We start from the raw sequence: 65,950 nt of genomic DNA on the forward strand, positions 1-65,950 counted from the left end.
CAACCCTGATTCTGGGGCTCAGGATACATGGGGGTGAGGGAGAGAAAGGGGGTGTTGGACCCCCCCTCGCAACCCCCATTTCAATGACCACATAGGCTGCTGGAGTTAAAAAATAGCCAACCTCAGGCCAGGCACAGTGGCTCACACCTATAATCCTAGCACTTAGGGGAGGCCGAGGCTGGTGGATCGTCTGAGGTCAGGAGTTTGAGACCAGCCTGGCCAACGTGGTGAAACCCCATCTCTACTAAAAATACAAAAAAAAAAAAAAAAAATTAGCCAGGCATGGTGGTGTGTGCCTGTAAACCCAGCTACTTGGGAGGCTGAGGCAGAGGAATCCCTTGAACCAGGGAGGTGGAGGTTGCAGTGAGCCGAGATGGCGCCACTGCACTCCAGTCTGGGCGACAGAGCGAGACTCCGTCTCAAAAAACAAAAAAAGAAAGAAAACAAGCCAACCTCAGACAGATTAAACGCAGAGTTACAATATGACCCAGGAACTCCGCTGCTAGGTATACGCTCAAGAGAACGGAAAACAAATGTCCACGAAAAGACCTGTGCAGCCATGTCCACGGGAGCACGAGAGCCCAGAGAGAGATGGAAACCAGGGACTGTCAGCAGACAGGCGGAAGGAGAGGCAGGGCATGGTGGACCCACGCAACAGGACACATTCAGCCGCAAGAAAGAGCACAGCACTGCCACCCCCACCACCACTCGGGGACCTTGCGCTGTATGAAAGGAGCCAGCGGCACTGCCACCCACCACCACTCGGGGACCTTGCGCTGTATGAAAGGAGCCAGCGGCACTGCCGCCCACCACCACTCGGGGACCTTGCGCTGTATGAAAGGAGCCAGCGGCACTGCCACCCACCACCACTCGGGGACCTTGCGCTGTATGAAAGGAGCCAGGCACAAAAGGCCGCACAGTGTGGGATTCCATTTGTACAAATGTCCCGGAGAGGGATATCCTTAGAGGCAGTAAGTAGATTCATATTGCAGGAGCTGGGGGAGAGGATGGATGCGGACTGATTGCTTAACGGGTACAGAATTTCTGCTTGGGGGAGAGGATGAAAATGTTCTGAAATTTTGGCCAGGCGCAGTGGCTCACACCTGTAATCCCAGCACTTTGGGAGGCTAAGGCGGGTGGATCGCCTGAGGTCAGGAGTTCGAGACCAGCCTGGCTAACATGGTGAAACCCAGTCTCTACTAAAAATACAAAAATTAGCCGGGTGTGGTGGCAGGCACCTGTAATCCCAGCTACTTGAGAGGCTGAGGCAGGAGAATTGCTTGAACCTGAGAGGAGGAGGTTGCAGTGAGCCAAGATCATGCCATTGCACTCCAGCCTGGGTGACAAGAATGAGACTCTGTCTCAAAAAAAAAGAAATAAAAACAGAAAATGTTCTGAAATTAGCGACTGCCGACAGCCGTACCGCCCGAACGCGCCTGATCTCATCTAAAATTAGAAAGTGATGATGGCTGCACAACACTGTGAATATACTAAGTACTACGCTGTTTTTTGGTTTTATTGTTTGTTTTCAGATAGGTCTTGCTCTGTCACGCAGGCTGGAGGTGCAATCATGGCTCACTGCAGCCTCAACTTCCCAGGCTCAGGTGATCCTACAACCTCAGTCTCCTGAGTAGCTGGAGTTACAGTCACACACCACCACGTCCAGCTAATTTTTTAATTTTTGTAGAGACAGGGGTTTCCCTATGTTGCCCAGGCTGGTCTCAAACCCGTGAGCTTGAGCAATTCTCCCGCCTCGGCCTCCCAAAGTGTGAGGATTCCAGATGTGAGCCACCATGCCAGGCCAAAAGTACTAAGTTACACACTTTAAAAGGATGAATTGTGTGGCCTGTGAATTATATCTCAATAAAGCTGTTAGGGAAAATAAAAGGAAACAGCCCAGTGGTGGCACTAGTACAGCACATGCAGGCAGGCATCCAGCACACACGAAGAGCTGCCCCGGGCTGGGACCCTGGTTCTGTGTGTCCTCTCCAGACTCCCTGGCCTGATCCCTCCCGTGTGGAGGAGACACAGTGGGCCCAACTTCAGCGGGTGTGCACAAGGATTCAGCCAGTCAACACCTGGCATGGAGAAACTGCCCCACAGATGTTGGTTTTTGTCCCATCCCTGGCCCCGACCTGGCCGGTGTGTCCCAGGAGGCAGTGTATGGGGGAGTCCTGGCCAGCTCTGCCCTGTGGAGCTGCACAAACCTGGCCACGTCCCTCTGCCCACACGTCAGTTTCTTCCCCTGTCAAATGAGGATGCAAACGGTCCCACTTCACAGGCCATTAGGATAAAAAGAATTTGTGGCTGGACATGGTGGATCACACCTGTAATCTCAACACATTCAGAGGCCAAGGCAGGAGGATCCCTTCAGGCTAGGAGTTCAAGACTAGCCTGGGCAACAAAGCAAGTCCTGTCTCTATATAGGTTAAATTAAAAAAATAAGAAGAAGAAGAAGAATTCATGTACAGCAGGGGTTCTGACCATGGGGCTTTCTATGACATCTGGGGGCATCTACGCTGCGGTAGGTGGGGTGACAGTGTCTCTCCATGGCATGGAGGCCACCCACTAGATACTGCTCAATGTCACGTAGTACATAGGATGGCCCCTGAGAGAGTGAACCAGCCCCAGTGTGAACAGTGCCCAGCTGAAAAACTGCTGTGTGCAAAGCGTTCACGCTGAGGGCCGGGCAGTCTCCTCCCAACGTGGTCATGTCTGCTGCGTGGCTAGCAGGGGGTTTGGCCGAGGGCACCACTCACTCTGCCTGCAGCACTCAGGTGCCAGAGGCCCAACAAGCATGGGAATAAACGAGTGAAGGAGATGCCTCTCCCTCTGCCCCAGCAGATCCCGAGGGCCCACCCGACACCCCCCTAGCACCCCTGCCCCCAGCCCCACCCGGACACTCACAGGAGATGGCGAAGAGGGCCTTGACACGCACTGTGTCGCAGGCGTCACGGTCCAGCAGCCGCAGCAGCTTACGCAGGGCGCCCAGGCCCAGCACCTGCTCCTGGATGGCTGCCACGTTCTGGCTGCACGTGCCAATGAGCTGTGCCGCCCGCCACCGCAGCCCCGCAGCCCCCGCCTCCAGGTACCGGCCCACCAGCAGGTGCATGCCCGACAGCTGGCAGAAGTCTGTGCCACAGAGGGGAGCAGAGAGAGGCCAGATGTTAGGGACTGAACTGTGCCCCCCAAAATGCAAGGGTTGATGCTCTGATCCCCAGGACCTTGGAATGTGACTGTTCGTGGAGATGGGATCTTCAAAGAGATAATTCAGGTAAAATGAAGTCCTCAGGGTGGGCCCTAATGCAATCTGACTGCTGTCCTGATAAGAGGAGATGAGAACACAGACACCCACAGAGGGACAACGTGGAGGGAGGACACAAAAAATGCCTTCTGCAAGCCAAGGAGAGAGGGGCTCAGAAGAAACCAGCCCTGCCCACACCCTGATCTCAGACTTCTAGCCTCTGAAGCCGTGAGAAAATACATTTCTGTTTTTAAAGCCAGTAGTCTGTGGTGCTTGGCTAAGCTGGCCCTAAGCTGACTGCCACAGCTGCTGAGGCCGGGGAAGCCAGGCTGGCTCCCACAGGGACCTGGTTCTCTCCAAACACCCAACCAGAGGTCCCTCCAAGCCCAGTACAACTGGATTCCATCGGCACTTGGGGCATTAGGGCCCCAGGCTCCAGACTACTAAATGCCAGGACTGATCCTGGTTTTTGTGACAATCTGAATGTCCCCAGGGTCAGCAAACCACAGCCTACCTCCGGTTTTTATAAATAAAGTGGTGTTGGAGAGCATGGCCATTCCTCAAAAAGTGCAACACAAGATTCCCTGTGACCTACCAATTCCACACCAAGGCACAGACCCAACAGAACCAAAAGTAGGGACTCAGATACTTACACACTCAGGTTCATGGCAGCATCATTCACAAATGACCCAAATGTCCTTAAAGGATAAAGAGATAAATAAAAACTGCTCTAGCCATACAATGGAGTATTACTCAGCCATAAAAGGGAATGAAGCAGCCAGGCATGGTGGCTCAAGCCTATAATCCCAGCACTTTGGGAGGCCAAGGTGGGCAGATCACTTGAGGCCAGGAGTTCAAGACCAGCCCGGGTAACATAGCAAAACCCCGTTGCTACTAAAAATACAAAAATGCCAGGCCTGGCCAGGCGCGGTGGCTCATGACTGTAATCCCAGCACTTTGGGAGGCCGAGGCGGGTGCATCACGAGGTCAGGAGTTCGAGACCAGCCTGGCCAACATGGTGACACCCCATCTCCACTAAAAATACAAAAATTAGCTGGGCATGGTGGCGGTCGCCTATAATCCCAGCTACTCGGAAGGGCGAGGCAGGAGAATTGTTTGAACCCAGGAAGCAGAGGTTGCAATGAGCTGAGATCGTGCCATTGCAGTCCAGCCTGGGCGACAGGGTAAGACTCCGTCTCAGGAGAAAAAAAAAAAAAAAAAAATTAGCCAGGCCTGATGGCATGCACCTGTAATCCCAGCTGTTTGGGGAGGCTGAGGTATGAGAATCACTTAAACCCAGCAGGTGGAAGTTGCAGTGAGCTGAGATTGCACCACTGCACTCCAGCCTGGGAGACTGACTCAAAAAAAAAAAAAAAAGAAAAGAAAGGAATAAAGCTCTGACACACACCACAACATGGGGATGCCTTTAGCACAATCAGCCGGACACAAAAGGTCACATGTTATAGGCATCTATATGAAATGTCCAGAATGGGCAAATTCATAGACCCAAAACATGGATTAGTTGTTGCCAGGGGGCCAGGGGAGGGCCTGCTTAATGGGTGCTGGGTCTCCTTTGTGGGCAATGGAAAAGTTCTGGAAATACAGGTAGTGTTGCACAACACTGTGAATTGACAGTAAGTGGTAGAGACGGCCATGTGAGAGGATGTTCCCCTCAGCCCACCTTCATCAGCACTGCGCATCTTCATTAAAACAGAAAAGATACACATATATATTTATATTTATATACAGAGACGGCGCATAGGCCAGGGAGGAAGTGGTATCTTTGGCTTTCGTTCTCATTTGATTACTAATAAGGTGTAAAATTGCTGCTGCTGTGATTGGACACTCAGCACAGTGCTTAGCACACAGCAGCTGCTCAACAGTTATTTCCTGAACAAGCAAAAAATGAATGAAAGAGCAAAGTCGTTAAAAGCCATCCTGCGGACTGGAGCGGGAGTTCTCTGCCGGGTTAAGACTGGGAAACACTGGGGAAAAGTAAGCTGGGGGGTGGCGACTGCACTGCGGGTCTTCTCAGGGCGCTAAATGCACTCATAGAGGGGGGCTTCCCAAACGCCGTCCAGCCCCTGTCCACAATGAAGACACCTGACTCCCATGCCTGACATGTTACGTGTACTCTGTGCCTTGGCTTGTGCGGGCCTGGGGGTTTCTCTCAGCCCATTCTCACCAGCCTGTGTACAAGAGGAAGTAACCAGGACCTGCCCAAACCAGACTGCCATGTAGCAGCACAGCCTGAACTATGAACCAAGGAAGTGACACCCCAAATCCACACCCTCAATGGCGACACCACACAACCCCTCCAAATGGAAGTGGGCTCTCCTCAAACCTTCTGTCAGCTCCGCTGCTTGGAGTAAAACAGCATTTACCTCGGTCTGCGAGGCCCTGCCCACCCCCACGCTGTTTCCTACGCCTGGCCCCTCCCTCTACTCTGCCTCCAGGGCCTGGCTGCTGTTCCTGAACACACCAGGTGCGCTCTGGCCTCAGGGCCTTTGCACTGGCTGTTCCCGCTGTCTGGAATGCTTTTCCCAGAGACCGTCCCACAACTCGCACCTCACTTCAGGTCTCTGATCAAACGTCGCCCCGGAGAGGCCTTCTCTGCCACCCCACCCATGCCACTTTCTCCCTTGTACTCTGGGGAATGGCAGTGAACACCCGGAGGAGTAGGAGAGAAACAGCCACCTCAGAACTGATCAGGGAAGTGGGGGACCCCACCTGCCATGAGGGTGAGGAAGAGCCTTGCTCCTTATGGCAATGGAGGCAATGAGGCTGATGGTGAGAGGGCAGCAGGGAGGCTGATGGTGTGATCCCCAAGAGTAGGGCCAAGAGCTGAGAGGCAGCAGGACATGTACAGAGGGGCAGGACGTCCCGACGGGGGAAGTGGGGTACCTGCAGCATTGTCCATGTTCTCACACAGGTCGGCCAGCAGCTCCAGGGCCCCCTCTCGCTCTTGCTGGTCGGCTGCCTGCTCAGCCTCCCCAGCAGTGGGGGGCATGGGCTGTGACAGCACTCGGAGGCAGCTCTTCATCTGCTCCACCTCCTCCCGCTGGCCTCGGAAGGCAGCCGACATGGCCTCCTGCAACCACTGACGCCTCTGGGGACCAAGGCGAGGAGGAAAGGAGATCTATCAGTCATTAATTAAAAAGGAACAGCCATTAATAAAGACAGCCAACTGAGGGCTGATGTTCCTTCAGTCAACAAATATTGGCCGGGCGCTGTGGCTCATGCCTGTAATCCCACCACTTTAGGAGGTCAAGGTGGGCAGGCTGCCTGAGCTCAGGAGTTTGAGACCAGCCTGGGCAACATGGTGAAACTCCATCTCTACTAAACTACAAAAAGTTAGCTGGGCATGATAGTCCGAGCCTGTAGTCACAGCTACTCCGGAGACTGAGGCACGAGAATCACTTGAACCTGGGAGGCAGAGGTTGAGGTGAACCGAGATCGCAACATTGTACTCTAGCCTGGGCAACAGAATCAACTGAACATCTATTTTATTCACAGACACTTTTCTAGGTACTAAAGGCAGCCCTGGGCCAGACAGAAACCCCTGCCCTGGGGGTGGGGCTCACATTCAGGTTGAAGAGCAGTCAATAAAGAAAATAAGCAAAACGTGTAGCATTTGACGTGATGAGATTATAAGCGTCCTGGGGTAAGATTAAGCACAGTGGGGGATCTGGAGTGCCGAACTGTGGCTGCAGACTTAAACAGGTCGGGGCTGGGTGCGATGGCTCACACCTGAAATCCCAGCACTTTTGGGAGGCTGAGGCAGGAGGATCACTTGAGCCCAGGAATTTAAGAGCAGCCTGGGTAACACAGCGATACCCATCTCCACAAAAAAAAGTTTTTTGTTTTTTTTCTGAGACGGAGTCTTGCTCTGTCGCCCAGGCTGGAGTGCAGTGGCCGGATCTCAGCTCACTGCAAGCTCCGCCTCCCGGGTTCACGCCATTCTCCTGCCTCAGCCTCCCGAGTAGCTGGGACTACAGGCGCCCGCCACCTCGCCCGGCTAGTTTTTTGTATTTTTTAGTAGAGACGGGGTTTCACCATGTTAGCCAGGATGGTCTCGATCTCCTGACCTCGTGATCCGCCCATCTCGGCCTCCCAAAGTGCTGGGATTACAGGCTTGAGCCACCGCGCCCGGCCAAAAAAAACAAGTTTTAAATTAGCTGGGCATGGTGGTGCATGCCTGTGGTCCTAGTTACTCAGCAAGCTGAGTGGAGAGGATGGCTGGAGCCTAGGAATTTAAGGCTGCAGTGAGTGAGAACTTGTTTCTAAAAAAAAAAAAAAAGAAAGAAAAGAAAAAGAAACGGGTTGGTCAATGAGGGTCCCAGGGAGGTGACTTGCGAGAAAAGCAGTAGGTGAGGGACTGAGCCAGGCCACATCTAGAAGTGGTTCCAGGCAGAGGGAACCACCAGGAGGCCAGTGTGGTGGAGGCAGAGTGAGCAAGGAGAAAGGGATGGGGAGGGGAGCAGGTGATATCAGGTCTTGCAAACTTTTGTAAAAACCTGGGATTTCCCTCTGAATAGGTGTGGGAGCTGCCAAAGGGCTCTAAGCAGAGGAATGGGGACACCTGCATTGCTGTTGATTGAGAACAGACACAGGAAGGGCAAGGGCAGGTGCAGGAATATGAAACAGGAGGGCCGGGCGCGGTGGCTCAAGCCTGTAATCCCAGCACTTTGGGAGGCCGAGACGGGCGGATCACGAGGTCAGGAGATCGAGACCATCCTGGCTAACATGGTGAAACCCCGTCTCTACTAAAAATACAAAAAAAACTAGCGGGCGACATGGCAGGCGCCTGTAGTCCCAGCTGCTTGGGAGGCTGAGGCAGGAGAATGGCGTAAACCCAGGAGGCGGAGCTTGCAGTGAGCTGAGACCCGGCCACTGCACTCCAGCCTGGGCGGCAGAGCAAGACTCCGTCTCAAAAAAAAAAAAAGAAACAGGAGGCTACGGCTAGGAGCAGGCAGAAGAGAAGGCGGTGTGGAGCAGGAAGGAGAGAGGAGTGGGGAGAAATGGTCAGACCCTGGACTTATTTTGAAAAGAGAGCCCGTTTGATTTAGTGAGATACGAGGTGTGACAGAAAGAGAGGTCAAGGATGACTTCGAGGTCTCTGTTCTGAGCAACCAGAAAAAGATGGGGAAATGGTGTGAAAAGCAGGTTTGGGGTGGGAAGAGCAGGGATTTCAGCTCATTTTCAAATGTGTCAAATTTGAGGGATCTATTACACATCCAAGGCAAAAGACTGAGGAGGCTGCCCGAAGCCCAGGCGGAGGTGCAGCCTGGACCAGGATTTCTCAACTTCAGCTCTACTGACACTTTGAGCTGGATAGTTCTCTGTGGTGTGACCGTCCTGTGCACCACAGGATGCTAAGTAGCATCCCTGGCCTTCACGCACTGGATGCCAGTATCCCCCTTCCTCCAGTTGTGACAACCAAGAATGTTTCCACACCAATTGTCCCCTGGGGAATAAAAATCAACCCCAGTGAAGAATCACTGGCCTAGAGATATAAATTTGAGACTTGTCAGAATAAAGCCTTACAACAATATGAGGCCGGGAGCGGTGGCTCACGCCTGTAATCGAGCACTTTGGGAAGCTGAGGCGAGCCGATCACCTGAGGTCAGGAGTTCCAGACCAGACTGGCCAACATGGTGAAACCCCGTCTCTACTAAAAATACAAAAATTAGCCAGGCATGGTGGCACGTGCCTGTAATCCCAGCTACTCAGGAGGCTGAGGCAAAGGGAATTGCCTGAACCTGAGAGACAGAGGTTGCAGTGAGCCGAGATCACACCACTGCACTCCAGCCGGGGCAACAGAGTGAGACTCTATCTCAGAGAAAAAGGAGATGAGAGCTAATAAGTGACTGCTGGAATTTTGGGGGTTGAGGGAGGGGAGCAGAGGTCTCCTTAGTCACAGTTCTAAGTAAATTTGAGTGAGCTATTTAATGTTTCTGTGCCTGTTTCATGCCTCACTGTCGTAAAGGTTCAATGACGTCATGTATGTAAGTGGGTTAGCATAATGCTCTGTATACAGTAATTGCCAATTAAACATTATATATAATAACTATTCCTATTAATCTGCAAAACAACTCTATGAGGTATGTAACATTGTTATCCCCACTTCGCAGACGAGAAAGTTGAGTCACAGAAAGGTTAAGACTTACCCAAGGTCACACAGTCAGCAATTGACAAAGCCTGAAATCAAACCCAAGCAGTCTAGGCTGGGCGTGGCGGCTCACATCTGTAATCTCACCACTTTGGGAGGCTGAGGCAGATGGATCACTTGAGGCCAGGAGTTCGAGACCAGCCTGGCCAATATAGTGAAACCCCTTCTCTACTAAAAATACGAAAATTAGCTAGGCATGGTGGCCTATGCCTCTAATCCCAGCTACTAGGGAGGCTGAGGCACGAGAATTGCTTGAACCGGGAAGGCAGAGGTTGCAGTGAGCTAAGATTGCACCTCTGCACTCCAACCGAGACTGTGTCCCCCACCCCTACCCCACACCAAAAAAAAAAAAAAAAAAAAAAAAGCAGTCTGACTACAGAGCCTGTGCTCTTCATGAAAACATACTGCTGTCTTCAGAAGCACTGTCTGTCTGCTGGACACTGTGTGCAGCCCTACTTAAAGTAGAACCTCAGAACTACCCTGTACCGTAGTTATTATTATTATCAATTTGTAAATAAAGAACTTGAGACTCAGAAAGATGAAGTAATGTATCCAAGGTCACACAGCTGGACAATGCTGAATCCAGGTCAGTCTGGCTCTGGAAAGGATATGTCCCCCCAGACTCTCTTGAGATCTGACCTTCAGTCAACGACGACCCCATCTAGCACAAATTATAGCCTACAATGCCTCCACACCTGGACGCCTGCCACCCAAGAAGATCCTAGTCTTCTTGTGGCTCCCCAGGTCACACTTCCCAAGGCACCTCTATCTGTCCCCAGGCCCCTCACCCCAGCTTCTTGGGTCCCCATCTTTTACCTCCTCACTCATGGGTTCTGGAGGAGGGTCTGGCTCTTCAGAGCCCGCGGTGATGGCCATCTGCAGCAAGCCTTGGAGGTTGCGTGGGGGCCGGGAATTGTCCGAGCCCCCAGCCGAGGAGCCGCCGCCGCTGCCGCCGCCGCCCCCTGAAGAGCAACCCTGGGAGGCCGGGGGCAGCGCCAGGGGCAGGCGGCTGCCTCTTGAGCCTTCGTCTGACATGGGCCGTTTGTGAAGAAGGGAAGAACGTGTTAGGGGGAGAAGGTGGTCACCGCTGAAGCAGCTCTGTCGTCCTGATGGGTCGATTCTTGAGGGTCTGCTGAGAAGGTGGCGTTTTAGGGGAGCTCGGCGCCCCCCCATGACCCCAAACGACTCTGCCTCGAGCCCACTCAACCACAGCCCCTTTTCCTTCCTTCATACCCACAGGACCCTTCCCCAAAGTCCTAAGCACCTCCTTTCTCCCTAGCAACACGCCCCACCCACTCTCCCTGGCAACAACCCCCCTTCCCCATCTCCAGTGCGTGCGTCCCGTCTCTTAGCAACCTCACTGCCCCGCCTCCGTAACAACAAGCCCGCCCTTTGGTCTCCTTAGCAACAAGTCTTCTCCCTCCTCTCCGAAGAGGGGCGCCGGAATAGGGCGGATCTCACCTCCCAGGGTCCTCAAGCTGCCGCTGCTCCTACGGACAAAGTCGTCCGCACCTGACTCTACTGGGCGCCGCCATCTTAACCGGAAATACGCACAGTTTCACCCGGAAGTGCCCGGCGTACCCACCCAACTTCGTGCCGTGAATGCCGCTGAAGCTGCTTGCCCGACTGTTATTCTCTTCTCACCTGGCCGGATACTGCCCTCGGCCCCGCCCCTCCCATCCAGGCCCCGCCTCCAAGCTAGGACGCACCTTCGTGCGGGCCCCGCCCCTTCCGCTCAAGTCGCTGGTCAAAGCCCCGCCCCTGGCCCAGTTTTCGCACCTCAGCGAGTCCCGCCCCCGATCCTTATTGCAAGCTCCACCCCTGTTCTAAAGTGTGCCCCGCCCCTAGGTCTGACCCCGCCCACACTACTATTCCCGCACCTGCTCTAGGCGTTTCAGCCTCTCCCAGTTAGGCCCCGCCCCCTTTCCAGGCCCCTCCCACTCATTGCTGTCGGTCATCCTTAGAAGGTTTGGGGCCTCGCCCCCCAATCTGACTTTCGCCTCCACCGGGGCCACCACCCCATCTACTGGAGCCCTGGGGTCGCAACTGTAATGGCTGGCCTGTGAGCCTTGGGCCCCCGGCAACCCCTCTCTCAGCCTCAGTTTCTCCATCTGTCAAATGGAGCTGGGGCATGGACCCGTCTCATCACCCAGCCTCTCGCTCATGGACTCTTCCCCATGTTCTGACAGGTGGAGAGGAGAGGATTCTTGAGGCTTGGAGCCGGAAGCAAAGTGCCCCAGAGCCCAGCAAGATTCAGAGCGCCAGAGGAGCCAGCTTGGTGGGGAGGCCCGAGGCCTCCGTGCACCAGAAGTGGGGTTTAGGCATGGGCACGTGCTGATGCGGCCCGGTCTGCAGAGGTGTTGGCCCTGCACTGGGCTTAAAGAAACTCTCATGTTGGTGCTGGATAGGAGGCGTTTTCCTCCAGGAAAAGGTTGTGCTCAACGCAAAACGGGCACACAGTCACAAACGTATCAAGCACCTGCTGGGCGTGGTTGTGCAGGGGGATATTTTGGGCAGAAACAGGAAGACCCAACAGATAGGCTGTGTGTGTGTGTGTGTGTGTGTGTGTGTGTGTGTGTGTGGTGTTTCCAGCACTGTGTTATGAGATGCATCTGGGCCTGTGGATGTGCTATTATATTAGTTTCCTATTGCTGCTGTTAACAAATTACTAAAAATGTGGTGGCTTAAAACAGCACACATTTATTATCTTGCAGTTATGGAGGGCAGAAATCCAAAATGGGTTTCACAGAACTGAAATCAAACTGTCAGCAGGATTGCATCGCTTCCGGAGGCTCTCCGGTAGAATGTTTTTCTTGCCTTTTCCAGCTTCTAGAGGCCACACTCGTTCTTTGACAGGTGGCCCTATCACCCCAAGCTCTGCTTCCATCTTCCCGTCTCCATCACTGACTGCTCCTCCTGCCTCCTTCTCACAAATACTCTTGTGATTCCATCGAGCTCACCCAAATAACTGGGATAATCTCCCTATCTCAGTCACATGGGCAAAGTCCCTTCAGCCATGCAATGTAACCCATGCACAGATCCTGGGAATTAGGATGCAGACATCTATGTACAAGTCTATCAGTTTATAATACATGGCCGAGGGCAGTGGCTCAGGTCTATAATCTCAGTACTTTGGGAGGCCAAGGTGGGAGGATCACTTGAACCCAAGAGTTCGAGACCAGCCTGGGCAACATAGTGTGACCGCATCCCTACAAAAAAATACAAGAATTAGCCGTGTGTGATGGCATCTGCCTATAGTCACAGCTATGCAGGAGGCTGAGGCAGGAGGATCACTTGAGCCCAGGAGGTTGAGGCTGCAGGGACCTAGGATTGCCCCACTGCACCCCAGCCTGGGCAACAGGGGGAAGACCCTGTCTCAAAAAACAAAACAAAACAAAATGAAAAGAGGGTGATCATATAATTTTTCATCTACAGCAAGACACTTGAGAGCAAAAAGGGACCCATTAATGCCTCCAGAACCAAGAGGCAGATCCCTCCTGTTAATAGTTACAGAGCCAGGCCAGGGTGGTAGCTCACACCTGTAATCCCAGCACGTTGGGAGGCTGAGGTAGGCGGATCACGAGGTCAGGAGTTCGAGACCAGCCTGACCAACATGGTGAAATCCCATCTCTACTAAAAATACAAAAATTTAATTAGCTAGGCACGGTGGCAGGTGCCTGTAATCCTAGCTACTCGGGAGGCTGAGGCAGGAGAACTGCTTCAACCTGGGATGTGGAGGTCGTAGTGAGCTGAGATTGCGCCATTGCACTCCAGCCTGGGTGACGGAGCAAGATTCCGTCTCAAAAAAAAAAAAACAAAGAGTTACAGAACCAGCCTGGCCAACAGGGTGAAACCCCATCTCTACTAAAAATACAAGAAATAAAAAAAGCCGGGTGCCTAAAATTGCACCCTGCTCAACAGGCCCCTCTTAACCCCCTTCCCTGCTGTGATCACCTCCTCAGCACGGACATGATTATCTAACACACCATACATTTTGCCTATTGACCTTGTTGATCATCAGTTTCATCCACCAGCATGGAAGCCTCCCAGGACAGGCCTTTTTGCTGATTTAGGTCACTGCCGTGTTCTTACCAACAGGAACAGTGCCTGGCTGAGATTTGGCACTCATTAAAGATTTGTGGACTTAAAGTGTTGAATGGGGGACTTGGAAATATCACAGGAGCCAAAGGCTGCTGTGTGCACTTTATTTTATTTTATTTTTGTTAGAGACAGGGCCTCACTCTGTTGCTCAGGCTGGAGTGCAGTGGTGCAAACATAGCTCACTGCAGCCTCGAACTCACTGGCTCAAGCCTCAGCCTCCCAAGTAGCTGGGACTACAGGCACATGCCACCACACCCAGTTAATTAAAAAAAAAAAAAATTGTAGGGATGGGGTCTCGCTGTGTTGCCCAGGCTGATCTTCCCACCTCGGTCTCCCAAAGTATTGGGATTACAGGCATGAGCCACCTTGCCCAGTCCTGGGTGTGCTTTATAGAGGATTTGAGAATTAAATGGGTGTATAACACTTTCGGTTACATGACATAGAGGGATCTATGGTTTATGTGGAAAGCTAATGGGGGCAGGTGGGTCACTCACAGGCAGAGCACAGGCTTGTGGACATGCTACAGTGGGGATGTATGGGCTATAGTGGGGCCCACATGAAGGTATAAAGGACCCTATGATGAGCACAGAGAATATATGGGGGTCTAAGAATATACACAGGGACCTCAGGGGCTTCTGGAAGCTTCTCTGTAGAAGTAAAGAGAATCCTAAATCACTCTAGGCTGTGGGTAGATATGCAGCCGTGACACTGGTGGGGACACAGACTTACCCTCGCCCTGGATGGGTGGGCTTAGGGGGCTGGGGAAACCGACATGAGTTTGGCGTCAGCAACTCCAAGAATTCTTTCCCTTCTCTGTCTCTGTCTCCCTGGATATGTCCGCAGTTCTCCCCAGCACATGTCCCTCCACCTGTGTGTACCCCCTGGCCCCTCCCTGCAGCTCCACCTGCGCACCCCTCTCCCCCACCTCTCTGGCTGGCCTTCCTCTCTCTGTCTCTCCGAATCTCTGAGTCTCTCCATCCCTCTGTCGGCTTCCAGCAGTTCTCTCTCCTTCTCCCTGTCTGTTTTCCCGGCTTGCCATACCTTCCTTCTCTTCTGTCCCTGCCCATCTCTGCCCTCCGTCCCTCTCTGCCTCAGCCTGTCTCTGGTGGTCTCCATCCCTCTTGCGTCTCTGCCTGTCTCCCGTCTCTGTGTCAGCCAGGATCTTTCTTTGTGTATCTCCATCTCTGCCCCATCTGTTGGGTCCTCTCTCTCTCTCTCCATCCTTCCCTCCATCCTCTCTCCTGCATCCTCCCACCTCCTCTCCATCCCTCCAGCTGAAGGCCCGCCCCCTGCCCCCCCCCGCGCTCCCCCTCCCCCCTCCGAAAGGGTTAACTTTGGGGAAGGGCCCGGAGTCCCCGGATGGTGATGTCAGCGTGCCGGAGAGAAAGGACGAGGTGGCGGGGGGAGGCGGAGAGGAGGAGGAGGCGGAGGAGAGAGGGCGCGTGGGGGGGCGGGGGGGACCTCGGCCTGCAGCATCCGCCGGCCCGCACCTCAGACCCCCCCGGCGGGGGGAGGCGCAGGAAGCGGGGGGCCGGCCAGAAACGGGCTGGGGAGGGGGGGCCCCGCAGCCCCCCCCGGGCCATGCTGACTCCCGGGGCCTGACCCCCCCGGGCCAGCCCCCCCTCCCCCAGCTCCGCGGCCCGCCGACTGGGGGGGGGCCAGCCCAGCCCCCTGGGGACCCCCGGAGAGGTGGGGGGCAGCCGGGGGGGCCGGGACGGAGCGGTCGCCGGCCCCCACCGGAGGGACGGGGCGACCGGCCGCAGGGGGGGCGGCCGGGGGACCGGTCGGGCCGGGACCAAGGGCACCATGTCGTCGGGGACCAAGGAGGGAGGCGGGGGCTCTCCCGCCTACCACCTCCCCCACCCCCACCCACACCCACCGCAGCACGCCCAATATGTGGGCCCCTATCGGCTGGAGAAGACGCTGGGCAAAGGACAGACAGGTGAGTCCAGCAGAAGGGGACACCTGGGGCGGGGGGAGGGTGGAGGTGGCGGCAGAGGCGGGACTCAGGGAATTCAAATGACAGGGGCTGGCTCCCCAGACCCCTGGGCCCCTCATAGAGAAGGGACTTGGGATTCAGACTCCTGGGTCCCAGGACGGAGGGGGTGGGGGGCGCAGACTCTGAAGTCCTGGAGGAGCGGGGCTGGGGGCCTGGACTCCTGGGTCTGAGGGAGGAGGGGCTGGGGGCCTGGACTCCTGGGTCTGAGGGAGGAGGGGCTGGGGGCCTGGACTCCTGGGTCTGAGGGAGGAGGGGCTGGGGGCTGGACTCCTGGGTCTGAAGGAGGAAGGCCTGGGGGTCTGGACTCCTGGTCTGAGGAGGAGGGGCTGTGCTTGGACTCCTGAGTCTGAGGGAGGAGGGCCTGCAGGCCTGGATCCCTGGTTCTGAGGGAGGAGGGCCTGGGGGCCTGGACTCCAGGGTCTGAGGGAGGAGGGGCTGGGGGCCTGGATTCCTGGTTCTGAGGGAGGAGGGGCTGGGGGTCTGGACTCCTGGTTCTGAGGGAGGAGCAGACTGGGGTCCTGGACTTTTTGGTTTGAGGGAAAAGGGACTGGGGTCCTGGACTTTTGGGTCTGAGGGACGAGGGACTGGGGGCCTGGACTCCTGGGTCTGAGGGAGGAGGGACTGGGGTCTGGACTCCTGGGTCTGAGGGAGGAGGGGCAGGGGTGCTGAACTCCTGGGTCTGAAGGAGGAGGGGCTGGGAGCCTGGACTCCTGGGTCTGAGGGAGGAGGGTGGTGGGAACCTCGAGTGTTGGGACAGGGAGTTTGGGGCCCTAATGCTCCAGCCCCCATAGGGGCAGAGGCCGGAGGGGCTCCAGGGCCAGGGAGGGGATGGAGGCGGCCTGCGGAGTGGAGCCAGGCTGGGAGCTGAGGTTCTTGCTGCAGTACAGCTGCAGACTGGGGTGGAGTGCATCCGTCCTGGGAAGCACCGTCCTCTAGCCTCCTGCTCTCCAGGCAGCGAGTTGGGATGACAGGGGCTGTAGGCCTAGGACATTCTCCCTTCTCTGGCATGCTGGCTCAGAGTGGCAAACAGGATGGAGGGTGGGAAGGTGGGCTGCAGCAGGCGCGTCTCCCGGAGCTGCTGTGGAAAGGGCGTTCATCCTCTGCTGTTGCTAAACGCTGGCCACCGGCCGCAGCCTCCTTCCTGCCGGATGGATGGTGGGTGGAGGTGACATGGGAGCTGAACGCCCAGGGTCTCTATGAAGCTCAGGGCCAGAGCCAACAGGAGTGGGGACTGAGCTGTGACTGAGAGCTGAGACCCTAGGGAAAAGGAGAAGGTCAAAGCCCCGAGTCCTGAGTGGTGAGAGTGTGAAGGTGCTGCTGACCTGAATTCCTGAGTTACAGGAGAGGAAGAGGTCAGACCTGGACTGGGTCTGAGGGAGGAGGGGCTGGACCTAGAGTGCGGGGTCTGAAGGAGGAGGGGCTGGGGTCTGGAGTGCGGGGTCTGAAGGAGGAGGGGCTGGGGTCTGGAGTGCTGGGTCTGAGGGAGGAGGGTGCTGGGGGGGCTGGATTCTTGGGTCTGAGGGAGGATGGAATGGGGTCTGGATTGCTGGGTCTGAGGGAGGAGGGGCTGGGGGTCTGAATTGCTGGGTCTGAGGGAGGATGGAATGGGGCCTGGACTCCTGGGTCTGAGGGAGGAGGGGCTGGGGGTCTGAATTGCTGGGTCTGAGGGAGGATGGAATGGGGTCTGGACTCCTGGGTCTGAGGGAGGAGGGGCTGGGGGTCTGATTTGCTGGTTCTGAGGGAGGATGGAATGGGGTCTGGACTCCTGGGTCTGAGGGAGGAGGGGCTGGGGGTCTGAATTGCTGGGTCTGAGGGAGGAGGGGCTGGGGTCTGGACTCCTGGGTCTGAGGGAGGAGGGGCTGGGGGTCTGAATTGCTGGGTCTGAGGGAGGAGGGTCTGGGGGTCTGAATTGCTGGGTCTGAGGAGGAGGGGCTGGGGTCTGGACTCCTGAGTCTGAGGGAGGAGGGTCTGGGGGTCTGAATTGCTGGGTCTGAGGGAGGAGGGGCTGGGGGTCTGCAGTGCTGGGTCTGAGGGAGGAGGGGCTGGGGGTCTGCAGTGCTGGGTCTGAGGGAGGAGGGGCTGGGGGTCTGCAGTGCTGGGTCTGAGGGAGGAGGGGCTGGGGGTCTGCAGTGCTGGATCTGAGGGAGGAGGGGGCTGGGGGGGCTGGATTCTTGGGTCTGAGGGAGGATGGAATGGGGTCTGGATTGCTGGGTCTGAGGGAGGAGGGGCTGGGGTCTGGACTCCTGGGTCTGAGGGAGGAGGGTCTGGGGGTCTGAATTGCTGGGTCTGAGGGAGGAGGGGCTGGGGCCTGGACTCCTGAGTCTGAGGGAGGAGAGAATGGGGCCTGGACTTCTGGGTCTGAGGCAGGAGGGGCTGGGGGTCTGGACACCTGGGCCTGTAGCTTTAGGGGCTAGTCAGGGCTGGGTCTTTGGCTTTGGGGGCTCAGGTCCTGGAATCGAGGGCCCTGAGGAGAGGTGTGGGCCAGGAGACAGGACATGCCCTTGGTGTCCGTGTGAGGGTCCTGAGGAGAGGTGTGGGCCAGGAGGCAGGACATGCCCTTGGTGTCCGTGTGCCGTCTTTAGGGCTGCCATGAAGAGAAGACACAGGAAGGCAGTTGAGGCTGGGGGTTCGGGAGGAGGTAGAGGGTGGTCTGGGGAGGGGGCAGATGTGAGATTATATTCTCTGGGAGTCATAGGGTCTTCAAAAGACTGAAAAACAGAGAATACAAGGAAGTGATGGGGAGAGAGAGTCGCAGGTGGGTTTGGAGGAGACAGACTCAGGGAAACACGGTGAGAAAAGAATGCGTGATAGGCGGGCTCCCCAAGACGGAGAGGGTGAGGGCCGGGGTGGCTGGCAGAGGAGAGGGCACCTGGCTGGATGGACAGTCAGGAGGAACGGACTGGCAGGAGGGAGGGGAAGGGTGGTTTCGTGGGAGTGTGGGCTGTCAACCCCAGAAGTTCAGGTCCAATGTGTTCAGGCCATTGTTAAACAGCCAGGCCGGGAGGAAGGAGCAAACCGGGTGGCCAAGGGAGGACATAGGTGCTGGGGACGAAGGTGACCCAGCGGAACACCCCACATTTTCACCCTGCTCCCCCAGGGCTGGTTAAACTCGGAGTCCACTGCATCACGGGTCAGAAGGTCGCCATCAAGATCGTGAACCGGGAGAAGCTGTCGGAGTCGGTGCTGATGAAGGTGTGTACGCCTGCTACAGCGTGTCTGCGGGGGAGCCTACGGGGCTGAGGGCAGGCAGGGGGCCTTGCTGACCTCTGTTCCTGTGTCTGCACCCCTCTTGACCCTCAGGTGGAGCGGGAGATCGCCATCCTGAAGCTCATCGAACACCCACATGTCCTCAAACTCCACGACGTCTACGAGAACAAGAAATATTTGTAGGTATTTATAGACACCCAGCCCGACCCCATCCTCCCTCTCCAGGTTACCAGGGTGGGACTTCTCCAGAAACAGGGCCTAGGGGGACCGGGGGGACCTGGAGCTCTCCAGGCTGGACTACTGAAGGCCCAGTCCCTTGCCTGTGGCACAGAGAAGCTCCCAGCCACTGTTCTCACGCTGTGTTGGGTCTGAGGCGAAGGGCAACCATCCTCCTACTGTGTCCCCGGCTCCAGCTCCTTGGCCCGCGGCACTATATGAAATGCCCTCTGCTAGATAAGCAGGGTGCCCTCCACCAGACCCAATTTGCTATGGGCAGATGCCTCCTGTTTGTAAGGCAAGGGGCCTAGCAAAGCCCAAAGGATCTTCCCAAACCCCCACTCTGGAGCACCGGAGAGCCCCCTCCTCCCCCGGCATAACTGCGGGTGCCATGGCAGGACACCCCAACAATGGGCCGCCTTAGGAGTTCTGAGTCAGTATCTCAAAGTCAATTACCCGCCAGGAAGGATGGGGGTGGGGTCCAGCTGTCCAGACTCCAGAGAATGGGCCTCTTTGTCCAAACTCTGGTGACCCAAAGGACAGCTGGACTGGGAAGCTGGAGAGGGGACAGCCCTCGTGCCCCCCCCCCCCCCCGCACTCAGTCCCCAGGATGAACTGGCATCAGGTCCATCAGTGCTGGTGCAGGTTTCACACACAGGAAGCTGTCTGCCTGGCGCTCACGGGACTTGCTCTCAGGCTTCCCCAGGTGTGGTGGTAGGAAAGGGCTATTATCCGGACCAGCGCACTCTCGCTCCCACTCCACTCTTGGCGTAGGGAGGCAGGGCCATGGGAGTTGATGCTTCCGGCGGGAATCTAGCCATCTAAGAGCTCATAGAAATTGAGCTTTTGGGGCCAGGCACGGTGGCTCAAGCCTGTGGTCCCAACACTTTGGGAAGCCAAGATGGGCAGATTGCTTGAAGAGTTCGAGACCAGCCTGAGCAACATTGCAAAACCCTGTCTCTACAAAAAATACAAAAATTAGCCAGGCGTGGTGGTGTGTACGTGTAGCCCCAGCTGAAGTGGGGCTGAGGTGGGAGGATTGCCTGATCCTGGTAGGTCGAGGCTGGAGTGAGCCGTTTTTGTGCCCCTGCACTCCAGCACAGAGTGAGACCCTGTCTCAAAAAAAAAAAAATTTGAGCTTTTGTTTCCCAGAAGCTGATGGGAATTAGTTTTAACCTCCCAGAGCCTGATGGGATTTGGAGTGTAGAATCCAAATGGTTGATGGAAGCTGGGCGCAGTGGCTTACGCCTGTAATCCAGCACTTTTGGAGGCCGAGGCCAGTGGATCATGAGGTCAGGAGTTCAAGATCAACCTGGCCAAGTTGGTGAAACCCGTCTCTGCTAAAAATACAAAAAAATTAGCCGGGCATGGTGGCAGGCACCTGTAATCTCAGCTACTTGGGAGGCTGAGGCAAAGAATTGCTTGAACCTGGGAGGTGGAGGTTGCAATGAGCTGAGATTGTGCCACTGCACTCCAGCGTGGGTGACAGAGTGAGACTCCATCTCAAAAAAAAAAAAAAACTATAAAAGTCGGGAGTTCGAGACCAGCCTGGCCAACATGGCAAAACCCCATCTCTACTAAAAATACAAAAATTAACTGAGTGTGGTGGCATACACCTGTAGTCCTAGCTACTTGGGAGGCTGAAGTGGGAGAATTGCTTGAATCTGGGAGGCAGAGGCTGCTGTGAGCCAAGATCATGCCACTGCATTCCAGCACAGGCAACAGAGCAAGACTCTTATCTCAAAAAAAAAAAAAAACCAAAAAACAACTCCAAACAACAACAACAACAAAAACCTAATAGTTGATGGAAACTGGAACCCCGTGTCCCAGAGGCTTATGGGAAGTGGGTTTTTGGTTTTTTGGTTGTTTTGTTTTTTTGAGACAGAGTTTTGCTCTTGTTGCCCAGGCTGGAGTGCAATGGCTCGATCTCGGCTCACCAGAACCTCCACCTCCCGGGTTCAAGTGATTCTACTGCCTCAGCCTCCTGAGCAGCTGGGATGACAGGCATGCACCACTACACTCGGCTAATTTTGTATTTTTAGTGTAGATAGGGTTTTTCCATGTTGGTCAGGCTGGTCTCGAACTCTTGACCTCAAGTGATCCGCCCACTTTGGCCTCCCAAAGTGCTGGGATTACAGGCGTGAGCCACCATGTCCGGCCAGAAGTGGGGGTTTTTAACTTCTAGGCGCTGATGGGAGTTGTCGTCTGTTGCCTCACAGAAGCTGGCTCGGACTGGTGTACCTTGCAATCATCAATACCTGAAAATGAATTCAAATTTGGGTTTCCTCATCCCAGAGGGAATTAGAGGCTTGGCTTTCTAGGGGCTAATAGGAGTGGGGGTATCTTCACTTCCCAGGGTCCTGTAAGAATTGGGGTCTTTGTCCTTCAGGTGCTGATAGAACTACCTTATCTTCTGAAACCCTTAGGAGTCAAAGTGTTGATTCCTCTCCAAAGCTGACATGGGAGGCTCTGCTGCCCAGGGCTAATGGGACTTGAATTTGGTTTCCTAGAGGCTGGTGGAAACTGGAGTCACTTCCTCCCAGGGCGTGATGGGAATTGGAGTCTCATCCTCCCAGAAATTGATGGGAACTGGTGTCTCTTATTCCCAGGAATTGATGGGAACTGGAGTCTCTTCCTCCCAGGAATTGATGGCAACTGGAGTCTCTGCCTCCCAGGGACCCATGGGAATTGGAGTCTCTTTCTCCCAAGGATCATGGGAATTGGAGTTCTCTGCCTCCAGGGGCCAATGGAAGTGGGAGACCAGGCCCTCTGGTCCTCCACATGCCCCTTCCAGCCCTCTGCCCCCTCTATATCCTTTAGGTACCTGGTTCTGGAGCACGTCTCGGGAGGTGAGCTATTCGACTACCTGGTAAAGAAGGGGAGACTGACGCCCAAGGAGGCCAGGAAGTTCTTCCGCCAGATTGTGTCTGCACTGGACTTCTGCCATAGCTACTCCATCTGGTGAGTGGGCAGCTTGAAGGGGAGGCAGGGCTGAGGGCTGCCCAGCAGTCAGGCCCTTGGGGGCATGTGGAGGGCTGCGCAGAAGCCATGTGGTCGGCCCCCAAACCTTTATCCCATTGAGACATAACTCATATACCAGAAAATTTCTCCTTTTAGAGTGTGCAATTCAGTGGTTTTTTATATATTTGCAGTGGTATACATCTGCCACTGTGGAATTTTAGAACATTTTCATCACCCTGCACCCATTAAGTGAGCAATCACTCCCCATTCCCCTCCTGCCCCCAGGTCCTGGCAACCTGTTTTCTGTCTATATGAATTTACGTATTCTAGACATTTTATATAAATGGAATCATACAATATGTGGCCCTTTTTGTATTGTGTTGTTCTGTTTTGTTTTTGAGATGGAGTTTTGCTCTTGTTGCCCAGCAGGAGTGCCATGGTGTATTCCTGGCTCACTGCAAACTCTGCCTCCCAGGTTCAATTGATTCTCCTGCCTCAGCCTCCCGAGTAGCTGGGATTACAGGTGCATGCCACTGCACCCAGCTACGTTTGTATTTTTTTAGTAGAGTCGGGGTTTCACCATCTTGGTTGGCCAGGCTGGTCTCGAACTCCTGACCTCAGGTGATCCACCCGCCTTGGCCTCCCAAAGTACTAGCATTACAGGCATGAGCCACTGCGCCCTGCCTCTTTGCCCATCTTTAATTCAGTTATTTTTTAAAATTTAATTTAGTCTTTTTATTATTGATTTGTAACCATTTTTTATTATAGGAACAAGAGATTACTCTAGGAATAACTCCTAAAAATTATTCTGTATGATGACAGCAAGAACGAGGAGGAAAATTTAACAAAGAAAAAAAGGAGTTGTTTATTCTAGATGCAAGTCTTTAATCAGTATACATTTTTAAACGATTTTTCTCCAAGTCTGTGCCATGTTTTTACATTTTTATGACAGTCTTGCGAAAAGCAAAAGATTTTTCATTTTGATAAATTTCAGTTTGTTGATTTTTTTTATTTTACACCTCATGCTTTTTCTGTCCTATTTAAGAAATCTTTGCCTGGCTGGGCATGGTGGCTCATACCTGTAATCCCAGCACTTTGGGAGGCTGAGGCGGGCAGATCACGAGGTCAGGAGAGCAAGACCATCCTGGCTAACACGGTGAAACCCTGTCTCTACTAAAAATACAAAAAAGGCCGGCACGGTGGCTCAAGCCTGTAATCCCAGCACTTTGGGAGGCCGAGACGGGCGGATCACGAGGTCAGGAGATCGAGACCATCCTGGCTAACATGGTGAAACCCCGTCTCTACTAAAAAAAATACAAAAAAAAAAAAAAAATAGCCGGGTGAGGTGGTGGGCGCCTGTAGTCCCAGCTACTGGGGAGGCTGAGGCAGGAGAATGGCGTAAACCCGGGAGGCGGAGCTTGCAGTGAGCTGAGATCCGGCCACTGTACTCCAGCCTGGGCGACAGAGCGAGACTCCGTCTCAAAAAAAATAAATAAATAAAAATAAAAATAAAAATACAAAAAATTACCCGGGCATGGTGGTGCACGCCTGTAGTCCCAGCTACTTGGGAGGCTGAGGCAGGAAAATGGTGTGAACCTGGAAGGCGGAGCTTGCAGTGAGCCAAGATCACACCATTGCACCACTGCACTCCAGCCTGGGTGACAGAGCGAGACTCCATCTCAAAAAAAAAAAAAAAAAGAAAGAAAGAAATGTCACTAAAGTTTTCTTGTATGTTTTCTAGAAGTTGTATAGTTTTAGCTCTTGCATTTAGGTCTGGGATCCATTTCAAGTTAATTTTTGTATATGGTGTGAAGTAAGGGTTGTGTAAGGGTTATTTATTTATTTTTAGTTTAGTTTAGTTATTGAGACGGGGTCTTGCTATGTTGCCCAGGCTTGTCTCAAACTCCTGGGCTCAAGGCGTGAGCCACTGCGCCTGGCCCATATGTCCACTTTTAAACAGTTTTTTTTTTGGCTGGGCACGGTGGCACATGCTTGTAATCCCAGCACTTTGGGAGGCCAAGGCTGGCAGATCACTTGAGCTCATGAGTTCGAGACAAGCCTGGGCAACAAAGTGAGACCCCCATCTCTCCAAAAAACAAAAATAATTAGCGGGGTGTGGTGGCGGCGCCTGTGGTCCCAGCTACTTGGGAAGGTGTGGCAGGAGGATTGCTTGAGTCCAGGAGGTTGAGGCTGCAGTGAGGCAACAGAGTGAGACCCTGTCTCAAAAAAAAAAAAAAAAAGTTGGCCGGGCACGGTGGCTCAAGCCTGTAATCCCAGCACTTTGGGAGGCCGAGACGGGCGGATCACGAGGTCAGGAGATCGAGACCATCCTGGCTAACACGGTGAAACCCCGTCTCTACTAAAAAATACAAAAAAAAAACTAGCCGGACGAGGTGGCGGGCGCCTGTAGTCCCAGCTACTCGGGAGGCTGAGGCAGGAGAATGGTGTGAACCCGGGAGGCGGAGCTTGCAGTGAGCTGAGAACCGGCCACCGCACTCCAGCCCGGGCGACAGAGCGAGACTCCGTCTCAAAAAAAAAAAAAAAAAAAAGTTACTATTTTTTTCATTGAATTGACTTTAGCCTCCAAATAAGATATTAAATGTGTGATGTTTTTATAACTGTTAAGGTACAAAATGAACGCCTTCATCTTTGAGCCTCCTTCATTTACATGTCTTTCCCACTAAGATGTGTTTTGGAGATGGGGTGGGGATCAGGGTAGAGGGACTCAGACTTGGGGTAAAGCTTGTTGATAAAAAGGCCACCTATTTCAATTTTCAGTTTTTGTCTTTTTTTATTTTTTGAGACGGAGTCTCGCTGTCACCCAGGCTTGAGTGCAGTGGCGCCATCTCAGCTCATTGCAACCTCCACCTCCCAGGTTCAAGCGATTCTCCTGCCTCAACCTCCTGAGTACCTGGGGTTACAGGCACGTGCCACCATGCCCGGCTATTTTTTTGTATTTTTAGTAGAGATGGGGGTTTCACCATGTTAGCCAGGCTGGTCTCGAACTCCTGACCTCAAGTGATCCACCCACCTCGGCATCCTGAAGTACTGGGATTACAGGCGTGAGCCACAGCACTTGACCCTGTTTGAATTTTCGACATCTTCCTGTTGACAAGATTGTCAAAACCCTGATATTGAAACCCAGGCCTCTAGGGGGAGATATTCAACATATTTAATAAGTATGACCCAGTTGGCTGGGCACGGTGGCTCACTCCTGTAATCCCAGCACTTTGGGAGGCTGAGGCGGGCGGATCATGAGGTCAGGAGATCGAGACCATCCTGGCTAACACAGTGAAACCCCGTCTCTACTAAAAAAAAACAAACAAAATAAAAACTAGCCGGGCGAGGTGGCTGGCGCCTGTAGTCCCAGCTACCCGGGAGGCTGAGGCAGGAGAATGGCGTGAACCCGGGAGGCGGAGCTTGCAGTGAGCTGAGATCGAGCCACTGCACCTCCAGCCTGGGCAGCAGCACGAGACTCCGTCTAAAAAAAAAAAAAAGACCCAGTTAATGGCCAGGCCAAATGGAAGAATCCGACACTCCCTCTCTCCCCAGACATCAACCCTTAAACCTTGAGGGGTTTGGTTCAGGGGTGGGAAGGTCCCAAGACAGGGACCAAGGATTTTACGAACCAGCTCCGGCCGGGCGCAGTGGCTCAAGCCTGTAATCCCAGCACTTTGGGAGGCCGAGGCGGGTGGATCACGAGGTCAGGAGATCAAGACCATCCTGGCTAACATGGTGAAACCCCATCTCTACTAAAAATACAAAAAACTAGCCGGGCATGGTGGTGGGCGCCTGTAGTCCCAGCCACTTGGGAGGCTGAGGCAGGAGAATGGCACGAACCTGGGAGGCGGAGCTTGCAGTGAGCCGAGATCGTGCCACTGCACTCCAGCCTGGGCGACATAGCCAGACTCCGTCTCAAAAAAAAGAAAAGGCCGGACGCAGTGGCTCACGCCTGTAATCCCAGCACTTTGGGAGGCCGAGGCGGATGGATCACGAGGTCAGGAGATCGAGACCCTCCTGGCTAACACGGTGAAACCCCATCTCTACTAAAAATACAAAAAACTAGCCGGGCGCGGTGGCGGGCGCCTGTAGTCCCAGCTACTCGGAGGCTGAGGTGGGAGAATGGCCAGAACCCGGGAGGCGGAGCTTGCAGTGAGCCGAGATGGCGCCACTGCACTCCAGCCTGGGCGACAGAGCAAGACTGCGTCTCAAGAAAAAAAAAAAAAAGAAAAAAGAAAAAAAAAAAGAACCAGCTCCATATCAGCTTTACCTCAAAATATCTCACTTATTCAAATACTTATGGATGAACTAAAACAACGTCTGGGATCTCCTACACACTAATTTGGGTTGGGGAGGAGTACGTAAGGGACGGAGATGAGATGAGATTGGCCCTAAGCTGATCATGGATGAAGCTGGGAGATGGGTAAGTGAGGGTTCCTCTTACTTTCTCTCCAGTTTTGGGCACGTTTGTGATTGTCTGTTATAAAAAGTTTCCAGGCCAGGCACGGCGGTAGCTCACGCCTGTCATCCCAGCACTTTGGGAGACCAAGGCACGTGGATGACCTGAGGTCAAGAGTTCAAGACCAGCCTGGCCAACATGGTGAAACCCCATCTCTACTAAAAATACAAAAATTAGCCAGGCGTGGTGGCGGGCGCCTGTCATCCCAGCTACTCGGGGTGCTGAGGCAGGAGAATTGCTTGAGCTCGGGAGACGGAAGTTGTAGTGAGCCAAGATCATGCCACTGCACTCCAGCCTGGTGGACAAAGTGAGACTCTGTCTCAAAAAAAAAAAAAAAAAAAAAGTTTCCAAAGCCGGACACGGTGATGCACGCCTGTGTTTCCAGCTACTCAAGAGGCTGAGGCCAGAGGATCACTTAAGCTGGGGAGGTCAAGGCTGCAGTGAGCTATGATCATGCTACTGCACTCCAGGCTGGGCAACAGAAAGGGACCCCATCTCTCAAACTACACTTGATCTTTTTTTTTTTTTTCTGAGATGGAGTCTCGCTCTGTCACCCAGGCTGGAGTGCAGTGGTCGGATCTCAGCTCACTGCAAGCTCCATCTCCCGGGTTCACGCCATTCTCCTGCCTCAGCCTCCCGAGTAGCTGGGACTACAGGCGCCCGCCACCTCGCCCGGCTAGTTTTTTGTATTTTTAGTAGAGATGGGGTTTCACCGTGTTAGCCAGGAGGGTCTCGATCTCCTGACCTCGTGATCCGCCCGTCTCGGCCTCCCAAAGTGCTGGGATTACAGGCTTGAGCCACTGCGCCCGGCCTACACTTGATCTTAACCAAACGGCCGAGAAGCGATGCCCATCTCTAAAAATAAAAAATAAAATAGGCCGTGTGCGGTGGCTCATACCTGTAATTCCAGCACTCTGGAAGCCAAGACAGGCGGATCACCTGAGGTCAGGAGTTCAAGACCAGCCTGGCCAACATGGTGAAACTCTGTCTCTACTAAAAATACAAAAATTAGGCCTGGTGCAGTGGCTCATGCCTGTAATCCCAGCACTTCTTGAACCCGGGAGTCGGAGGTTGTGGTGAGCCGAGATTGCGCCATTGCACTCCAGCCTAGGCAACAGAGCAAGACTTCGTCTCAAAAAAAAAAAAAAAAATACAAAAATTAGCTGGGTGTGGTGGCACACGCCTGCAATCCCAGCTACAGGGAGGCTGAGATAGGAGAATCACTTGAACCCAGGATGCGGAGGTTCCAGCGAGCTGAGATCATGCCACTGCACTCCAGCCTGGGTGATAGAATGAGACTCCATCTCAATAAATAAATAAATAAATAAGGTCAGGCGTTATGACTCACACCTGTAATCCCAGCACTTTGAGAGGCCAAGGCGGGTGGATGACGAGGTCAGGTGTTCGAGACCAGCCTGGCCAACATAATTTTTTTTTTTTTGAGACGGAGTCTCGCTCTGTCGCCCAGGCTGGAGTGAAGTGGCCGGATCTCAGCTCACTGCAAGCTCCGCCTCCCGGGTTCACGCTATTCTCCTGCCTCAGCCTCGGGAGTAGCTGGGACTACAGGCACCCGCCACCTCGCCCGGCTAGGTTTTTTGTATTTTTTTTTTTTAGTAGAGACGGGGTTTCACCGTGTTAGCCAGGATGGTCTCGATCTCCTGACCTCGTGATCCGCCCGTCTCGGCCTCCCAAAGTGCTGGGATTACAGGCTTGAGCCACCACGCCCGGCCTGCCAACATAATTAAACCCTGTCTCTACTAAAAATAGAAAAATCAGCCGGGCGTGGTGGTGCGGCGTGTAGTCCCAGCTACTCAGGAGGCTGAGGCAGGAGAATCGCTTGGACCGAGGAGACGGAGGTTGCAGGGAGCCGAAATCGTGCCACTGCACTCCAGTCTGGGCAACAGAGTGAGACTCCATCTTGAAAAATAAATAAATACATAAATAAATATAATTTTAAAAAACTTTTTAAGACCAAAATAAATGAAGGATAATAAATGGTCTCTCATCCCCTAAAAAACCAAAAAGTATGCAGAAGCGTTCCATTGTGAGAGCCGGTGAGTGGGGCCTGGGCCTCCTGGGAGGAAGAAGAGGCCTGAGCCCCACCTGGCTGTCTCAGCCACAGAGACCTAAAGCCTGAGAACCTGCTTTTGGATGAGAAAAACAACATCCGCATTGCAGACTTCGGCATGGCGTCCCTGCAGGTGGGGGACAGCCTCCTGGAGACCAGCTGCGGGTGAGTGGGGGCCGGGCTCCCGAGGCCCTGGGCAGGGGTTTAGAAGCTGGCTGGAGGCTCACATCAGCTCTCTCCCTCAGGTCCCCCCATTATGCGTGTCCAGAGGTGATTAAGGTGAGTGAGGGGCGGGTGGAGGGGAGAGGGGTGGAGGCAGCAGTGAGGAGCGATGAAGTCACACCTGGCCCTCCCTTCCAGGGGGAAAAGTATGATGGCCGCCGAGCAGACATGTGGAGCTGTGGAGTCATCCTCTTCGCCCTGCTGGTGGTAAGGCGCCCTCACCTCTCCTGCCATTTCTAGATCAATCCCATGTGGTGGGAGCGTAGGACAGTACCTTCCATCCTCACCCGGGGGTCGCCTCCTCAACTTATTTATGTATTTTATTCATTTATTTATTTTGAGACAGAGTCTTGCCCTGTCGCCCTGGCTGGAGTGCAGTGGCGTGATCTCAGCTCACCGCAACCTCTGCCTCCCAGCTTCAAGCAATTTTCCTGCCTCAGCCTCCTGAGTAGCTGGGATGACAGGCGCCCACCACCACATCCGGATAATTTTTGAATTTTTAGTAGAGACAGGGTTTCGCCATGTTGGCCAGGCTGGTCTCGAACTCCTGACCTCAGGTGATCCACCAACCTCGGCCTCCCAAGGTGCTGGGATTACAGGTGTGAGCCACTGTGCCCATCCTATTTATTTATTTATTTTGAGACAGGATCTTGCTCTGTTGCCCAGTCTGGAGTGCAGTGATGCAGTCTTGGCTTACTGCAACCTCCGCCTCTTGGGTTCAAGCTATTCTCCTGCCTCAGCTTCCCAAGTAGCTGGGACTACAGGCACCCGCCACTACGCCCGGCTATTTTTGTATCTTTAGTAGAGACGGGGTTTCACCATGTTGGCCAGGTTGGTTCCGAACTCCTGGCCTCAAGTTATCCACCCTCCTCAGTCTTCCAGAATGCTGGGATTATAAGCATGAGCCACCCTGCCCGGCAGCTGAATTTATTTTATTTTATTTTATTTATGTATTTATTTATTTGTTTGTTTATTTATTTATTTTGAGACAGGGTCTCTCTCTGTCACCCAGCCTGGAGTGCAGTGGCACCATCACAGCTCACTGCAGCCTCAGTCTCCCAGGTTCAAGCAGTCCTCCCACCTCAGCCTCCCGAGCAGCTGGGATTATAGGCTCTTACCAACACGCCCAGCTAATATTTGCATTTTTCATAGAGACAGGGTTTCTCTTTGTTTCCCTAGTCGGTCTCAAACTCCTGGGCTCAAGTGATCTGCCCACCTCAGTCTCCCAAAGTGCTGGGATTACGTGCGTGAGGCCACCGAGCCCAGCCCATCTCTCGAATATTTCACTGGTAATGGGAAAGATATTACATTAACCGACAGACGAAGATTCTGGAGCTCCCCCACTCTGTGCAGAGCTAACCTTTCATTCATAGAACTGTGGAATAAAAAGATAAAAGAACTATGGGATAGTCTCCAGGAGGAACCCCAGAAAGGAACGAGGCATCTGGGAGCACCTGGAGGGCTTGATACCATGACCGTTTGCCAGCTGATTCTAGAGCATTGCAATACTGTGATAACAAGTATAACCAGGCCAGGCGCGGAAGCTCACACCTGTCATCCCAGCACTGCAGGAGGCCGAGTGGGGGCAGATCACCCGGGGCCAGAAGTTTGAGACCAGCTTGGCCAACATGGTAAAACCCCATCTCTACTAAAAGTACAAAAATTAGCCGGGCTTGGTGGCGCATGCCTATAGTCCCAGCTACTCAGGAGGCTGAGGCAGGAGAATCGCTTGAACTCGGGAGGTGGAGTCTGCAGTGAGTCGAGATCGTGCCACTGCACGCCAGCCTGGGTGACAGAGTGAGACCCTGTCTAAAAAAATGTATGTATAGCTAGATCATAGGCTATCAGCCCTGCTCCTACCATAGGGCCTTTCTGCCTGAGACACTCTGCTACCTACTAGCCTTGTTGCTCACCTAGTTCATATCTAGACTTCTTCAAGCGCTCTGCTCAGTTGTCACATTTCCAGGAAGCTTCCCCTGCCCCCGCTCTTCCTCCCCACTCCTGTGAGGTTAGACCCCGCTGTGGTAGGCTCCCTTTTCCTGGCAACGATCAGAGTTGTCGCTGTGCATTTTGTTGCCTATGTCTTTGAGTGGTATCTCCCTTCCTTTCTGTATCATCAGCTCCCGGAGGTCAGGGCCAATGTCGGGGCCGTTTCTCTTTGTGTGTTTTATTTCATTTTGTTGGCTGGCCTTTGCAAACCTCAAGTTGACACATGTAAGACCCCAATAAACACCTGTAGCGAGAATAAATAAGCAATTGGCCAGGCGCAGTGACTCATGCCAGTCATCCCAGCACTTTGGGAGGCCAAGGCGGGAGGATCACGAGGTCAGGAGATCGAGACCATCCTGGCTAACACGGTGAAACCCCGTCTCTACTAAAAATACAAAAAAATTAGCCAGACGTGGTGGCGGGCACCTGCAGTCCCAGCTACTCGGGAGGCTGAGGCAGGAGAATGGCGTGAACCCAGGAAGCGGAGCTTGCAGTGAGCTGAGATCACGCCACTGCACTCCAGCCTGGGCGACAGAGCAAGACCCCGTCTCAAAAAAAAAAAAAATTAGCCAGGTGTGGTGGCTTATGCCTGTCATCCCAGTTACTCAGGAGGCCGAGGTGGGAAGATTGCTCGAGCCCTGGAGTTCAAGGCTGTAGTGAGCCATGATCATGCCCCTGAACTCCAGCCTGGATGACAGAGTGAGACCTCATCTCAAAAATAAAAATAAAAATAAATAAAATAAAAAATAAGTAGAAAAGAAAAAGAATACATAAGTTTTTTGTTTGTTTGTTTGTCTGAGACAAATTCTTGCTCTGTCACCCAGGCTGGAGTGCAGTGGCACCGTCTCGGCTCACTGCAACCTCCACCTTCTGGATTCAAGCAATTCTCCTGCCTCAGCCTCCCAAGTAGCGGGGACTACAGGCACCTGCCACCACGCCTGAATAATTTTTGTATTTTTAGTAGACATGGGGTTTCACCATTTTGGCCAGGCTGGTCTCGAACTCGACCTCAGGCGATCTGCCAGCCTCACCTCCCAGAGTGCTGGGATTATAGGTGTGAGCCACTGCGCCCGGCCATAAGCGGTTTTTTTTTATGCCAGGCACTGTTCTGAGCATGTTATTTCACATAATTATCTCAGCAGTCGCAGAGAGTGGAAGTGACTGGCCCACGGGCACGCAGCTAAGTGGCAGGCCTGGGGTTGGTCAGTCCTTGGTCTCTTCACCACCAGGCTACACAACGGATACTGAGGGCAGTGAGGCCAGCTCCAAGCTGCCTTCCTGGGGCTCACCGCTGCATGGGGAGAGCAGCCGAGGTGCTCTGGAGACCAGCTCAGAACATTCAGAACTCAGCCCTTCCTCACCTGGTGGCTAAAAGCCCTGTTCCCGAGCCCATCCAGCCGAGTTCCAATCCCTGCTCCCTCTCCCTGAGCAAACCAGTCACCTTCCCTCAGTGTCCTCATCTGCACCATGGAAATACACATCATACCTGTCATTGTAAGGGTTTTGTTTTCATTTTTATTTTATTTATTTATTTTTTCATTGTGAGATGGAGTTTCGCTCTTGTCTCCCAGGCAGGTGTGCAATAGTGTGATCTCGGCTCACTGCAACCTCTGCCTCCCAGGTTCAAGCGATTCTCCTGCCTCAGCCTCCCTAGTAGCTGGGACTACAGGCACCTGCCACCACATCGGGCTAATTTTCTTTGTATTTTTAGTAGAGATGGGGTTTCTCCATGTTGGCCAGGCTGGTCTCGAACTCCTGACCTCAGGTGATCCACCCACCTCGGCCTCCCAAAGTGCTGGGATTACAGGCATGAGCCACTGCGCCCGGCCCATTGCGAGGGTTTAAAATTAAATGCTGCACGTGAAGCCCCCGGCACAATGCTTGATGATGAGTAGTAGTAGTTTTCTCTTTTTCTTCTTCTTCTTTTTTTTTTTTGAGATGAAGTCTTGGTGTTGCTCTGTAGCCCAGGCTGGAGTGCAATGGCTCGATCTTGTTTGCAGCAACCTCCACCTCCTGGGTTCAAGTGATTTCCGGCTAGTTTTTGTATTTTTAGTAGAGAAGGGGGTTTCACCGTGTTGGCCAGGCTGGTCTCAAACTCCTGACCTCAAGGGATCTGCCCACCTGGACCTCCCAAAGTGCTGGGATTACAGGCGTGAGCCACTGCGCCTGGTCTAGTAGTTTATTCTTGTTCCAGGAGTTCCTCATCATTTGCAGATTCCCTATTTGCAAATTTGCCTACCTGTCAAAATGTATCTGTAACCCAAAATCAGTCCTGGAGGTGCTTTCACAGTCATTGGCAGACATGCCCAGAGCAGGGGAGACCTGAGCCGCCCATCCAAGGTGCAGGTTCCTGGCTGAGGTCAAAGTGACCCTGTTTCAGCTCTCATCCTGTAAACAATCCCCCTTTTGTCGCCTATTTTGTGTCATGTTTCTCGCATTTTTGTGGTGTTGGTGGTGATTTCGCTGTTTAAAGTGGCCGCGAAGCCAAGTGCTTCTGAAGTACTGTCTGGTGTTCCTAAGCACGGGAGGCTGTGATGTCTCTTCTGGAGAAAGCCTCCGTGATGGGCGTGCTCTGTTCAGGAATGATTTGTAGTGCTGCTGGCCGTGAGTTCAGCATCAATGACACAGTATATGTGAAAGGTATCTTGAGGCCAGGCGCGGTGGCTCATGCCTGTCATCCCAGCACTTTGGGAGGCTGAGGCGGGCGGATCATGAGGTCAGGAGTTCGAGACCAGCCTGGGCAACACAGTGAAACCGTGTCTCTACTAAAAATACAAAAATTAGCCAAAATTAGCCAGGCATGGTGGCGGTCACCTGTAGTCCCAGCTACTCAGGAGGCTGAGGCAGGAGAATCTCTTGAACCCGGGAGGCAGAGGTTGCAGTGAGCCGAGATCGTGCCACTGCACTCTGGGCTACAGCGCTAGACTCCGTCTCAAGAAAAAGAGAAAAGTGTCTTTAAACAGAAACACATACAAACAAGGTTATGTAATGACTGGTTGACAAAAATGTGATGAGAGGATCAAAGGAACCTAACTAACTATAGTTCCTCCAGTAGCCGTGACTCGTTCAGTAGTTGAGAGTTTGCAGTGACTTCATAGAACAGAACTCTGGAGAATAACAAGAATCAATTGTATTGTTGTTATATATATTATTTTTTGTTTTAATATATATTATTATTGTTTGTTTGCGATGGAGCCTTTCTCTGTCACCCAGGCTGGAGTACAGTGGCGCGATCTCGGCTCACCGCAGCTTCCGACTCCCGGGTTCAAGCAATTCTCCTGCCTCAGCCTCCCAAGCAGCTGGGATTACAGGCGCCCGCCACTTTGCCCAGCTAATTTTTGTATTTTTAGTAGAGATGGGGTTTCCCCATGTTGGCCAGGCTGGTGTCAAACTCCTGATATCAAGTGATCCTCCCCCCTTGGCCTCCCAAAGTGCTAGGATTACAGGTGTGAGCCACTGTGCCCAGCCTGTTATTACAACATTTAGTCCATACCGTACCCCTCCTGGCAGGATCATTATGTCCATTTCACAGAGGAGAGGAAACTGAGGCTCCATGCTCCAGCATCAGGCAACCAACCAGAAGTCAAACCCAGGCTTCTGTACCCCAAGATCGGCATTCAGAGGTGCCTTCTCTGTATCTCCCCATTCTCCATCCACAGGCCTCAGATACCAGGGGCAGCCGGGAGCTTGCAACACCTGGAAAAGCCCTCAAAGGCTCACATTGTCACCTCCCATGAGTCTTTGTCCAATGGCAGCTCCTCCATGGCGGGTCACCGTGGCTTCCCTCCAACCCTTGCCCGGGCGATGGGAAGGGTTCCCTCCCGTCCCGTATGATACGTTCATTTGTTTGTTACCTGTCCCCCCGGAATGCAATTTCTCTGCTCCTTCCACCGCCTTTGCTGATGACTTGAGCGTCCGGTGTGTGTCAGGCAGTGTGCCAGGCCAACTCCAGGAAGGCAGGGATGTGATTTAGTTCCCTGCTTCATTGCTGGTGGCTACATCAGAACGCAGGATGTAGTGGGGTCTCTGGTCAATGCATCACAGCGGCCAGCGTGTAACAGTCCTGACTGTGGGCCCGGCACTGTCATGTGCTGGGTCAGTTCATTCTGCTGCAGTCTGCGAGGTGGGTGCTGTGACAACCCATTGCCATTTTCAGAGCAGTGACTTGCCTGAGGTCATTCATGAAGGTATAAGCCCCAGAGCAAGGATTCAAAGCAAGGTGGGGGCCAGGCGCAGTGGCTCTCACCTATAATCCCAGCACTTTGGGAGGTTGAGCCAGGTGGATCACCTGACATCAGGAGTTCAAGACCAGCCTGGCCAACGTGGCGAAACCCCATCTCTGCCAAAAATACAAAAATTAGGCTGGGTGTGGTGGCTCACGCCTGTAATCCCAGCACGTTGGGAGGCCGAGGCAGGTGGATCACTTGAGGTTGGGCATTTGAGACCAGCCTGGCCAACATGGTGAAACCCCGACTCTATTAAAAATAGAAAAATTAGCCGGGCATGGTGGCATATGCCTATAATCCCAGCTACTCGGGAGGTTGAGGCAGGAGGATCGCTTGAACCTGGGAGAGGCAGAGGTTGCAGTCAGCCAAGATCGCCTCATTGCACACCAGCCTGGGCAACAAGAGCGAAACTCCATCTCAAAAAAGAAAGAAAGAAAGAAAGAAAAGAAAAGGTGTCAGAGGGCCCTGCTTCCTCTGGAGGCTCTAGGGAAGGATCCTTCCTTGTCTCTTCTAGCTTCTGGTGTCCTTGGCGTTCCTTGAGTTGCAGCTGTTTCACTCCCATCACTGCCTCCATCATCACATGACTATTCTTTCTGTGTCTGCGTCCTCCTCTCCTCTTATAAGGACACCAGTCATTGATTTAGGGCTCAGTCTCATTCAGGTCTCTGCTCCCGTTGCACCTCCTGGGAGAAGCCTCACTCAGTTGCTCGTCATTGTATAGCTATTTGTTTGGAGCTGTGCAAGGGCAGAGGCCTGTTGTGTTCACTGCTGGATCCCTGACCCGTAACAGATGCTCACCTTTTGTTGAATGAGTGAATGAGTGACAACCCCTTCGAAACTGCTGTGGGGGGAAACCTCTCTAAAAGGAACAGCCTCCCCGCTGCAATTCTAGCCTGATAAGCGGGGCTCCAAGCTGCTCCTTGCCAAGTGCCTGCTCTGCCACGGACGAGCTAGGGGCCTTGGGCAAATTGCTGAGCCTCTCTGTGCCTCAGTTTCCCTGCCCGTAAGGTGGAGATGACCGTAGTTCCCCACCTCCAGTGCTTGTGGTTAGGGTGAAATGTGCTAATGCGGGGTCCTGGTTATCTCTTGCTCAGGGGGCTCTGCCCTTTGATGACGACAACCTCCGCCAGCTGCTGGAGAAGGTGAAACGGGGCGTCTTCCACATGCCCCACTTCATTCCTCCAGACTGCCAGAGCCTCCTGAGGGGAATGATCGAAGTGGAGCCCGAAAAAAGGCTCAGTGTGAGTTGTGGGGGCACTGGCGGAGGGGGGAACAGTGGCCGATGAAGAGAGAACCCCTAGAAAAGTCATGGGGATGACGTTTCATCCCCATGCGGGAAACCCAGCTTGGGTTTCCGGAACCTGCCCATCAGCCCTCAGGGTGACTGGGATCGCCAGCTGAGCCGCAACCCAACGTCCAGCAAAGTGCCGCTCCAAACTGGGGAGGGGGCTACGCAAGACTGGAGCGGGGCGTCCCAGGCAGCGGGAGGGAGCAGGAGTAAGACCAATAGGATGCCACTGCGCATGCGGCAAAGTAATGCGGCCGTTCCAGGATACACAGAGACTGCGTGTGCGTGGGGCGATGCACTCAGTTGCCACTAGAGGGCGACGTCATAGGTCATCCTGCCCCCAGTGGGATGGGCGGGGAGATGATCAGGGACCCCCAAACCGCCCCAATCAGCTTTTATTGCGTGCGACCTCACTTCTGCTTCTCTACGACTCACCACCCTCACAGCTGGAGCAAATTCAGAAACATCCTTGGTACCTGTGAGTATGGGGTAACTGGGCTCTTGGGTCTCTGGCGGAAGTAGGGGTGGGGTGGCTGGGAGGGGTGGGATGCCAGGGTTCCTGAGTGGCAAGGGGCTAGGGACTCGGACTTATGGGCCCTGGGGGAAGAAAACACAGCTGGAGAAGGAGTCTAGAGGTCAGGGGGAGGAGGGGCTAAGCTCGGGTCCAGGACTCCCGGGTTTGAAGGAAAAAGGGACTGGGGGCCTGGACTCCTGGATCCGAGGGAGGAGGAGCTGGGGGCCTGGACTACTGGGTCTGAAGGAGGGGCCGGGGGTCTGGACCCCTCGATCTGAGGGAGAAGGGGCTGGGGGTCTGGACTCCTGGATCTGAGGGGGGGGGTCTCGATTCCTGGGTATGAGAGAGAAGGGGCCGGGGCCTGGACTCAGATTTCGGGGTCCGGAACCCTTGAGTCTAGAATGAAGAATGCTGAATCTCAGAAGCCTGGTTCCCAATGGTGTTTCTCCACTTCCCCAGAGGCGGGAAACACGAGCCAGACCCGTGCCTGGAGCCAGCCCCAGGCCGCCGGGTAGCCATGCGGAGCCTGCCATCCAATGGAGAGCTAGATCCCGACGTCCTAGAGAGCATGGCGTCCCTGGGCTGCTTCAGGGACCGTGAGAGGCTGCATCGCGAGCTGCGCAGTGAGGAGTAAGACCCCGAGACCCCTGCACCCGTGTATCCACGTGGGGCGAGCTGCAGCAGCGCCCTGCGCACATGCAGAGCGCTGGGCAAGGCACCCCGGCCTCTCGTGGGGAGTGGTTTGAAGCTCCCGCCTGGGAGTGATGGAACCAGCTGGAAAACGACCCAGAAGCACGCTGAGAAAGTATTAATAGATGCTGCCACATAGTACTTACATAGACATAGTACTTACAAATAGTACGTGCCTAGATGTTAGGTGTTACAGGGTTATTATAATTGAGTGAAACACAGCTGAGATGTACCCTAAACCAGAGAAACTGGCCATACTGACACCTATAAAAAGGAAACCATGGGCAGAAAGACAGGGAGCAGAGGAGACCTCCTCTGAGCGTTGATTTCGGACTTCAGCCCTCTCTACCTCTTTCCACCTTTCCCACCCCCTGCCTTAGGGAGAACCAAGAAAAGATGATATATTATCTGCTTTTGGATCGGAAGGAGCGGTATCCCAGCTGTGAGGACCAGGACCTGCCTCCCCGGAATGATGTTGGTGAGAAGGCAGGGCTGGGGGACCAGACACACGGGTCTCAAGATGGGAAGAGGCTGGGTACCGGGACCCCAGATTCCCAAGGAAAGAAGGGGCTGCAGGCTCTGAGCTTCCAGGTTTAGACTGCTTGACTTGCTCTTTGACATTTATCAAAACCCCTGTCCGCTCTAGGCCTGTTTCACCATCTGTGCAGTTTCCAAGGCAGTTGTAAATGTGCACAGCTGGGTGAAACCATCTCTTGATTGGGTTGAAACCGTTGTCCCTCAGACCCACCCCGGAAGCGCGTGGATTCCCCCATGCTGAGCCGTCACGGGAAGCGGCGGCCAGAGCGGAAGTCCATGGAAGTCCTGAGCATCACCGATGCCGGGGGTGGTGGCTCCCCTGTACCCACCCGACGGGCCTTGGAGATGGCCCAGCACAGCCAGAGGTGGGAGCCCCTGTCCCTCCAGGAGGATCCACAATCCCTGGGTCTCGGAGTTCAAGATTCTAACCCCAGCTCTACCTCAAATGTGCTGTGTCCTTGGGACAGTTCACCTCCCCTCTCTGAGCCTCATTTCCTCACCTGGAAGGATTGTAGAAGTCAGGGAACGTCTGTGGTTTTTGAAACCCTCCCATCTGATTTTTTTTTTTTTTAATCTATCCTGGAAACAGATCCCGTAGCGTCAGTGGAGCCTCCACGGGTCTGTCCTCCAGCCCTCTAAGCAGCCCAAGGGTAAGGCCAGGTCCCCAGTGGGATTTAAGAAGGAGAAAGGGGTGGAGACATGGAGCAAAGATTGAGTAGCAGAAACTACAATTCCTGTGCAGTCTTGAGACTTGCTTCCTTGTCCCTGGAGGGCCAAAGACCCAAGGCCTCCAAAGTATTTTGGTCCATTGGCCATTTCTGCCTCCTTAGGATTGCATGCCTGAAGGGATTTTACAGAATTTAGTTGAGTGCCTGCTGTGTACTAGTTTCTGCACGGGCTGGGTTTTCAGCCCACAGCATGATAGAAAGTCTTTGTCATCCTTGCACTGGTGCCTGGGAAGGAGGATAGTTGGACTACAAGTTCCAGCATGCACCGGGCCAGCCTCTGTGAGTGTGTGTGTGTGTGTGTGTGTGTGTGTGTGTGTGTCTCCTAGCGCCTCCTGGGAGTTGTCCGCTCGCTCATCTCAGTTTCCTCTCCTCTGCAGAGTCCGGTCTTTTCCTTTTCACCGGAGCCTGGGGCTGGAGATGAGGCCCGAGGTGGGGGCTCCCCGACTTCCAAAACGCAGACGCTGCCTTCTCGGGGCCCCAGGGGTGGGGGTGCCGGGGAGCAGCCCCCACCCCCCAGTGCCCGCTCCACACCCCTGCCCGGCCCCCCTGGCTCCCCGCGCTCCTCTGGCGGAACCCCCTTGCACTCGCCTCTGCACACGCCCCGGGCCAGTCCCACTGGGACCCCGGGGACAACACCACCCCCCAGCCCCGGCGGTGGCGTCGGGGGAGCCGCCTGGAGGAGTCGTCTCAACTCCATCCGCAACAGCTTCCTGGGCTCCCCTCGCTTTCACCGGCGCAAGATGCAGGGTATGGGGGCATGAACTGCCGAGTCCTAATGTGTGGAGGGGGCTAGGAGCTAAAAATCTGGTCCCAGGGATGACCCTCTGGCATGTCTAGAGAGGAAGGGACTGGGGGCCTGGATTCCCAAGTTCTAGAGAAGAGGGGGTTTGGAGCAGAGGTGCACCTGTTGGGGAGAGAGGTGGGGCCTCTAATTCCGGAGGAGGGCCTCCATCGAAGGGCACGCCCCTTTGGGGCTCTGGATCACCTCCCATTGGCCCGTGGTTTGTGAGCCCCGTCCAGGAGGGATGGCTTGGCTGAGGCTGCAACTCCAGGCTCTGGAACCCTGGGAGGGGGTGAGTGCAGGCCTGTGTGCTGGCAACTGGGACGGTGGACAGGTGTTGATCACGTTCTCTGCCTTCCCCCTACCAGTCCCTACCGCTGAGGAGATGTCCAGCTTGACGCCAGAGTCCTCCCCGGAGTGAGTCTAACAGGGAAGGAAAGAGTGGGGATGCAGGAGATTCATGCCCTTGGCGCCTTCCTAACCCTCCTCCAAACCATCCCCTCCCACTCAGGCTGGCAAAACGCTCCTGGTTCGGGAACTTCATCTCCTTGGACAAAGAAGAACAAATATTCCTCGTGCTAAAGGACAAACCTCTCAGCAGCATCAAAGCAGACATCGTCCATGCCTTTCTGTCGGTGAGGGGCCTGGGTCCCTGTCGATCCTGACCACCGCAGAACTACAAGTCCCAGCAGGCCCTGGGGCTAACCACCTTAGCATAGGCCTGGCTTCCTCCTGGGGCTCCTGGGATTTGTAGTTTTATGGCCAGAGTTGGGTAGAAGTCAGTAGGCAGGAAAAATTTATCATGGCCAGAGGCCTGGAATTGGGGAGATAGGATCCTGAATTGCACTGTCCCCAAGGATTGTTGAGTTCCCATTCTCCTACTGCGAGCTTTGAAACTAGCGGAAGAAACTTCCCAGGCAATTTTAAGGCTGCCCCATTGCTGGTCTGTGGTTTTTTGCCTAGGGGCCGATGGGACTTAGAGTTTCTGTGACAGATATGGCTATGGGAAGCATTTGTAAAAGGAGCAAGCGGTGTTTCATGTGGTCTTGGAGTCTGAGGCTGTCACCTAGCTATCAGAGTCCTCGTGATGTTAGGATTGGGTTGTCCAGCCATTCCTCCATTACTCGCTGATAGGATAGAGAAAGCTACAAGTCCTCGCAGGCAGTGGGGCCTCCCAGTGCATTTCCTGTCCTTCTTTCCCTCCAGTGGCTCGTGGAACTTGTAGTTCCTTGGCCACAGCTGGTTGTGGGGCTGGGTATCCGTTCCCTGGGCTCACCCCTTCCTGTGTTCCCACCTCGCTCAGATCCCCAGCCTGAGTCACAGTGTGCTGTCACAGACCAGCTTCAGGGCCGAGTACAAGGCCAGTGGCGGCCCCTCCGTCTTCCAAAAGCCAGTCCGCTTCCAGGTGGACATCAGCTCCTCTGAGGGTCCAGAGCCCTCCCCGCGACGGGACGGCAGTGGAGGCGGTGGCATCTATTCCGTCACCTTCACGCTCATCTCGGGTGAGTCTCTCAGCTAGGCTGCCCTCAGCCCAGTGCTGGGACTGTTCACGACAGCTCAGATAGTGTAGGAGCCCAGGAGGTGTAGGAGCCCAGGAGCCCAGTAGGAGATGGTGTTCAGCTGGGGCCGACTCTCTGTGCTCCTCCTCCCCACACAGACCCCCCCCCCCCCACAACTCCATCCTCTATTTCCCCAGTCTCATCAGCATTTCCCTGGCATTTACAGTGTAAATAATGTGTGATCTCCTTGAAGCTTCCAAGCAGCCTCTGAGGTGTTAGTAATCACCCATTTTACAGAGGAGAAAACTGAGTCATAGGGAGGTCAATGCACTTGGCCAGAGTCACACAATACACTGTGGCAGAGCTGCAGCCCAACCCAGGCCTCTCGACTTCAGAGGGAGAGTCCTGCTCTTCCTATTACTTTACAATGGGAGAGCCAAAGGGTGAAGAGACAGCACCCTGCTGTCTGATATCAGTCGGCCCAGAGCAGACATCACCAATTGATGGCAGAGCTTATTCCTGCTAAGCTCAGTGACAGCCTCAGGAACTTTCACTCCAGGCAGCCATGACCAGTCGAGACTTGGCACAAGAAAGGAAAACCACCAGAATGCCTTGCTTCCAGTTCTACTTTCTACTTGGTTCCTCAGTCCTGATAGTGAGCGTTGGGATGGGGGGGATATTTCCGATCTCTTTGTCACCAATATTAATATGTCACAGGTGGGAGAGGGGCTTGCCCCAAGGATTTCTAAACCAGGCGGCTATGGAACTGTGGGTGTTCCATCACCAAAACCAATTATGACTTATTTTTCTGTCTCCCTTAAAGACTAACATGCAGGCTGGGCGCGGTGGCTCACACCTGTAATCCCATCATTTTGGGAGACTGAGGTGGGCATATCACAAGGTCAGAAGTTCGAGACCAGCCTGGCCAACGTGGTGAAACCCGTCTCTACTAAAAATACCAAAATTAGCCGGGTGTGGTGTGCTGGCCTCTGTAATCCCAGCTACTCAGGAGGCAGAGATAGGAGAATCGCTTGAACCCGGGAGGCAGAGGCTGCAGTGAGCCGAGATTGTGTCACTGCACTCTAGCCTGTGCGACAAAGCAAGACTCCATCCCAAAAAAAAAAAAAAATACTAATATGCAGACCTTTCTCAATTTTAAGACTTTTTCTGAGGCCAGGCATGGTGGTTCACTCCTGTAATCCCAGCACTTTGGGAAGCCAAAGTGGGAGGATTGGTTGAGCCTGGGAGTTCAAGACCAGCCTGGGCAACATAATGGGACCTCATCTCTACCTCGCCCCTAAAAAAAAATTATGTATACACATACACACCAAAATAATAATAATAAAAAAATAGCCAGGCATGGTGGCATGCACCTGTAGTCCCAGCTACTCCAGAGTCTGACATGGGAGGATACCTGATTCCAGGAGGTTGAGGCTGCAGTGAGCCGTGATCATGCCACTGCACTCCAGCGTGAGTGACAGAATGAGACCTTGTCTTAAAAAAAAAAAAAAAAGACTTTCTCCGATTTCTTTTTCTTTTTTTTTTTTTTTTTTTGTTGTTGTTGTGTTTTTTGTTTTTTTTTTTTTTTTGAGACGGAGTCTTGCTCTGTCATCCAGGCTGTAGTGCAGGGGTGCGATCTGGGCTCACTGCAACCTCCGCCTCCTGGGTTCAAGAGATTCTCCTGTCTTAGCCTCCCAAATAGCTGGGACTACAAGCACGCGTCCCCATGCCCAGCTAATTTTTGTATTTTTAGTAGAGACGGTTTTGCCACGTTGGCCAGGCTGATCTCGAGCTCCTGAATGACCTCGAGAGATCCATCCACACAGCATTCCAAAGTGCTGGGATTACAGGTGTGAGCCACCGCGCCTGGCTCCAACTTATTTTTCATACATTTCTGGTCCTTCATGGCCTCTGCTAGAAACTAACAACAAGCAATAGTATCTATTTGAATAGAAACCCACACCTGTTATTTGAAGTTGAAGGTATGTGAGTTTGACTGTGTTCCTTAAATAGCAGCACAGACCCATTTTCAGACCATGGATTGATGTGGCCCCAGCGGAGCAGGGGAGATGGGGGCGCAGAGTGGGAGGGTGGTTTGCTTGGTGGAGGGACTAGGTTCTGCAGGCTGGGACGACCTTCCCGGCCCTGGACCCCCAGTCAGCGTTTTTCTGCCCGCCTGTCCCTCCAGGTCCCAGCCGTCGGTTCAAGCGAGTGGTGGAGACCATCCAGGCACAGCTCCTGAGCACGCATGACCAGCCCTCTGTGCAGGCCCTGGCAGGTGGGGGGCGGGGCCCGTGGGTGGCGGGGCCCGTGGGTGGCGGGGGCCATGGGTGGAGGGGTCCGTGGGTGGAGGGGGCCGTGGGTGGCGGGAAGAGGTCCAGCATGAGCAGGTGCTCTGGGGTTTGGTTTGCAGAGGAGGTCCAGCTAGTGGGCTCCTTCACCATTGTCGTAGCTGAGGTCTCATCTACTGAGTTGTGAGCAGGTTCCCCGAGAGGCTGGGGCCTGAGGAGGGTCTCCCTAGCAACCTGAGGACTGGCTCCCAGGGGTCCCTAAGAAGACGACAGGCTCTGTGTTGGTGGTCATGGAACATCCTGCCAGCAGAGGTTCAGGACCTCTGTCTGGGAGGAGGGTTACCCACCGTCCTGGTTTGCTTGGGACTGAAGGGTGTTTCTGGGATGCAGGGCTTTGAGTCTAAACTCAGGACAAATTGGCCACCCTCTTTGCAGGTCTCAGACATCACCTCACTTTGGGGCTAGGGCCGAATGGTCCCTAGCAATCAGAATTCTAAGCTGAGTTCATGAGAATGTGCAAGATCTTGCTCTGGGGGATCCAGCCTTCCCCGGCTCCCAGTCCTGGTCATCAAAGACTCAAATCCTCTAGCAATCAGGGGACAGCAGAGGGTTTGTTGTAAAGGTGTCTTAGGCTTCAGGCTACTATAAGAAAATACCATACACTGGGCAACTTTCAAACAAAAGAAATTTATTGCTGACAATTCTAGAGGCTGGGAAGTCCAAGATGAAGCTGCTGGCAGCTTTGGTGTCTGGTGAGAGCTGCTTCCTGGGTGACAGACAGCACGTTTGTGCTGTGTCTTCACATAACAGAAGGGGCAAGGGAAGTCTCCGGGGCCTCCTTCCTAAGGACACTAATCCCATTCATGAAGGCCCCACCCTCATGACCTAATCACCTCCCAACTTGACCACCTAATACCATCACCCTGGGGTTGGGTTTTGGCACACGAATTTGGGAGGATGCTGTGTTCAGTCCACAGCATGGGGTGCGCTCGCCCAAGCAACCAGAGGTAGCCAGAATTCTCGAGGGAAGAGAGCGCCGGCCCTGGAAATCAGCCCTCATTCCTGAGACCATGGCAGTCCCTCCCATAGGAACAAGGTCGCGGGGGACACGGTGAAACAGTGTACGGGGCCCCCTTGCAGGGCACGTGGACAGCCGTCTGCTCTGAGGGGAGGCAGGCAGCATCAGCCTCACGGGGCCCAGGCCCCTTCCTGAAGCCTGGACCCCTGTTGAAGGGAAACAGGGCCCAGTGTTGAGGCCAGGGGCCAGGGCAGCTTTGGCCTTGTCACCAGAAACTGAGTGCCAGGGTCAGGTCTTGGGCTCTGCAGCCATGCTTCTCAACTCGGGGGGCTGGTTTCACCCCGTGTGTGTTTCCTTTGGCCGCCGTCAACAAACGACACAGCCTTGGGAGGTGAAACAACACAAGTGATGATTCTTGTACAGTCCTGGAGGTCAGACGTCCAACCCCGTCTCCGCAGGCTAACAGGGTGCCTGGAGGGCCATGCTCCCTCCAGGCGGCTCTCGGGCAGAGTCTGTTTCCTTGTGGGTTCCAGTTCCTTGATGCCGCCCACACTCCTCTGGTTAAGGCCCTTTCCTCCATCTTCAAAGCCAGTGATGCCATCTATCCCTCTGACCGAACCTAGCTGGGAAAAGGTGACTCAGTGGGACCTGCACAGATCCTCCAAGATAACCCCCGCCTCACGGTCCCTCACCTTCCCCGCAGCACAGGGTCTCCTGTGCTCCATCAGGGAACATAGTCACCAGTTCTTGGTACCTGCATGTGGACATCTTCGGAGGGGGCCGCTCTTCAGCCTAGCACAACCCCCCAGGGACACTGAGCAATGTCTGGAGATGCTTTTCCTCATCCCAACTGGGGAAAGCAGGGGGATGCCAGTGGCCTCTTGTGGGTGGAGGCCAGGGATGCTGCAGAATACCCTACAGTTGACAGAACAGCCCCCCCCCCCCGACAGCTGGGTCCCAAGTGGCAGCCATGCTGAGGTGCAGAAACCCTCCTCTCATGGTTGCTAGGGGCAACCGGAAAGCAAATGAGGACCCGGTTGCCAAGGAAAGCTGGCCTCAGCAACCAGGGGTCTCAAAAGGGGCACACCCTCGAAGATGTAGGACTAACAGGCACCCCGGGGGCTCAGCCACCTGTCTCATAAAGGAGAATGGAGTAGGGGGACCAGGCCTCCAAGTCATAGTGGTTGCTATGACAAGAAGCCCCCCAGTTTTTGTTTTTTGAGACAGAGTCTCGCTCTGTCACCCAGACTGGAGTGCAGTGGCGCGATCGCAGCTCACTGCAACTTCCACCTCCCAGGTTTCAAGTGATTCTCCCACCTCAGCCTCCCGAGTAGCTGGGATTACAGGCGCCCGCCACCACACCCAGCTCATTTTTGTATTTTTAGTAGAGATGGGGTTTACCGTGTTGGCCAGGCTGGTCTCAAACTCCTGACCTCAAATGATCTGCCTGCCTCAGCCTCCCAAAGTACTGGGATTACAGGCGTGAGCCACCGCGCCCAGCCCCCTCAGTCTGTCTTTTTTTTTTGCGGGGCGGGGGACAGAGTCTCGCTCATGGCCTAGGCTAGAGTGCAGTGGTGCGATCTCAGCTCACTGCAAGCTCCGCCTCCCGGGTTCACATCAGTCTCCTGCCTCAGCCTCCTGAGTAGCTGGGACTATAGGCACCCGCCACCACACCCTGCTTTTTTATATTTTTAGTAGAGACAGGGTTTCACCATGTTAGCCAGGATGGTCTTGATCTCCTGACCTTGTGATCCGCCCGTCTCGGCCTCCCAAAGTGCTGGGATTACAGGCGTGAGCCACCGCGCCCGGCCCCCTCAGTTTGTCTTAAAAGAAAAACGAGGTCTCTGCCAGGGGACCTCAGGTAACATTCTGGGTCCCATGGAAATTGCTAGAGACCACCCAGCAACCAGTGTTTCCACCACAGTCCCCAAGAGGAGGTGGCCTCAGGACCCAGGAGAGAGTGACCTGAGTCAGGCTGGCCCAGCATGAGGGGCCTGAGAACCCTGCCACCAGGAGGCTCCCTTGAGCCCAGTTCCGTGGAACATTTCTCTCTACCAACCAGGGTAGGAGTCAGGTGGCCCTCTGGCTATGAACTTTGAGCACTGCCCTGGTGAGCTGTTTCTTAACAAACAGTATCAGAACCAGAATCTGAGAGTCTCCTAAAGTCAGGCCCAGCCCAGGTCTCCCTTGGACTAACCTGGCCCCAGGGTTGCGGGGGGCAGAGGGTGCAGCCCCCATCCTAGGGGAGCCAGGCCTTGTCACTTGGGGTGTGTCCTCCAAGTAACCAAATCTGGAGGCTTCAAGGCCAAGTGGTGGAGGGACTAGGTCTTATTGGGGATTGGAGCTGGAGCCTCGGGGTCACTGAGACCGACTGATAAGGAGACTCTGCCCCCATCCCCTGGGAATGGGAACCCCCAACCCTGGGCTGTGGAACCCACGAAAAAAACCTCTTCCTCCCTTGCAGATGAGAAAAATGGGGCCCAGACCCGGCCTGCTGGTGCCCCAGCCCGAAGCCTGCAGCCCCCACCCGGCCGCCCAGACCCAGAGCTGAGCAGCTCTCCCCGCCGAGGTCCCCCCAAGGACAAGAAGCTCCTGGCCACCAACGGGACCCCTCTGCCCTGACCCCAGGGGGCCGGGGAGGGAGGGGACCCCCCACCCCCCTTCCCTGCCCCCCAACTGTGAATCTGTAAATAAGGCCCAAGGAACATGTCGGGAGGGGGGGTGGACACAAAAACCGGCCTTGCCCTGCAGGGATGGGCTCCGCGGGCCGTGCCCAACTGGGGGTGGTTCTAGGGGAACAGGGGGCGGGGGAGCTGTTTCTATTTTATTTATTGATTAATTTATTATTTTATTTATGGATCAATCTCTCTGCGGGGTGGGGTGGGGGAGGGACGGGAGCTGGTTGGGGTGGCTTAGCAGATCCGGACAGGGCCCTCTGTCCCTGTGTCGTCCCCAACCCCCTCTTCCTGGGCCCCTCCTCCCCTGGTCCTCCCGTTCACGACCTTCTGTACGGATTTGCTCTCCGGAAGGAATTCTGGTTTCGCGTGATCCTGCCTGCGTCCGTGTCTCTGATTCCGCCGGCGGCAAAAAAAAAAAAAAAAGATAATAATAATAATAAATAGCCTTGATCAGGGACAGCTGGCTGGCCTTGGCCTCTCGCTTCCTGGGTGCCCAATTGCAGGGGCAGGGCCCGAAGGCGGGGACGGGGATGCTGGCTGCCACCAGCCGTTCAGAGGCCCTCCGCGCCGGCACACGGGTCCTCCGGCTCCAGGTCAGTGAGCAGCAGCCCCAGCCGGTTGGAGAGATCCCCAGTGGCTTGCTGCGCGCGGGGCACTGAGATTGGCCCCATCTTTCCTGCTTCACTGGTGAGGGCGAGGCCCAGGTCAGGGTGGCTGCTACAGCTGGACCGGCAGGGAGATGGGGGAGGCCGGCGAGGGGCTGAGGCTGGGCCACGGTTGAACACACAGGGTGCAGCTCTCCAGGGTGGAGAAGTCAACGGCGAAGAGACCGAAGAGCGCGAACAGCAGCATGGCCACCGCCCACTCGCAGGCCGCAGAGACGCTGCGCAGCGAGCAGGCGTGGAGGATGATCACTGCTCAGGGTCAAGGGCCACACTGCTACCGCGACAGACGGGGAGCCCGGCCCGGACTCTGTGCCCCCTCGCGCTGCGCGGAGGCCATCTCCGGGTGTCCCCATCCTCAGCTCTCACCTTTCTCCATAACTCCGATGCTCTCCAGCCCCTGTCTCAATCTCAAGCTGCTTGCAGGCGCTTTCCTTTGCATGCCGCCCCCGTGTAACTATTGCATTCCCAATATCCCAAAAAGTTTCCGTCTCCCTTCCCTAACCCAGGGAAGGGCCTGGTTGCCTCCCTACTTGTCCAGGACACCCAGCTGCCGTTGCTCCTCCCTCCAAACACGCAGGGTTTCCTAAATACGCCTCCCTCTCCACCGCCAGCCTCAGACTGTGCTTTGCAACTTTCTCCTGAACATCCACCCGGCTACCCAAGGCCCATAGGCATCTCCTGCTCACTCCCAGAGTCTAATCTCTTCCCTGTAAAATCTATTTCTCTGAGTGTCCCTTCCTCCGTGACAACTCCACCATCCACTCATGTGCCCCAGAAGACACTCCCGGCCCCCTCTTCATCCCTCTTGGCCAGCTGGTCACCCCAAGTCTTGTCCTATCTGCCTTACCTGTCTCTCTCCAGCCCTCTCCTCCTGTCTTGCACCTTTCTCTCCTCGTCTGCCCCGTCCCTTCTCTGGCTCTCGCCTTCCACTAGTTTCTTAAGACCTTTTCCTGCTCTGCCAGCCCTGCAGGCTCCAGGCTCCAGCCTAGTGGAGACAGCTCTTGTTTTCTGGAACTTCTCTCACTGGAGCCACTCATCACCTCACCCCTCCCAGATAGTGCATTCCATTCATTCAGGGATTTCTAAGCGGGCTGAGAAGTGGTGGCTCATGCCTACAATCCCAGCCAAGGTGAGAGGCCAAGGTGGGAGGATTGCCTGAGGCTAGGAGTTCAAGACCAGTCTGGGCAACAGAGCAAGACCTGGTCTCTTCTTTTTTTTTTTTTTTTGAGAGGGAGTCTCGCTGTGTCCCCCAGGCTGGAGTGCAGTGGTGCGATCTCGGTTCGCTGCAAGCTCCGCCTCCCGGGTTCATGCCATTCTCCTGCCTCAGCCTCAGCCTCCCCAGTAGCAGAGACTACAGGTGTCCACCACCACACCTGGCTAATTTTTTGTATTTTCAGTAGAGACGGGGTTTCACCGTGTTAGCCAGGATGATCTCGAACTCCTGACCTTGTGATCCACCCACCTCGGCCTCCCAAAGTGCTGGGATTACAGGCGTGAGCCACTGCGCCCGGCCTGGGACTGTTCTTGGTATATCATTCTTCCAGTATTTACTGGTCACTCACTATATGCCAGGCACAGATCTAAGCAACGTGTACATATTATCCTATCCACTCACAACCCTGAGGTCAGCCTGTCGTTATCCACATTTGAGGGACGAGGAAACCATTGACACCAAGAAGTAACAGCCCGTGGAAGATTCCCCCAGCTAGTGTGTGGAGGACAGGGCATTCCAACCTGGGCAACGTGACCCCAGAGTCGGCATTCTCGACGACAAAGCTGTAATCCTGTGCAAATGCTGAAGCCCAGAGAAAGGAAGAGACGTCCCCAGTGACACACAGCCAGACAGGGAGACTGATTCCAGTGAAGAACCACCCCCAACCCCTACCCCGGATACAAGGAGGATACTGGCCACAATGAGGATGGTGCAGAAGCTGCAGAGGCCCAGACGGAGTGGCCCGATCCAGGGAGCCCCGGGCTGGGGCAGGCTCTTCAGCCTCCACAGGAGGAGCTGCAGCCAGAAGTAGACGTTACCCAAGATGAAGGCAAGGAAGGCCCCTGCCAAGTGCGTGGGCCGCTGGTTCTTTTCCTGGGAGGAGAAGGGAGGAGTTGGGAGGGAGACTCTGGGAAGGAGGGTAAGGGGCACCAGAAGGCCAGGGCCTTTCACCAACGTAGTAGACAGTGATCACCAACTTTCCATACCCAGTGATGGGCTTATTAAGCACATCGGCTACTGTCAGCTCCACAAGGGCAGGCGTTTAAATCTGTTGTTCATGCTATAGCCTCAATTCCTAGAACAGTGATTGGCACATAGCAGATGCTCTGTAAATATGAGTGGAATAAATCTTGCATTCTCAAGGCAGGGGACAGATATTTCCCCAAAAAATTGGTCTTGCAGGTGAAAAATTCTTAAATATTAACAGTTGTATGTAACTTACAGATACACAGCATAATATTCCATTAAAATTTTAAAATACTTAAAATTTCGGCCTAGTATGATGGCTCACATCTGTATTCCCAGCTCTTTGGAACGTGAAGCAGGCGGGTCACTTAGAACTCAGGAGTTTGAGACCCACCTGGGCAACATGGCAAAATCTTGTCTCTACAAAAAATACAAATATTGCCAGGCACGGTGGCTCACGCCTGTAATCTCAGCACTTTGGGAGGCCAAGGCGGGTAGATTACTTGAGGTCAGGAGTTCGAGCCCAGCCTGGCCAGCATGGTGAAACCCCATCTCTACTAAAAATACAAAAAATTACCCAGGCGTGGTGGCAGGCACCTGTAATCCCAGCTACTCAGGAGGCTGAGGCAGGAGAATCGCTTGAACCCGGGAGGCAGAGGTTGCAGCGAGCCAAGATCGTACCATTGCACTCCAGCCTGGGCAACAAGAGCAAGACTCCATCTGAAGAAAAAAAAAAAAAAAAAATACAAATATTAGCTGGGCATGGTGGCTCAGGCCTGTAATCCCAGCTACTCAGGAGGCTGAGGCTGGAGGATTACTTGAGCCCAGGAAGCAGAGGTTGTAGTGATCTGAGATGGCACCATCGCATTCCAGCCTGGGCAACAGAGCAAGATTCCATCTCAAAAATAAACAAACAAATAATAAATAAATAAAATAAATACTTAAAATTTCATGAGAAGGCCAGGCGCCGTGGCTCAAGCCTGTAATCCCAGCACTTTGGGAGACCGAGACGGGCGGATCACGAGGTCAAGAGATCGAGACCATCCTGGCTAACACGGTGAAATCCCGTCTCTACTAAAAAAATACAAAAAACTAGCCAGGCGAGGTGGTGGGCACCTGTAGTCCCAGCTACTCGGGAGCCTGAGGCAGGAGAATGGTGTAAACCCGGGAGGCGGAGCTTGCAGTGAGCTGAGATCCGGCCACTGCACTCCAGCCTGGGCGACACAGCGAGACTCTGTCTCAAAATAATAATAATAATAATAATAATAATAATAATAATAATGGGAAGAGGGGACAACCAGGGGCAAATGTCTAAAAATACTCCTTAGAGGAACAAGATAATAACAACAGGTTGAGGGCTGGGCAGTGACTCACGCCTGTAATCCCAACACTTAATGAGGCCAAGGTGGGCAGATCACTTGAGGTCAGGAGTTTGAGATCAGCCTGGCCAACATGGTGAAACCTTGTCTCTACTAAAAATGCAAAAATTAGCCGGGTGTGGTGGTAAGCGCCTGTAATCCCAGCTACTCTGGAAGCTGAAGTAGGAGAGTCACTTGAACTCGGGAGATGGAGGTTGCAGTAAACCAAGATCTCACCACTGCACTCCAGCCTGGGCCACAAAGCAAGACTCTGTCTCAAATACATAAATAAATAAATAGTTGCAGAGCACATTGGGAGGCTGAGGCGGGTGGATCATTTGAGATCAGGAGTTCAAGACCAGCCCGGCCGACATGGTGAAATCCCGTCTCTCCTAAAAATACAAAAAAAAAATTTAGCCGGATGTGGTGGTGGGTGCCTATAGTCCCAGATACTTGATAGGTTGAGGCAGGAGAATCGCTTGAACCCGGCAGGCAGAGGTTGCAGTGAGCCAAGATCGTGCTACTGCACTCCAGTCTGGGTGACAGAGCAAGGCTCCATCTCATATATATATATGTACATATATATACACACACACACACACATATATACACACATATATGTACATATATACACATAGATGTATATATACACATATATGTATATATACACATACACATATATATGTACATATATTCTCTGTGGTCCGCGGGCAATAAGGACAGACCTAGCTAGAGTCTTTATGGAGATGGAATGAAGTCATGTACAAAATGGAAAGCCTGCTGCCAATGGCTGCCAAATGTTTAGTCAATTGCCTAACATGAAGAATGAGTAAATCTCAGTCATTTCTTTTTTGAGACAGGGTCTCACTCTGTTCCCCAGGCTGGAGGGCAGTGACACAATCACAGCTCACTGCAGCCTCGACCTCCTGGGCTCAAGCAATCCTCTATCTTCCTACCTCAGCCTCCTGCATAGCTGGGACTACAGGTGCATGCCACCACGCCTGGCTAATTATTTTTTGTAGAGACAGAGTCTTGCTATGTTGTCCAGGCTGGTCTCGAACTCCTGGGCTCAAACCTCTGCCTGCCAATGTCCTGGGATTACAGGCATGAACCACTGTGCCCAACCTCAGTAATTTCTTTTCTTTTCTTTCTTTGTTTTTTTTTTTTTTTTTTTTTTTTTCTTTTTTTGAGACTGAGTCTCACTCTTGTGGCCCAGGCTGGAGTGTAATGGCATGGTCTTGGCTCACTGCAACCTCCGCCTTCCGGATTCAAGCGATTCTCCTGCCTCAGCCTCCTGAGTAGCTGGGATTACAGGCACCTGCCACTACCCCTGGCTAATTTTTTGTATTTTTAGTAGAGACAGGGTTTCACCATGTTGACCAGTCTGGTCTCCAGCTCCTGATCTCAGGTGATCCACCTGCCTTGGCCTCCCAAAGTGCTGGGATTACAGCCATGAGCCACAGAGCCCGGCCAGTAATTTCATCTTTTCTTTTCTTTTTTTTTTTTTTTTTTTTGAGAGAAGTCTCGCTCTTATCCTCCAGGTTTGAGTGCAATGGCTCGATCTCGGGTCACTGCAACCTCCACCTCCCGGGTTCAAATGATTCTCCTGCCGATGCCTCCCAAGTAGCTGGGATTAAGTCGCCTGCCACCACACCCGGCTCCTTTTTGTATATTTTAGTAGAGACGAGGTTTCACCATGTTGGCCAGGCTGATCTCGAACACCTCATCGCAAATGAGCCGCCCGCCTCGGCCTTCCAAAATGCTAAGATTACAGGCGTGAGCCACTGCGCCTGGCCCAGTAATTTCATCATTAAATGAGCTGGGGAGAGGGGCTGGCAGAAAATTATCCCAACCTCCTCGAAGTCAAAGAAGTCCTACATACAAACAGCCTCGCTCGGAGTGCCCCATTCACAAAGCAAAGGAATCCAGCCGGTCCGAGGCCACTGGCCAAAGAAAAATACAAGTCCCAGGAGGCCGCGCGGGAACCAGCCGCGAGACAATAAGCCTATGGCCGCGGGGCATGCTGGGAGTTGTAGTTCCAGATGTCGGAGAGGGCAGACCCTGGGCACCGACTCGGTCTCACCTGGAAATTGCCTACCACGGAGGTGCCCAGGGCACAGAGAAGACCCGTCCATAGGATCAGCTGGTTAGGCCACCTTCCGACGCCCCAGTCCCGGAGCTGGTGGTAACGGATAATGCAGATCCACGCGGCTGGGAGAGGGGAGAAGGAAGTAGGAGGGAGACCCACCCGGGACTCCTGGGACCCAGCGAGGGAAAGGAGGGGAGCAAAGTGAGGGAGAAGGCGAAAAACTCCCGGATTTTGGGGAAAGAGGGGCCTGGGGCATGGACTCCTGGGTTTGAGAAAGGAGCCGTCTCGGAGCTCGCTTGGCTGGGCTGGGGAGCACTGAACCAAAGGGCTGGGCAATATTTACCCAGAGCAGCTCCCATATTGAGCACCTGGCTGAAGATGCAGCTCTGAGGGGGGAAGGATCCGCAGATGCTGGGGAAGACAAAGGGGTCATCCTGGGCCATCCAAGCCGGGGCCTCCACTTTCCTGCAGCGGCAGTACCCCCAAATCCCTAGCCTGGGGCAGGACTACCTGATGTAGGGAAAGCCTCTGCTGAGGTCGACAGTCCTGTTGGTCACTGCGATGGCAAAACTACGGGGGAAATCAGAGTGAGTGGCGACTCCCACCTACTTTTCCTTCTGTCAACCAAACTAACAAGGACTTCTAGCCCCCTCCGCCCTCAGACCCAGGAGTCCAGGCCCAGCCCCTCCTCCCTCAGACCCAGGAGTCCAGGCCCCAGCCCCTCCTCCCTCAGACCAGGAGTCCAGGCCCCACCTCCTCCTCCCTCAGACCCAGGAGTCCAGGCCCCCAGTCCCTCCTCCCTCAGACCCAGAAATCCAGACTCCCTGCCCCTCCTCCCTCAGACCCAGGAGTCCAGACCCCCAGCCCCTCCTTCCTCAGACCAGGAGTTCAGAACCCCCAGCCCCTCCTCCCTCAGACCCAGGAGTCCAGGCCCCCAGTCCCTCCTCCCTCAGACCCAGAAATCCAGACCCCCTGCCCCTCCTCCCTCAGACCCAGGAGTCCAGACCCCCAGCCCCTCCTCCCTCAGACCCAGGAGTCCAGGCTGTAAGTCCCTCCTCCCTCAGACCCATTAGTCCAGGTCCCAGCCCCTCCTCCCTCAGACCCAGGAGTCCAGGCCCCAGCACCTCCTCCCTCAGACCCAGGAGTCCAGACCCCATTCTCTCCTCCCTCAGACCCAGGAGCCCAGACCCCAGCCCCTCCTCCCTCAGACCTAGGAGTCCAGACCCCCAGATCCTCCTCCCTTAGATCCAGGGGTCAAGGCCCCCAACCCCTTCCTCCCTCAGAGCCAGAAATCCAGGCCCCAGCCCCTACACCCTCAGACTCGAGTCCATCATGCCTCTGACACTCACACGATCCAGACGCCAGAGATAGCCCAGACAGCTAGGAAGACGGGCATCAGCGACAGGTAGCCCCACATGCCGGGCTCTGCAGGTGAAGGAGCGGGGCTGAGGCAGGACACCTGTCTCTCTCACACCTGAAAAACCAGCCCTCAAGGAGGGCCCAGGTGCATGCAATTGTGGCCCCAACCACTAGGCCCCCGTTGGCTCTCAGGCAGAAGTCAGGGGTGGGGATCTGATCTAATTGGCCAGCTCTCCACTCCAGGCAATTTCCCCACCTATCCCGCAGTGTTCAACCCTATCTAACGCATTCTCCTGCTTGGGGAGTTTCTCCTTGTCCTCCCAGCCCCTCCTTGCAGCTCCCAGCCTCCAGGGCCTCCCTGAGATGCTCACCTCTCCAAGCTCCCTGGGGCTCTCAGTCCTGGGACTGGGGCTGGGTGAGCTTGGGGAAGAAGGGCTGGCATTCAGGATGGGGCTCAGGCAGGCCAAGGCAGAGGCAAAGTCCGGGCTGGAGCGCTGGAGGGCTGCCTGGGGCCTTGGGTCTGACCCACACTTCCTGAGGGGCTCTCTACCCTAAACCGCCATGTCCTGTCTCCTCAGAACCTAGCAGGCAGCACCTTAGCTTCAGGGGCCCCTAACTTCCTTCCTCCAGCTTTGTGGGTTCAACGTCCAAAGTCTCAGCCCTTCCCTCCCCAGGAACCAGGAATCTGAGCCTCCAGCTCTCTCCAACCTGGAAGATGCAGAATTCCAGGGCCCCAGTTCCTCCTAGAATACAGATACTCTTCTCCAGCTTCTGAGGTCCAACCTCCCAGCTCTTACCTACTCGGGTACCCAAGAGCGACGGCGTCAGGTCCGCCTGCTCTCTGGGTGCAGCTTCTGTTTCTGGTCTGTGAGATATGGAGCCCTGATTACCCCGCCTACCCTCCTGCGCTCTCCTTCCTCTCACCCTTCCCCTTTTCCCTGCTGGAGTTCCCCAGGCAGGCTGAGCGTGGGTGGGAAGGGAGCTCTCAGCAATGACATCTCCATCCGAAAATCCCTCCAGCCAGACAAAGACTGCTCCTATCACCTGACCCTTTTCCTTCTCTCTCCCGACAGCCACCTTTAGCTTCTGACCTCCCCCCACCGTTTGGTCCTTAGGGATTTGGGGTCATGGCCTCCTCCTTCTTCCCAGGACCCAGGAGTCCAGTCCCTCAGTCCCTCCTCCCTCAAACCCAGGGTCAGACCTCTAGGCCCTCCTTCTTTAGACTCTGGAGTCCCTCCTGCCTCTGACATTCACGAGGTCCAAACCCCGAGATAGCCCAGCTAGCAGGGACAGGGACAGGTAAGCCTCACAGGCTGGGCTCTGCAGGGGAACGAGGGGCTGAAGCTGGGCCCCTCTCTTTCCTCTCTCTCTCTCCTCCCCTTCACACCTGAAGAACCAGCCCCTTGAAGAGGGCCCAGGTGCATGAGATTGTGGCCGTGGCCTCTGGGCCCCCATTGGTTCTCAAGCAGAAGTCACAGGAAGGGGTCTGATCTCATCGGCCAGCTCTCCTCCACTCCAGGCAATTTCTCCACCTGTTTCAGTGTTCAGTCTTAGCTCACACATTCTTCTGCTTGGGGAGTTTCTCCCTGCTCTCCCAGCCCCTCCGTGCACCTGCCAGCCTCCAGGGCCTCCCCGGGATGCTCACCTCTCCAAGCTTCCTGGGGCTCTCAGTCCTGGGGGTGGGGCTGGGTGAGCTCAGGAAAGAAGGGCTGGCATTTGGGGTGGGGCTCAGGCAGACATGCTGCAGAGGCAAAGTCCAGGCTGCAGGACTGCCTGGGTCCTTTGGTCTGATGGCCACTTCCTAAGGGCTCTCTATCCCCAAACCACTGTGTCCTGTCTCCTTAGAACCTAACAGGCAGCACTTTAGCTTTGGGGGCCCCTAACTTCCTTCCTCCAGCTTTGTGTATTCAACATCCAAACTCTCAGCCCTGTCCTCCCCTGGACACAGATCTGAGCCTCCACCCTTGGGGACCCAGGAGTCCAAGCTCCAACTCCTTCCTCCTTCCCCAAGATGCAGGAGTCCAGGCCCCCAGAACTCTTCCCTTAGACACAGAAGTCCCAGCCACCTCCTCCCTCAGTATGCCACCTCGTTTCTTTTAATGGATGTAAAATCCACATAACATTAGCCATTTTAAAGTGTATGATTTGGCCAGGCGCTGTGGCTTTTGCCTGTAATCCCAGCAGTTTGGGAGACCGAGGCGGGCAGATCACCTGAGGTCAGGAGTTTGAGACTAGCCTGGCCAACATGGTGAAACCCCATCTCTGCTAAAAATGCAAAAATTAGCTGGGTGTGGTGGCAGGCACCTGTAATCCCAGCTATTCCAGAGGTTGAGGCAGGAAAATCCCTTGAACCCAGGAAGCAGAAGTTGCAGTCAGCCCAGATCGTGCCATTGCACTCCAGCCTGGGCGACAAGAACAAAACTGTCTCAGAAAAAAAAAAAAATGTGCGACTCAGCGACATTAGTGCACTCCCAATGTTATGCAACCATCGCCTCTTTCTTTTCTTTTCTTTTCTTTTTTTTTTTTTGTTTTGTTTTTTTGAGATGGAGTCTCCCTCTGGCACCCAGACTGGAGTGCAGTGGTGCAATCTCAGCTCACTGCAACCTCTGCTTCCTGGGTTCAAGTGATTCTCCTGCCTCAGCCTCCTGAGTAGCTGGAATTACAGGCATGCACCACCACACCTGGCTAATGTTTGTATTTTTAGTAGAGATGGGGTTTCACCATGTTGGCCAGGCTGGTCTCGAACTCCCGACCTCAGGTGATCCACCTGCCTCAGCCTCCCAAAGTGCTGGAATTACAGGCGTGAGCCACCGTGCCCGGCCTTTTTTTTTTTTTTTTCCTGAAACAGAGTCTCCCTCTATTGCCCAGGATGGAGTGCAGTGGTGCAATCTTGGCTCACTGGGACCTCCACCTCCTGGGTTCAAGTGATTCTCATACCACAGTCTCCCAAGTAGCTGGGATTACAGGTGCCTGCCTCAATGCCTGGCTAATTTTTGCATTTTTTGATAAACACAGAGTTGGGCCGGGCGCGGTGGCTCAAGCCTGTAATCCCAGCACTTTGGGAGGCCGAGACGGGCGGATCACGAGGTCTGGAGATCGAGACCATCCTGGCTAACACTGTGAAACCCTGTCTCTACTAAAAAATACAAAAAAAAAACTAGCCGGGCGAGGTGGCGGGCGCCTGTAGTCCCAGCTACTTGGGAGGCTGAGACAGGAGAATGGCGTAAACCCGGGAGGCAGAGCTTGCAGTGAGCTGAGATCCGGCCACTGCACTCCAGCCCGGGCGAAAGAGCGAGACTCCGTCTCAAAAAAAAAAAAAAAAAAAAAAGATAAACACAGAGTTTCACCATGTTGGCCAGACGTCTGGCCTCAAACTGCTGACCTCAAGTGATCCACCTGCCTCAGCCTCCCAAAGTGCTGGAATTACAGGCGGGAGCCATCGCGCCCAGCCCCTGTCTGGTGTCTTATGCTCAGTGTAATGTTTTTGAGATTCATCCATGTTGTAGTACGTATTAGTGTTTCCTTCCTTTATTTTTTATTTTTATTTTTTAAACAGCCAGGGTCACCTGGGGAAGGTGGCTCATGCCTGTAGTCCCAGCACTTTGGGAGGCTGAGGCAGGTGGATCACCTGAGGTCAGGAGTTCGAGACCAGCCTGGCTAACACGGTGAAAACCCATGTCTTAGGCCGGGCGCGGTGGCTCAAGCCTGTAATCCCAGCACTTTGGGAGGCCGAGACGGGCGGATCACGAGGTCAGGAGATCAAGACCATCCTGGCTAACCCGGTGAAACCCCGTCTCTACTAAAAATACAAAAAACTAGCCGGGCGAGGTGGTGAGCGCCTGTAGTCTCAGCTACTCCAGAGGCTGAGGCAGGAGAATGGCGTAAACCTGGGAGGCGGAGCTTGCATGAGCTGAGATCCGGCCACTGCACTCCAGCCCGGGCGACAGAGCAAGACTCCGTCTCTAAAAAAAAAAAAAAAAAAAAGAAAACCCGTGTCTACTAAAAATACAAAAAATTAGCTGGGTGGCCAGGCACGGTGGCTCACACCTGTAATCCCAGCACTTCGGGAGACCAAGGCGGGTGGATCATGAGATCAGGAGTTTGAGACCAGCCTGGCCAACACAGTGAAACCCCATCTCTACTAAAAATACAAAAATTCACTGGGTGTGATGGCGCATGTCTGTCGTCGGGAGGCTGCGCAGGAGAATCGCTTGAACCCGGGAAGCAGAGCTTGCAGTGAGCCGAGATCACGCCACTACACTCCAGCCTGGGCGACAGAGTGAGACTCCATCTCCAAAACTAAATAAACTAAATAAAATAAAATAAAATAAAATAAAAAATAAATCCTATCCCAGTGGGGCTGCTAGAGACCAAAGCTCTCCAGGTTCCCCTCACCCCTTCTGCCCCCAAACGCCTCTCCTCTGGGTCTGGTCATCCTCCTTTCGCTTCTTTTTCCGGAAGTCTCCGTTTGCCCAGACATGAATCTGAGCCATCCCCTGCCCGCAGTGGGGTCCCTGTCTGTAGGCAACACAGATAATCAGCAGGTGACAACTCCCCTAGAGGAAGTCACACAAGGCTATGAGGGAGCCCAGGGGAGGGAGGCATCCAGGCTACCTGCTCCTCCGTCAGCCCTGGACACTGTTCTCCTGCCCTGCCCTGTGTTTGCCACCTGGCTGAGTCCCACTCCTCTTCCAAAATAATAATTATAATAATAATAATAAAGATGAGAAAGCCCAGGTGATCCCAAGGAAGACTTGTCCCTGCTCTGAGTCTCCATACCCAACTCGGTGTCCTGGCACAAAGATGGGTTTGGCTCACTGGTGTCCCCACAGTGCTTACGTGACCTGCTTGGGCCCTCCCTGGGAGGATAGGAGGCAGGGCTCCAGCCTGCTGGGCTACTTTCAAGTTGGGAATTAGGCCCCTGTCACCACTGGCCACGGGTAGGTTGGGTGTCTGGAGCCTTAAGGGTCCTTCTGGAAGCTAGGCTGCCGGCCTGGCTCAGCCGAAGGGAAGAGGCTGTGCTTTTCCTCTAAGAGATGACATTGCAGGCCGGGCGCGGTGGCTCAGGCCTGTAATCCCAGCAGTTTGTGAGGCCGAGATGGGCGGATCACAAGGTCAGGAGATCGAGACCATCCTGGCTAACACTGTGAAACCCCGTCTCTACTAAAAATACAAAAACTAGCCGGGCAAGGTGGCGGGTGCCTGTAGTCCCAGCTACTCGGGGAGGCTGAGGCAGGAGAATGGCGTGAACCCGGGAGGTGGAGCTTGCAGTGAGCTGAGATGCGGCCACTGCACTCCAGCCCGGGCGACAGAGTGAGACTCTGTCTCAAAAAAAAAAAAAAAAGAAAGATGACATTGCACTTTCTTTTTTTTTTTTTTTTTTTTTGAGACGGAGTCTTGCTCTGTCGCCAGGGCTGGAGTGCAGTGGCCAGATCTCAGCTCACTGCAAGCTCCGCCTCCCGGGTGCACGCCATTCTCCTGGCTCAGCCTCCCGAGTAGCTGGGACTACAGGCGCCCGCCACCTCGCCCGGCTAGTTTTTTGTATTTTTTTAGTAGAGACGGGGTTTCACAGTGTTAGCCAGGATGGTCTCGATCTCCTGACCTCGTGATCCGCCCGTCTCGGCCTCCCAAAGTGCTGGGATTACAGGCTTGAGCCACCGCGCCCGGCCGACATTGCACTTTCATATTGAGGAAACCGCTTCTGGTTGGTGGTGGGGACTGGTTTTTATGTTTATTTTTGTATCCCTAGATGTCTACGTCCCCTGCCTGGAAGTTTCCCCAGGGAGGGGATGTAGAAGTCTAGGAATGCAGAGGTCTCAGAATCTTCCCCAGGGAGGGGATGTACACCTCTAGGGATAGAGGGATCTCGAACCTCTGTTTTCTTGTCCGCAAAACCAGGATCATGATGGTCTGCCTTCAGGCAATTGTGAGGGTTTGTTGAGGTTATCCACGTGCGACCCTAAAAGACTGCCTGTCTGGCCGGGCCTGGCGGCTCACACCCGTCATCCCAGCATTTTGGGAGGCTGAGGTAGGTGGATCACCTGAGGTCAGGAGTTCAAGACCTGCCTGGCCAATATGGTGAAACCCCGTTTCTACTAAAAATACAAAAATTAGCTGGGCGCGGTGGCAGGCACCTGTAATCCCAGCTACTCAACAGGTTGAGGCTGGAGAATCGCTTGAATCCAGGAAGTGGAGGTTGCATGAGTTGAGATTATGCCACTACACTCTAGCCCAGGCGACAAGAGCGAAACTCTGTCAAAAAAAAAAGAAAGAAAGAAAGAGAGAGAGAAAGGAAGGAAGGAAGGAAGGAAGAAAGGAAGGAAGGAAGGAAGGAAGGAAGGAAGGAGAGAAAAGAAATGCAAGAGATTGATTGGGGATGAGGTTGGTGAAGTATAAAGGAGGAGAAAAGTCAAGTGTGGTAGCTCAAGCCTGTAATCCCAGCACTTTGGGAGGCCGAGGTGGGCGGATCGCGAGGTCAGGAGTTTGAGATCAGCCTGGGCAACGTGGTGAAACCCCGTCTCTACTAAAAATACAAAAAAAAAAAAAGAGGAGAAAGACCAGGAGTGGCTGGAAGAGACTTCAGACTGCGACGTGAGTGGGTCTGGGTCTGACACTGGAGAAGAGAGACGGGCAGAGTGGAAGAATCACAGACCATGTGCAGTTCTGAGAACCCCAGTCAGGTCAGCTGGGAGATGTGGTGCAAAGATCACCCATACACAAGTCCATGGAGACCGAAAGCAAGTCTGTGGTTGCAAGGGATGGAAAGAGGGGAGGATGAGAAATGATTGCTTAATTGGAGTTTCCTTATGGGGTTATGAAACTGTTTTGGAACTAAATAGAGGCGATGATTGCACAACATTGTGAATGTGCTAAACAACACCGAATTGTACTTTAAAATGCTTAGAGTGGGCCAGGCACGGTGGCTCACGTCTGTCATCCCAGCACTTTGGGAGGCCGAGGTGGGTAGATCACAAGGTCAGGAGATCAAGACCATCCTGGCTAACATGGTGAAACCCCGTCTGTACTAAAAACACAAAAAAATAGCCGGGCAGAGTGGCAGGTGCCTGTAGTCCCAGCTACTCAGGAGGCTGAGGCAGGAGAATGGTGTGAACCTGGGAGGCAGAGCTTGCAGCGAGCTGAGATCGCATTACTGTGTTCTAGCCTGAGCAACACAGTGAGACTCGGTCTCAAAATAAATAAATAAATAATAAATAAGTTAATTTTTTTTTTCTTTTTCTTTTTTGAGACAGAGTCTTGCTCTGTCGTCCGGGCTGGAGTGCAGTGGCCGGATCTCAGCTCACTGCAAGCTCCACCTCCCGGGTTCACGCCATTCTCCTGCCTCAGCCTCCCCGAGTAGCTGGGACTACAGGCACCCGCCACCTCGCCTGGCTAATTTTTTGTATTTTGTTTTTTTAGTAGAGATGGGATTTCACCGTGTTAGCCAGGATGGTCTCGATCTCCTGACCTTGTGATCCGCCCGTCTCGGCCTCCCGAAGTGCTGAGATTACAGGCTTGAGCCACCGCGCCCAGCCAAAAATTTTTTTTTTAATTTTACTTTTTTTTTTTTTTTGAGACAGAGTGCCACTCTGTCACCCAGGCTGGAGCGCAGTGGTGCGATCTCAGCTCACTGCAAGCTCCGCCTCCCGAGTTCAAATGATTCTCCTGCCTCAGCCTCCAGAGTAGCTGGGACTAAAGGTGTGCACCACCACGCCCGGCTATTTTTTTTTTTGTATTTTTAGTAGAGATGAGGTTTCACTGTGTTAGTCAGGATGGTCTCGATCTCCTGACCTCATGATCCTCCCGCCTCAGCCTCCCAAAGCGTTGGGATTACAGGCTTGAGCCACTGCGCCTGGCCAAAAAATTAAATTGAATAAACAAATAAACACTTTAGCACATTTAGAGGTGTCCACATTGGGCAGAAATGGCCAGGCTCTAGTCCCTACCCCATGCTTAGTCATTGGTCAAGGCTGCATAAAAAGAAGGTAACATCAATCCAAATCAAACGCTGCTGAAGGTGCTACCGCTGGAGCCTGGAGACCAGCTGAAGTCCTCCCAACTGATCAAGTTCTTTCAGGAAGGGAGAGCCACCCTGGCTACCATACTTGCCCAGTGTCACTCAGCCACTGAGTGGAACAGCTGGGGTCTGTCTGACTGTAAAATTTGCTTCCTTTGGCCGGGCACGGTGGCTCACGCCTGTAACCCCAGCACTTTGGGAGGCCGAAGCGTGCGGGTCATGAGGTCAGGAGATCGAGACCATCCTGGCTAACACGGTGAAACCCCGTCTCTACTAAAAACACAAAAAATTAGCCGGGTGTGGTGGCGGGCGCCTACAGTCCCAGCTACTTGGGAGGCTGAGCCAGGAGAATTGAGTGAACCCGGAAGGCGGAGTTTGCAGTGAGCCGAGATCGCACCACTGCACTCCAGCCTGGGTGACAGAGCGAGACTCTGTCTCAAAAAAAAAAAAAAAGTGCTTCCTTCCCACGTGCCATCCAATGCCCTTGAATATCCATCCCTATCTTCACCCATCCAGCCTTCTCCTGAAACATCCATTTATCTGTACATATGTTCATGCCTTTGTGCATTCCTCCAACTAGTTATTTCTCCACTCATCCATCCACCTGCCTGTCTAGCCAGCCATTTGCGCATATGTTCTTTTATTTATTTATTTATTTGAGATGGACTTTTGCTCTTGTTGCCCAGCCTGGAGTGCAGTGGCGCCATCTCGGCTCACTGCAACCTCCGTCTCCCAGGTTCTATCCATTCTCCTGCCTCAGCGTCCCGAGTAGCTGGGATTACAGGCACCTGCCACCATTCCACCTAGAGGTAGAATTGCTGGGTCATATAGTACCATTTTTATGACCCGCTAAACTGCTTTCCACAATGTCTACACCATTTACACCATTTTGCATTCCCGCCAGCAATGCATGAGGGTTTCAATCTCTCCACATCGGCAACAGTGCCTGGTATGATCTTTCTTTTTTTTGTTGTTGTTGTTTTTTTTTTTTTTTTTGTTTTTTTTTTTTTTGAGGCAGTGTCTCGCTCTGTCGCCCGGACTGGAGTGCAGTGGCCGGATCTCAGCTCACTGCAAGCTCCGCCTCCCGGTTCACGCCATTCTCCTGCCTCAGCCTCCCGAGCAGCTGGGACTACAGGCGCCCGCCACCTCGCCCAGCTAGTTTTTTTTGTATTTTTAGTAGAGACGGGGTTTCACCGTGTTAGCCAGGATGGTCTCGATCTCCTGACCTCGTGATCCGCCCGTCTCGGCCTCCAAAGTGCTGGGATTACAGGCTTGAGCCACCGCGCCCGGCCTTTTTTTTTTTTTTTTGAGACGGAGTCTCGCTCTGTCACCCAGGCAGGAGTGCAGTGGCCGGATCTCAGCTCACTGCAAGCTCCGCCTCCCGGGTTCACGCCATTCTCCTGCCTCAGCCTCCCGAGTAGCTGGGACTACAGGCGCCCGCCACCTTGCCCGGCTAGTTTTTTTTTTTTTTTGAGACGGAGTCTTGTTGTGTCGCCCAGGCAGGAGTGCAGTGGCACAATCTCGGCTCACTGCAAGCTCCGCCTCCCGGGTTTATGCCATTCTCCTGCCTCAGCCTCCTGAGTAGCTGGGACCACAGGCACCCGCCACCTTGCCCGGCTATTTTTTTTTTTTTTTTTTTTGTATTTTTTAGTAGAGACGGGGTTTCACTGTGTTAGCCAGGATGGTCTTGATCTCCTGACCTCGTGATCCGCCCGTCTCGGCCTCCCAAAGTGGTGGGATTGCAGGCTTGAGCCACCGCGCCTGGCTAATTTTTTTTTTTTTTTTTTTTGGTATTTTTAGTAGTGACGCGGTTTCACCATGTTAGCCAGGATGGTCTCTATCTCCTGACCTCGTGATCCGCCCGCCTCGGCCTCCCAAAGTGCTGGGATTACAGGTGCGAGCCACCGCGCCCGGCCTATTATCTGTCTCTTTAAAACTAAATTACAGGCCGGGCGCGGTGGCTCAAGCCTGTAATCCCAGCACTTTGGGAGGCCGAGACGGGCGGATCACGAGGTCAGGAGATAGAGACCATCCTGGCTAACACGATGAAACCCCATCTCTACTAAAAATACAAAAACGAGCCGGGCGAGATGGCGGGCGCCTGTAGTCCCAGCTACTCAGGAGGCTGAGGCAGGAGAATGGCGTAAACCCGGGAGGCGGAGCTTGCAGTGAGCTGAGATCTGGCCACTGCACTCCAGTCCGGGCGACAGAGTGAGACTCCGCCTCAAAAAATAAAAAATAAAAAAAAATAAAACTAAATTACAGTCTTTTTTAGGGACAGGATCTGGCTTTGTTGCCGAGGCCGGAGTTCAGTGGCTATTCACAGGTAGTATCATAGCACACTACAGCCTCGAACTCCTGGCCTCAGGAGATCCCTTTGCCTGGCTGGGAGTCACGCCTGTAATCCCAGCACTGTGGGAGGCTGAGGCAGGCGTATCACTTGAGGTCAGGAGTTGGAGACTAGCCTGGCCAACATGGCAAAATCCCGTCTGTACAAAAACAAAAACAAAAATTAGCTGGGCATGGTGGCGCATGCCTGTAATCCCAGCTACTCGGGAGGCTGAGGCAGGGGAATGGCTTGAACCCATGAGGCGGAAGTTGCACTGAGCCGAGACCACACCACTGCACTGCAGCCTGGGTGACAGAGTGACACTTTGTCTCAAAAAAAAAAAAAAAGAAAGAAAAAATAGATCCTGCCTCAGCCTCCTGGCCTCAAGAGATCCTCCTGCCTCAGCCTCCCAGGTAGCTAGAATTACAGACCTGTGCCACCGCCCTCCACTTGATGTGTCTTTTTGATGGTAATCACTCTGGTGGGTGTGAAGTGGTGTCTCCTTGTGGGTTTAATTCATGTTGCCCTACTGACTTATGATGTTGAACATTTGTCCATGCGTTCATTGGCCATTTGCATATTTCTTTGGAGAAATCTGAGATCCTTTGTTCATTTTTGAAATTAGGTTGTCTGTCTTTTTATTATTGAGTCGTAAGAATTTTTTTTTTTTTTTTTTTTGATGTGGAGTCTCACTCTGTCACACAGGCTGGAGTGCAGTGGCGCGATCTCAGCTCACTGCCACCTCCACCTCCCAGGTTCAAGTGATTCTCCTGCCTCAGCCTCCAGAGTAGATGGGATTACAGGTGTCTGCTGTCATACCAGGTTAATTTTTTTGGTTTTGTTTTGTTTTATTTTGTTTTGAAATGGAGTCTTGCTCTGTCACCCGGGCTGGAATGCAGTGGTGCAATCTCAGTTCACTGCCACCTCTACCTCCCAGGTGCAAGAGATTCTCCTGCCTCAGCCTCCGGAGTTGCTGGGATTACAGGCCCCTGCCGCCATACCAGGCTAATTTTTTTTTTTTTGTATATATATATATATATTTTTGAAACTGAGTCTCCTTTTGTTGCTC

At 54.0% G+C, this 65,950-nt stretch overlaps 3 protein-coding genes across 20 annotated transcripts in view; 1 reads left to right on the forward strand and 2 right to left on the reverse strand.

The window, feature by feature from the left end:
- The window catches only part of HSPBP1 (HSPA (Hsp70) binding protein 1), a 22,885-nt gene extending 11,712 nt beyond the window's left edge, over nucleotides 1-11,173 (reverse strand). Inside the window, exons 1-4 of one of the 6 annotated variants that reach the window (XM_033224447.1) lie at nucleotides 10,878-11,173; nucleotides 10,233-10,545; nucleotides 6,149-6,353; nucleotides 2,908-3,132 (exon numbers count right to left, since the gene is read on the reverse strand). In XM_033224447.1, the coding sequence (XP_033080338.1) occupies nucleotides 2,908-3,132; nucleotides 6,149-6,353; nucleotides 10,233-10,451 (649 nt within the window). In that variant the 5' untranslated portion in view covers nucleotides 10,452-10,545; nucleotides 10,878-11,173. Of the gene's footprint in view, nucleotides 1-2,907; nucleotides 3,133-6,148; nucleotides 6,354-10,232; nucleotides 10,590-10,772 lie in introns of those variants that run through there. The other 5 variants (XM_033224450.1, XM_033224448.1, XM_033224449.1 and 2 more) reach the window with 5 other exon arrangements.
- A 3,706-nt stretch (nucleotides 11,174-14,879) lies between these two features.
- BRSK1 (BR serine/threonine kinase 1) lies at nucleotides 14,880-47,311 on the forward strand. Of its 3 annotated transcripts, none has more exons than XM_033224452.1 (19): nucleotides 14,880-15,459; nucleotides 18,614-18,708; nucleotides 18,817-18,902; nucleotides 21,760-21,900; nucleotides 28,476-28,592; nucleotides 28,673-28,706; nucleotides 28,788-28,856; nucleotides 35,959-36,105; nucleotides 36,599-36,630; nucleotides 37,126-37,296; nucleotides 37,737-37,834; nucleotides 38,099-38,258; nucleotides 38,483-38,543; nucleotides 38,999-39,368; nucleotides 39,771-39,819; nucleotides 39,914-40,037; nucleotides 40,706-40,904; nucleotides 43,090-43,179; nucleotides 46,675-47,311. In XM_033224452.1, the coding sequence occupies exons 1-19, from the start codon at nucleotides 15,324-15,326 to the stop codon at nucleotides 46,830-46,832; spliced, it is 2,337 nt and encodes a 778-aa protein (XP_033080343.1). In that variant the 5' UTR covers nucleotides 14,880-15,323; the 3' UTR covers nucleotides 46,833-47,311. The 3 variants fall into 3 exon arrangements, with proteins under 3 accessions (XP_033080343.1, XP_033080344.1, XP_033080345.1); XM_033224453.1 differs by lacking the exon at nucleotides 14,880-15,459 and adding an exon at nucleotides 16,650-16,671; XM_033224454.1 differs by lacking the exon at nucleotides 14,880-15,459 and adding an exon at nucleotides 16,653-16,671 and having other exon boundaries at nucleotides 18,817-18,906.
- On the reverse strand, nucleotides 47,066-55,725 carry TMEM150B (transmembrane protein 150B). 11 transcript variants are annotated; one of them, XM_033224456.1, is made up of 7 exons: nucleotides 54,910-55,329; nucleotides 54,529-54,667; nucleotides 53,690-53,749; nucleotides 53,548-53,590; nucleotides 53,174-53,301; nucleotides 49,459-49,639; nucleotides 47,066-47,802 (listed from the first exon to the last, which is right to left on the reverse strand). In XM_033224456.1, exons 1-7 carry the CDS (start codon nucleotides 54,978-54,980, stop codon nucleotides 47,606-47,608), a joined length of 819 nt encoding a protein of 272 aa, XP_033080347.1. In that variant the 5' UTR covers nucleotides 54,981-55,329; the 3' UTR covers nucleotides 47,066-47,605. The 11 variants fall into 11 exon arrangements, with proteins under 11 accessions (XP_033080347.1, XP_033080357.1, XP_033080356.1 ...); XM_033224466.1 differs by having other exon boundaries at nucleotides 53,523-53,590; nucleotides 54,529-55,329; XM_033224465.1 differs by lacking the exon at nucleotides 47,066-47,802 and having other exon boundaries at nucleotides 48,947-49,639; nucleotides 53,523-53,590; nucleotides 54,529-54,604; nucleotides 55,247-55,725.
- Nucleotides 55,726-65,950: the final 10,225 nt, after the last annotated feature.

This window comes from Trachypithecus francoisi, unplaced genomic scaffold (assembly GCF_009764315.1).
Source record: "Trachypithecus francoisi isolate TF-2019V2 unplaced genomic scaffold, Tfra_2.0 Lachesis_group12, whole genome shotgun sequence".
Lineage (NCBI taxonomy): Eukaryota > Metazoa > Chordata > Mammalia > Primates > Cercopithecidae > Trachypithecus > Trachypithecus francoisi.

Excerpts from the sequence above, each read along its gene's own strand:
- BRSK1 (XM_033224452.1), top strand. The coding sequence starts at position 15,324 with ATGTCGTCGGGGACCAAGGAGGGAGGCGGGGGCTCTCCCGCCTACCAC. Across the intron at positions 18,903-21,759 it reads TACGAGAACAAGAAATATTT|GTACCTGGTTCTGGAGCACG; the intron begins GTAGGTATTTAT and ends TATATCCTTTAG. Across the intron at positions 43,180-46,674 it reads CTCTGTGCAGGCCCTGGCAG|ATGAGAAAAATGGGGCCCAG; the intron begins GTGGGGGGCGGG and ends CCTCCCTTGCAG.
- TMEM150B (XM_033224455.1), bottom strand. The coding sequence starts at position 54,980 with ATGCCAGCCCTTCTTCCCCAAGCTCACCCAGCCCCAGTCCCAGGACTG. Across the intron at positions 53,591-53,689 it reads AGAGGCTTTCCCTACATCAG|CATCTGCGGATCCTTCCCCC; the intron begins GTAGTCCTGCCC and ends TGTCTTCCCCAG. Across the intron at positions 53,302-53,547 it reads AGAGCTGCATCTTCAGCCAG|CCGCGTGGATCTGCATTATC; the intron begins GTGCTCAATATG and ends CCCCTCTCCCAG.